This window comes from Phascolarctos cinereus, unplaced genomic scaffold (genome assembly GCF_003287225.1).
Source record: "Phascolarctos cinereus isolate Bilbo 61053 unplaced genomic scaffold, phaCin_HiC Scaffold_5;HRSCAF=322, whole genome shotgun sequence".
Lineage (NCBI taxonomy): Eukaryota > Metazoa > Chordata > Mammalia > Diprotodontia > Phascolarctidae > Phascolarctos > Phascolarctos cinereus.
This window is the reverse complement of record NW_027555958.1, coordinates 217,358,054-217,409,393: the sequence shown is the minus strand read 5'-3', so window position 1 is coordinate 217,409,393 and position 51,340 is coordinate 217,358,054. Positions and strand designations below refer to the sequence as shown.

Below are 51,340 nucleotides of genomic sequence, written 5' to 3'. Positions count from 1 at the left end.
TCATACAACTAGTGTCTGAGGCCTGATTTGAACTCAGGAAGATGAATCTTCCTGACTTCAGGTCCGGTACTTGATATCAACCATGCCACCTACCTGCCCCATGGAACATAGGCACTCTAGAGATGTTAGCTTTTTATCATTATCTTATATACATGAACATCTCTCAGTGCACAGGGCTAATAATACATATCAAAGTTGTAAGATCTGAGATGTTTTCCTTTAGTGTCCTCAGCCCCCCTTTTCTGTTCTCTTGGTATACCTCTTCCTCAAGTGGAGGCAACAGAGGTTACGTAGGATGGTGGTGATCAGTGAAATTAGTTGAATTTTTTTTGGACGCCTATTGGGTGCTCCTTAATTTACACTTTGGGGGCCTTAGAAGAAATAGCGATCATGGTCCCTAGTTCCATAGAGTTGGGGACAGCAAGCACCTTCAGGCTGGTGTTTGAGCTAACACACACAACCATGAGTATTCCAGCCAATGTGGTGCCTGACATAAGTGGCAGTGCTGGATTTTGGAGACTTTTTGTTGGAATTTTTTAATGGCTGGAGTGATTAGGGAGAGCTTTGTGGCAGCCTTGAGGAAGACCATTAAGGACAGGTTGGATCCACTCAGGTATAGGCTGGACTGGGTGACTTACGAGAGAATCTGCTTGACCAGCCCTCTCCTTCTAGGCCCTTCCCAGACTCATCTTCTAGCTGGGTTTGTTGTTCAGTTGTTTTTCAATCATGTCTGACTCTTCATGATCACTTTTGGGGTTTACTTGGCAAAGATCCTACAGTAGTTTGCCATTTTCTTCTGCAGCTCATTTTACAGATGAGGAAACTGAGGCAAATAAGGTTAAGTGACTTGCCCAGGGTCACACACCTAGTAAGTGTCTGAGGTGGAATTTGAACTGAGGTCTTCCTGACTGTAGCCCTATCCACTGTGCCACCTAACTGCACCACAGTAGGCAGCTTAGTAAATAGTAAGCACTTAATAAATGCTTGTTAGTTATAAGCTCATTGTGGGTAAGGACTGTCTTTTGCCTCCTTTTGTATCCCCACAATTTAACATAGTAGTGCCTGGCATACAGTAGACACTTAATAAATGCTCATTCCCTTCCTCCTCTCCTTCCTACCTGTATCTCACCTAGGCTAGATGTGCAGCAGCTCCTCATGAGGCAAATTCTGCTGATCAGTCCTAAAGCTTTGACCTACAGTGCTGCTGAGCCCCCTCACTCTTTTACACACTCTTTCACCCTGCCCAATCCCAAGGCACTAATATTTCTTCCTTTAAAAATGCTTGATTTATGGTCATTATTTTTCTTTTTACATCACCCCACTTTCTTTGTCCTCTCCACTACAATCCCCTCTTAGAGCAAAGAAGTGTACTCAAGTGAAACTAATCAAACTGGTTATATGTTAAACTTTAGAGGCAGGATGAACATCCCATAGATCCCTGGGCCCAGAGTCAGGGATACCTATGTTTAAATTCCATCTCTGGCACTGACTGGCTGTGTGACCCTGGGCAAGTCACCTAAGCTCTTTAGCAATTGTACTGGGCTTTTTATTTTTCTATTGTCATGGATTGAGATCTGCACTGATTGAGTGAATCACCACACTGAGGAAATCACAGCACCTTTGTATTTTCAAGCATTTAAAACTTAAAGAGAAAAATGAATTTTTTTTTTGAAACTGGCCTCTGACTTCCGCTTCCGGGAGCCAAGATGGCAGAGTGAAAAGGTAGTCATTCTCACTCTCCCCTATCAAACTCTGAAAACCCAGAAAATATCACCCCAGAAAAAAAAAACCCTGGAACACCTGAACTAGAAGAAAGACTGGGAGCAGCAGTGCAGCAGCCCAGCAAACAGGTCTCCCAGCGCCTCAGCAAAAATAAGGGAGGCAGAACTACAAGGGGCCCCAGGCAGATAAGTACCCTGTGGCATTCTGAAAGGAGGTGAAGAAAACCTACAGGCTTCCCAAAGCCCCAGCCTTGCTGGTTCCAACCCAACACCAGGTGAGCTACAGGAGCCCTGCAGCCTCCAATTGTGAAGAAATCCTGAAGCCCAGGTGGTAAAATGGGCAAACACCAACACTTGGACCTCTGACTGCCTCAGTGAGAGGTGGAGAACCAGTGGAAACCAGCTCAGAAAACCACTAGGTGCCTGGCACTCTACCACAAAGGAATCTCCTGGTGCATTAGCAGAAACAAGGGAAACAATACTGCAGGGGGGCCCCAGGCAGATAAACACCCTGCAGCACCCATCTAAAAGGAGCTGAAGAAAGCTAAAGGAAAGGAAAAGTAGGCAACCTAAAATTGCCTAAAAGTTCCAGCCTTGCTGATTCCAGCCCAACACGAGGTAAGCTGCCAGAAACCTACAGCCTCCAATTGCCAGCATAAGAGGCCCCAGCACACAAAGCCAGTGACCAAGACCTAGGCTCCCAACACAAGAAGGTTGGGTCAGTGCCCTCTGTTCCCCAGCAGGAGATTTCAATCTCTTTAAAGGCCAGGGAATAAAGAAACACCATGAGTAAAAAGAAATGTACCATAGATTCATATTATGAGAAGAGTGAAGATCAAGACAGAAATTCTGAAGAGGACGACATTGTCAACAAACTCACATCTGCAACAACAAAAGGGAATATGAACTGGTCTGAAGCCCAAAAAGCCTTCTTAGAAGAGCTCAAGAAGGATTTTAATACTCAAATGAGAGAGGTAGAAGAGTCCTTCAAAAATGCAATTGGCCAATTGGAAAAAAAAATACACTGAAGAAAACAAGTTCCTAAAAAACACAATTGGCCAATTGAAGAAGGAAGTACAAAAACTAACAGAAGAAAATCTGTTGAAAACTAGAATTGGACAAATGGAAACTAATGTCTCTATGAGAGAGCAAGAATCAGTCAAACAGAAACAAAAAACTGAAAAAATAGATGAAAACGTAAAATACCTCATCAGTAAAACAACTAACCTGGAAAATCGACTCAGGAGAGACAATTTAAAAATTATTGGACTACCTGAAAATCATGATGAAAAAAAGACCCTGGACAGTATCTTTCAGGAAATCATAAAGGAAAACTTCCCTGAAGTCCTAGAGCCAGAAGGGAAAATAACCATAGAAAGAATCCACTGATCACCACCTGAAAGAGACCCCCAAATTGACAATGCCAAGAAATATAATAGCAAAATTCCAAAATTACCAGATGAAAGAGAAGGTGCTGCAAGCAGCCAGAAAGAAACAATTTAAATATCGTGGAACCACAGTCAGGATTACACAGGACCTTGCAGCTTTTACATTAAAAGACCGCAGGGCATGGAACATGATATTCTGTAAGGCAAAGGAACTTGGAATGCAGCCAAGGATCAACTACCCAGCAAAAATGAGCATCATTTTTCAAGGGAGGAGGTGGATATTCAACGAAATAGGAGACTTCCAAACTTTCCTGATAAAAAGACCAGAGCTCAACAAAAAATTTGATCTTCAAGTACAAGGACTCAAGAAGGACTTAAAAAGGTAAATGGGACAGAAAGATACAATATGTTATTAATAAGGAGGGGGGCTGTTTAAACCCCTACAAGGGAATATGACACTTGCAATCCTTGAGAACTGTATTGTGATTACACCATGTTAAAGGAGTATACATAAAGAGGGTGGATATTAGTTGACTTTGTTGTAATGATAAAAAAAAATCTAATCAAGTAGGTTAAATGGATTCAAATAAGTGGATCAGTCTGATCTTAGAAAATGTACTGAGAAAGGAGGAGGCAGACAAGGGTAAATTACATTACAGGAAAAGACATAAAATCCTATTACAGCAGAGGGAAAGAAGGGAGGAAAGAAGCAGTAAGAGTAAAGGGGAAGAAAAGTGAAAGGGATAATAAAAGGGGGGAAGGGACTGAAGGAGGCAGTGGTCAAAAGCAAAACACTAGTGAATTGGGGAAAGGAAAAAGGAGAAACAAAAGCATAAATGGGCAGGGAAAGGATGGAGAAAAAGACACAGATAGTAATCATAACTGTGAATGTGAATGGGATGAAATCTCCCATAAAATGGAAATGGATTGCAGAATGGATTAAAAACCATAATCCTACAATATGTTGTTTACAGGAAACACATTTGAAAAAGAGTGACACATACAGGGTAAAGGTAAAAGGCTGGAGCAGAATATATTATGCTCAGCTGAAGTAAAAAAGCAGGGGTAGCAATCCTGATCTCTGACAAAGCAAAAGCAAAAATAGATCTAGTCAAAAGAGATAAGGAAGGAAACTACATCCTGCTAAAAGGCACCGTAGACAATGAAGTAATATCATTACTAAACATATATGCACCAAATGGTATAGCATCCAAATTCTTACAGGAGAAGTTCAGGGAGTTACAGGAAGAAATAGACAGCAAAACTATACTAGTGGGGGACCTGAACCTCCCCCTCTCTGCACTAGATAAGTCTAACCACAAAATAAACAAGAAAGAAGTTAAGGAGGTGAATAGAACATTAGAAAAGTTAGGTATGATAGACCTCTGGAGAAAACTGAATGGGGATAGAAAGGAATATACTTTTTTCTCGCAGTACATGGCACATACACAAAAATTGACCATGTACTAGGGCATAAAAACCTCACAATCCAATGCAGAAAGGCAGAAATATTAAATGCATCCTTTTCAGATCATGATGCAATAAAAATTATATGTAATAAAGGGCCATGGAAAGATAGACTAAAAAATAATTGGAAACTAAATAATCTAATCCTAAAAAATGATTGGGTCAAACAACAAATCATAGAAACAATCAATAATTTCATTCAAGAGAATGACAATAATGAGACAACATACCAAAACCTATGGGATGCAGCGAAAGCAGTTCTTAGGGGAAGTTTTATATCTCTAAATGCTTACATAAATAAAATAGAAAAAGAGGAGATTAATGAATTGGGCATACAACTAAAAAAACTAGAAAAAGAACAAATTAAAAATCCTCAACTAAACACCAAATTAGAAATATTGAAAACCAAAGGAAAAATTAATAAAATTGAAATTAAGAAAACTATTGAACTAATAAATAAAACTAAGAGCTGGTTTTATGAAAAAAACCAATAAAATAGATAAGCCTTTGGTTAATTTAATTAAAAAAAAGAAAGAAGAAAACCAAATTACTAGTATCAAGAATGAAAAGGGTGAAGCTACCACCAAGGAAGAGGAAATTAAAACAATAATTAGGAATTATTTTGCCCAACTATATGCCAACAAATTTGACAATCTTAGTGAAATGGATACATATTTACAAAAATATAAATTGCCCAGATTAACCGAAGAGGAAGTAAAATACTTAAATAACCCCATCTCAGAAAAAGAAATTGAACAAGCCATTGATGAACTCCCTAGGAAAAAATCTCCAGGGCCAGATGGATTTACATGCGAATTCTATCAAACATTTAAAGAACAATTAATTCCAATACTATATAGACTATTTGGGAAAATAGGTGAAGAAGGAGTCTTACCAAATTCTTTTTATGATACAAATATGGTGTTGATACCTAAACCAGGAAGAGTCAAAATAGAGAAAGAAAATTATAGACCAATTTCTCTAATGAATATAGATGCAAAAATTTTAAACAAAATACTAGCAAATAGATTGCAGCAACTTATCACAAGAATAATACACTATGACCAGGTAGGATTTATACCAGGAATGCAGGGTTGGTTCAATATTAGGAAAACTATCAGCATCATTGAGCATATCAACACAAAACCAACAGAAACCACATGATCATCTCAATAGATGCAGAAAAAGCTTTTGATAAAATACAACACCCATTCCTATTAAAAACACTAGAAAGCATAGGTATAAATGGAGTCTTCCTTAAAATAATAAATAACCTATATCTAAAACCTTCAGCAAGCATTATATGTAATGGGGACAGGCTAGAAGCATTTCCAATAAGATCGGGGGTGAAACAAGGATGTCCATTATCACCACTGTTATTCAATTATTGTACTGGAAACCTTAGCTTTAGCAATAAGAGAAGAAAAAGAAATTGAAGGCATTAGAATAGGCAAAGAAGAAACAAAGCTATCACTCTTTGCAGATGACATGATGATATACTTAGAGAATCCTAGAGAATCAAGTAAAAAACTACTTGAAATAATAAACAACTTTAGCAAAGTTGCAGGCTATAAAATAAACCCACATAAATCATCAGCATTTCTATATATTACCAACAAAGCCCAACAGCAAGAGATAGAAAGAGAAATCCCATTTAAACTTACTGTAGACATTATAAAATATTTAGGAGTCTACCTCCCGAAACAAACCCAGGAACTCTATGAACACAATTACAAAACACTTTTCACACAAATAAAATCAGATCTAAATAATTGGAAAAACATCAGTTGCTCATGGGTAGGCCGAGCTAATATAATAAAAATGACAATCCTACCTAAGCTAATTTACTTATTCAGAGCCACACCAATCAAACTACCAAAAATTATTTTATAGAGTTAGAAAAAATAATAACAAGATTCATTTGGAAAAACAAAAGGTCCAGAATATCAAAGGAACTAATGAAAAGAAATGCAGGGGAAGGTGGCCTAGCAATTCCAGATCTTAAATTGTATTATAAAGCAGCAATCATCAAAACTGCTTGGTACTGGCTAAGAAATAGGGAGGTGGATCAGTGGAATAGGTTAAATATGCAAGACACAGTAGTCAATGACTATAGTAATCTATTATTTGATAAACCCAAAGACCCCAGCTTCTGGGATAAGAACCCACTCTTTGAAAAAAACTGCTGGGAAAACTGGAAAAGAGTATGGCAGAAACTAGGCATAGACCCAAATCTCACACCATATACCAAAATAAAGTCAAAATGGGTTCAGGACTTAGATATAAAGGCTGATACCATAAGTAAACTGGGAGAACAAGGAATAGTTTACCTATCAGATCTATGGAGAACAGAAGAATTCATGACCAAACAGGAGATAGAGAACATTATGAAAAGCAAAATGGATAATTTTGATTACATTAAATTGAAAAGTTTTTGCACAAACAAAGCCAATGCAACTAAGATTAGAAGGAAGGTAGAAAATTGGGAAAGAATTTTTACAACCAGTCTCTCTGATAAAGGCCTCATTTCTAAAATATATAGAGAATTAAGACAAATTTATAAGAACACAAGCCATTCCCCAATTGATAAATGGTCAAAGGATATGAACAGACAGTTCTCAGATGAAGAAATTAAAGCCATCTATAGTCATATGAAAAAATGCTCTAAATGTTATTGATTAGAGAAATGCAAATCAAAACAACTCTGAGGTACCACATCACACCTATCAGATTGGCCAACATGACAAAACAGGAAAATGATAAATGTTGGAGAGATGTAGAAGATGGGAAAATTGGAACACTAATACATTGTTGGTGGAGTTGTGAAATGATCCAACCATTTTGGAGAACAATTTGGAACTATGCCCAAAGGGCTAAAAATGTGCATACCCTTTGATCCAGCAATACCACTTCTAGGGCTATATCCCAAAGAGATCAAACAAATGGGAAAAGGACCCACATGTACAAAAATATTCATAGCAGCTCTTTTTGTGGTGGCAAAGAATTGGAAATTGAGGAGATGCCCATCAATTGGGGAATGGCTGAGCAAGTTGTGGTATATGAATGTAATGGAATACTATTGTGCTATAAGAAATGATGAACAGGCTGACTTCAGAAAAACCTGGAAAGATTTATATGATCTGATGCTGAGTGAAGTGAGCAGAGCCAAGAGGACTTTGTACACAATAACAGCCACGTTATGCAATGACTAAGAATGTTAAGCTGAACCCTTCTCAGCATTACAAGGATCTAAGACATCTCCAGAGGCCTTGGGATGGAAAATGCTGTCCACGTCCAAAGTCGAATCACTATCACTTATTTTTACCTTCTGTTGAGTTTTGTTTCATCTTTTTGGTGGTTCTTCCTATTGGTTTTAATTTTTACATACAACTTCACTAATGTGAAAATATGTTTAATGGGAATGTAAATGTAAAGCCTATGTCAGATTGTGCGCCGTCTTGGGGAGGGTTGGGGTGAGGAAGGGGGAGAAAAATTTTCAACTCAAAAGCATATGGAAGTGATAGTTGATAAATCAAAATAAATTAATAAAATTTTTGAAAAAATTAAAAAAAATAAAAGAAGCTGGCCTCTACTGAATTGACTAGCTCAAATCTGCCCCTGAGGTTTGAGTGAAGAGACCAAATACTTAAGAATCTATGATTCGATTATCTTTCTCTTTCTGTGGGTCAGTGGGATAAGGTTTCATTAACTTGTAGTTTGCCAAATTCTGGTTATTGGATTTTTATTTTTACAGAAGCACAAAAGGTTTTTTTTTGTTCCAATCTTTGCCTATATTTGTGGCCAGAAAAACTGAAGGACAATGTTACATAGCAATAAAAATTATTTTGAGATCCTCCAATTTTTAAGGTACTGTTTATGTAGCAAGGGAAATCCAGGTTCAATATGCATTTTTTCCATAATAAGTCTTTTTAAAATTCAAAATAATTTTTCATTTTATTTCCTTTTCATTTTTTCAATTTTCATTCAGAATAATTTTTTTATTTTCAAAAATGAATTTCACTCTTTTTTTTTCATTTCTTTTGTGTGTGTGTGAGACAGTCCTGGTTAAATGACTTGCCCAGGGTCACAGAGCTAGTAAGTGTCAAGTGACTGAGGACAGATTTGAACTCAGTTCCTCGTGTATCCAGGGGAAGTGTTCTATCCACTGTGCCACCTAGCTGCCCCATTTCTTTTTTCATTTCAACCTATGATGTCATAAGCCTTTGGCCTCCCATCATGGTAGCCTGATGTCTTTTTCTTTGGGCATGAGAAAAATCTGTTTACCTTTCTTTGTTTTAAACATTTATTTGTTAGTTTGAATGTATCTTTTAGGATTACATTTGAGAGGAGACAATTGAAGAGGGGGTGGTATCCCAGGAGAGGAGAGAGAGAGAGAGAGAGAGAGATTTAAAACTGAGGCATTTATTTGCAGAATGCCGTCTCTGGCTAGGGGCTCAGGGCTTAAAGGGGGCAGGCAGGAAAGAGAATGATAGATTCCTTTTGTTTTATCTTCCAGGAGCAGAGAAAAAATGTTGTTGTTCATCCTCTGTTTTTGAAGAGGAACATAGGTGGTTTGAATCCTGACTCTACCACCTCTTATTGTCTGTGTGACCTCTGGTAATTCACTTAACCTCTCTTGTTCTCAATGTCCACACTGGTAAAATAAAGAGTCTAGATAAACTCAATGCCCTCTAAGCTCTTTTTTTGGCTCTAAATATGTAATTTTAAAAAATCTATGATTCTATGACCCTGAGTAAGAAGAAGTTCTAATTGAATGAAGTTTTATAATAAGCAATGTAAAGATTAGGTTTTCCAATTTATAACAAACTCTATAAGGAGGCATCATATTTATTAACTACTGAAACTAGAAATGCTGCAGGAGCACATCCTAGTATTTTTTGTGAGCATGACTATAATTCAACCAATATGGTGCTCGAGTATTTAAGAAACAGGCCTTTTTCAAGCTTGAATATCTTCTTTGCAGCTTTAAGACATGCTTCATCCATGGGCGGCCTTCTTGCACTACCAGGCTGGAAGAATTTCTGAATCCTGGGGAGTTTGCTGACTCTAGTTTTGAACTCCTAAAATGAAAAAAAAATGACAACCACCTATAAATGTGGCAATCAGCCTTTCACAATGGAACAGGGCCACAGGAATGCTTTGCCAAGACCCTTTGGAAGCTGTTTCATCCTGGGAGAAAGCTGTAGCAAGCATCTTCATCCTGTGGGCAGTGACATTTGAAAGGCCCCAGGAACTTCTTGCTGTGCAGCTCTGTAGGGCCTCCACTTTTCAGATATGATATAATATGAATATATTAAACATATGAAGAAACAGCCTTCTCCTTTAAAATGTATAAATTTTTACTTCCTTAATTGCTGGAAAGGATTTGAGCTCTGGGCTCACCAATGCTCTTCATGCCTACCATCTGAAAAGACATCCAGCCATCATCTGAAGGGTGGACAACAGATGGCTGGTTTGGTCCACAGTGATTCGTGAAGACTAAGGATCTCTGTTCTTGGAGGAAGTGTACACAGAGGAAATTCCAGATCTTTTAAACAAACATGTATTGATCACTTACTATGTGCTCAGCACTGTGCTAAGCTCTGGAGATACAAAGAAAAAAGCAAAAACTATCCCTGCCTGCAGGAAGCTTACATTCTAATGGGGAAGAGGACATGTACATCAATAGATATCTGCAATATTTATAGTGAGTGCTTTTGATGGAATTACCTGAAGTTTAGGGAATGCCGACAGAGCATCAGACTTGCATTCTTCAACCATTAAGATGAGTTCAAGGAGATGGATATCTGCCCAGCTCAGCTGGTTGCCCACAAGGTAGTTTTTGCCATGGTCTTTTAATGCCTATAGGATCAATGACAAGGAGAGAAGGGAGAGAATTTGTGGGAATATAGAGCACATTTCTTGAAGACAGTGTATTTATTATTTGAAGATAGGGCATTTTCTCTGGCTGTCCCCCATGCCTGGAACACTCTCCCTCCTCTACTCTGACAGCTGACTTCCCTGACCTCCTTCAAGTCCCAACTAAAATGCCATCTTCTACAGAAAGCCTTCCCCAACCCCTCTTAATTCCAGTGCTCTCTCTTTTTAATTATTTCTTATTTATTCTGTGGGCAGCTAGGTGGAGCAATGGATAGAGTGGATAGAGAGCCATGCCTGGAGGCAGGAAAACCTGAGTTCAAATGTGGCCTCAGACACTTAGCTGTGTGATCCTGGGCAAGTCACTTCACCCTGTTTGCCTCAGTTTCCCCATCTGTCAAATGAGCTGGAGAAGGAAATGACAAACCACTCCAGTATCTTTGTCAAGAAAACCCTGAGTGGAATACAACTGAACAACAAAATCTATCCTGTACATAGGTTGCTTTGTATATATTTGCTTGCATGTTGTTTCCTTTAGATTGGAAACTCCTTTAGGGCAGGGACTCTCTTTTGCCTCTTTTTGTATCCCCAGTGCTCAGCACAGTGCCTGGCACATAGCAGTTGCTTAATAATTGTTTACTGAATTGAAGTTTACATATATTGAAAAGTTCTAGTTCATTGAGTATTGTTCAGTTTATAATAAAAAAGTGCAACCCGATATATCCTTACAAGTGAAATAATTCCATCCCCCCATTATGGGGAGAGAGACAGAGAGAAAGAGAAAGAGAAAGAAAGAGAGAGAGAGAGAGAGAGAGAGAGAGAGAGAGAGAGAGAGAGAGGGACAGAGAGACAGAGAGAGTTATGCAACCTAGGGTTTCATAAGACGATTTTTAAAAACAAGAGTACCGGGCCAGGAGTTAGGGAACCTGGATTGTTTTTGTTACTGGACTAGTCATTAGCTCTGTGATCTTGCATAATTCTCAAGGCCTCAGTTGCCTCATCTGTAAACAAAGTTGGTTGAACTACCTTTTTTCCCATGTCAGTTGATTCGTAGTGCTGTAAGCGCTTACCCTATGCTTTAAGTGATTCTTCCCCAATGGGCCTTGGATCCTTTCCTAAGAAGACCTTAACTTAGGACTGTGATATCCCTGTGGGGGAAGATCTAGCCCCCTTGACCACAGTATCTTTTTCAAGCTTGATGAGGAACTTCAGTTCATCTACTCTAAAACCTCTCAGACTATCTAAGCACCAAATCTAAGCTACCCAAAGCTGTAAGGTGGCAAAGTGGATAGAAGACTGGATCTGAAGGAATTCAGTCTCTGACACTAGTTATTGTGACCTTTGGCAAGTCATTTAACCTTTGTCTGCCTCAGTTTCTTCAGATGAAAAATGGAGATAATAATAGTATCTACCTCCAAAGGTTATTGTACCAAATGATAAAATATTTGTAAAGCATTTAACATAGTACCTGGCACATAGGTGATGCTTAATAAATGCTTATTTCCTTCCTTTCTTCCTCAGTGCACGTTAGTCCGTGTGAGGGAGAGAAATACTAGGTTACAAAAGAAAAATTTTTTTAAAAACAAAGTTTTTTTCTTCCTCTCTCCCTTAGTGCCTTCTATCCTTCTTTCCTTCCTCCCTTCCTTCCCTTCTTCTTTCCTTCCCTCTTTCCTTCCTTCTTTCTTCAGAGGGAGGCTTAGGAATTGGTAGCCAAGTAATCTCTTAATTTCTGATCACATCAGGAATTACTGAATGAGTAATTATTTCTTACAAATTCTAGAAAATAGATAGGGTGTTAATTTCTCTACTCATACCTGTCAGTGATCACCTCATATTTACCCTAAATCCTTTATAATATTCTTCAATGCTTTTACAATGGCCTTATTTTTATGGTCAAATTCTGTAACATTCATTTCATGGACACTCAGGATCATAGGATTTTTTTGGGGAAGGAACCTGGAGGTCACCTGGTTCAACTCCTTTATTTTACAGATGAGAAAATGGAGGCCTATTGGGGTTCCCGTGATTTGTCCAAGGTATACAACTAGAAAATAGCAGTGTTTTTTTCCTATTACATCATGCTGCCTCCTCTAATTCAATAAAACTATGATCTACAACCTCACAGTCCAGTAATTTAATAAAGAAATATTATGGATGAAGTGCAGAAGGGGAAAATGGCATAGAGAAAAGAGCCCTCAACCCGAAGTATGAAAGACTTTGATTTTTCTTCTCGCACTGCCACTTACTGTGTGACTTTGGGCAGGTCACTGCACTCCCTGAGCCTCCATTTGCTCATCCATAAAATGGGGGTGAAACGTTCACTGTTCACCTAAGGGGCTGTTAGGAGGATGAAGTAAAATAATGCTTGTAAGGTACCTCATAATCATAAAACACCTAATAAGTATAAGACACTATTATCACTGCATTTAAAGCTTTTTATAGCCTAACTCAAACCTCCCTTTCCAGCCTTAACTTTTCATCACTACCATTCACGCAGTCTAAAGTACAGCTACACTGGCCTTCTTCGTATTTCTCACACAAGGCATCTTATCCTACTTCCTGACCCCATGCATTGGCACAGACTGGCCCCCATGCCTGGTATGTATTCTCTCTGTAGACAGAGGATCTGAGTTCAGATCCTGCCTCTGACACTTATTAATTACTTGTGGAAATGTGGGCACCTGACTTAGTAACCCTGGACCTCATATTATTGCTAGTTTCTTTCAAAGCTTAGCTCAAAGGTCTTCCCAAATTACCTTGTACTTATTTTTGTGTGTATGTATATCTATATTTATATAGCTATATCTACTCAATATATATACACATATGCATGCATGCATTTATATGTATACACACGTGTGTGTGTGTATATATGTGTATAGGAAATGGCACACCATTCTAGTATCTTTGCCGTGAAAAATAGATTCATGAATGGCTGGACATGACTGAAATGACTTAACAACAGCTCTCTCTGTCTGTATCTCTGTGCCTGGCATACACACCCTTTCAGCTATAAATGTTGTATCTCCCTATAGAATGTAAGCTCCTTGAGGGCAGGCTCTATTTCATTTCACCTTTGTGTCCTCAGTGCTGAGCACAGTCTCTGGTGTATAGCTAGGCAATGGTTAAGTGACTTGCCCAGGGTCACACAGCTAGTAAATGTTATGTGTCTGAGGCCGTATTTGAACTCAGGTCCTCCTGAATCCAGGGCTAGTGCTCTATCCATTGCACCACCTAGCTCCCCCAAGACTTTTTTTGAGGCAATCATTAAAAAATGGTTTTAAAATTATAGTTATTCTATTTTGACATCCAAACGCAGTATTTCTTCTTTTTTGAACAAGTCATCTATGTATCTGTGAGTGGGCCAGTCCATTACAACATATTAGTAGGAAAGTATTCCCAACATGCCCATTAAGTTAAGATTGAGTTCCATAAACATTCCATTAGATTGTAAGCTCTTTGGGACTGTCTTTTGCTCTTTCTGGTATCTTCAGCATTAGCACAGTTTCTGGCACATAGTAGGCACTTAATAGATATTGACTGATTGATAAGCAGCCTACAAAAGCCAGTGTCGTTACTTTACAGTAACACTCTACTAAGCAGTTAGTGATTTAATTTCCTCCTTTGACTGCTCTCCACTTTGATAATACCATTTATTGAGGATATCTACATCAGGACTTGGACTTAGATCATTTGGGAAAGGGAGTTAAGAATTTTACATATTTACTTTCATAACATGCTGTTAAGAACATTCTTGCTTTGTCCATTAAACAAAAGGAGATACTTTCTTAACATAATTTCGTTGAGAAGCAGGGGAAAGAACAGATAGAGAGCTGACACTGAACTCAGGAAGACCTATGGTCAAGTTTTACCTTTGACCTGTACTTGGTGGTATGATCCTGGGCAAATCATTTGTCAGAATCCACTGTCAAGTAGAACTTTCTTAAATAAAAAAGGGTGGCTTCTACTTTACATTGTAAACATGCAAAAAATGATTACTGTACAGGACTTGCTCCTTCAGGTCCTTCCCATACAAGCTGTATTTTGCAGCTATATATCTCAGGATGGCTCTGGTTTGTGCCATCTTCATTCCATCAATTTCAACCATTGGCACTTGTTTGTACATTAGTTTTCCACCTAAAAAAAGGAAACAGAAGTCAAGTCAGTGGCTTACTCCCCCTCATAAGAGTATGACCCTGGGATCATAGTTTTCCAACCAGAAAGGACCTCAGCGGTTGTCCAGTTTAACCCTTCCATTCTATAGTAGGGGAAATTGAGGCCCAAGAAGGGTGAGGGACTTCCTCAAGGTCACATGGCTAAGTATCAGAAGCAGGATTTGAATCCATGAGCTCTGATTTTAGAACCAATGCTCTTTCCACTGTATCAGCCACACTGTGTTCCATGGGGGGTTATTTTCATTCTAGAGACACTGCCTCCCACCCTGCAAATGGGATTGTGCTTGCTGCCAGATAAGGTTGTTCAAGATGTTATGAGTGACTGACTTACTCCCTACCATGTATTGAGAGACACGGACCTTTTCGTTGTTCCTTGAACAAAACACTTCAGTCTCTGGACTCCAGGCATTTTGACTGTGTGTCGCCCATGCCTAGAATGCTCTGCCTCCTCATCTCTACCTCCTGTTTCCCCCAGCTTCCTTCAAGTCCCAGTCAAAATCCCGCCTTCTCCAGGAAGCGTTTCCTGACCTCTAGCTTACTGCTGGTGCCTTCCCTGTGTGCGTTACCTGCAGTTCACCCTGATGCATCTTGTTTACTCATAATTGTTGGTTTGCTGTCTCTGCCCCATCAGACTGTGAGCTCCTCAGGAGCGGGGGCTGTGGGCTTTTTTTTTTTTCATTGCATCTATTCTTATTTTTTTCCCTCGTTTTGTTTTTTTTTTTTTGCTAGGCAATGGGGTTAAGTGACTTGCCCAGGGTCACACAGCTAGTGAATGTTATGTGTCTGAGGCCAGATTTGAACTCAGGTCCTCCTGACTCCAGGGCCAGTGCTGTATCCACTGTACCACCTAGCTGTACCTATTCTTATTTCTTTTTTTAAATTTAATTTATTTCATTCTGAACTTAAGAAATAAGACAAGCATTTCCATAACATAGTATATTAGAAAAAAATGATGATTGTAAAAAAAAAAAGATTTTTTTTCCTTTCTTTCTATCCCCTATGCTTAGTGTAGTGCCTGACCCATAGTAGGTCCTTAATAAATGCTTCCTGACTGACTGAAAGCTGCAGCTGGAATGCCATTAATTAACAACAGTCGTTTTGAGAACCTACTATGTGTACTTCAGTATGCTAGGTGCTTTCAGTGATAAGGATCTCTTAGGATTTATCTGTGACTTTGTGGGACTAGGGAACTCCCTATATGGGAATTTCCTCCATCTCCTCAAATGAGGGCTCTACCTATGACTTGGTCTATACACTGTCTGCTTGGGTAATCCATGATTCTTGACTTAAAGGATTTTGCCTTTAAATCTTCTCTCCCACAAATTGATACCTGCTTCCTCCTGCTTCTAGCCTCGAGTACAAACTCTTCTTTTTGCATCCAAAGCCCTTCATGGTCTGCTCTAGCCTGCCCTTCTAGACTCATTACACATGACTCTTCACACACCCTGCCTCCCAGACAAACTAGCTTACTTGCTTTTCTGCCCACACAACATTACACCTCCTGCCTCCTTACCTTTGTATAGGTTGACTTCCATCCCTAGAATTCCCTCTCTCTTCCTCTTTCCTGATTCCTCTAGCCGCTAGCACCCTCCTTCCCCTGAAGGTTACTTTTCCCTTGAAATTCTTTGGTATTTGAATAAGCTCAATATTTATTTGTTTAGGCAAGTAGTTGTTTTGGTGAATGAAAGCGCTGCATTTAGAATTCCAACCTTGTCTCAGACATATGCTAGCTGTATAACCCTGGGCAAGTCACTAAGGCTCTCAGCCTCAGTTTGCTCATCTATAAAATGGTGATGATGACAGCACCTACCTCCCAAAGTTGCTATGAGGATCGAAGGAGATAATATTTGTAAAATACTTTGGAAAGGTATAAATGGTATGATGAGGATGATGATGATGGTATTTATGCATAATGTTTCCCCTAAAAGAATATAAGCTCATTGAGGGAAGGGACTATTTCATTTTTTCATCCTTTTATCTCCAGTAACTTAGATAGTAAGTGCTTAATAAATGCTTGTAGATCAATTGATTAGTCTACCACTCCCCTTTCTTTAGCTATCACTGCAGTACCCTAGGCCAGGGTCTCATCACCTCCCACTTAGATTCTTTTTTTTCTCTTTTTAAAAATTAATTTATCTTAAACTTAAATAGAAAAAAACTTACACAATAAGAAAAAGAAACATATTTTAAACTTAAATACAAAATAAGAAAAGAAAAAAGCATTGCCATGTGCACAGCAGAGGGAGGATTCAAAATATACAGCAATACATCCTTTTAAAGAATACCAGTATAATAAATACTATTCATTATTTCAGAACTGCCAACCTTTCCTTTGCTTCCTAAGTTTTCCTTTGTTCTCTGCTGTGCACTATTTATTTTGTTCTTTTTTCCCCCCTTCTTCTCCTCTCCTAAGAAGATACAAATAAAGACAGATATGTTTATATGTATATATACACATACATACACACAGACATACATGTACACACATGTATATGTACAAATACACACAAACATACATATCTACACATATACATACAAAGATATATACATGCACATACACATACATGTGTACACTTAAATTGAAATACATATACTTACACATCTATAATCATATCCATATAAATAAGTACACATTCATATGCATCTATGTAAGACCACGCTATACTTATTTGTTCTCTGTTTCTCTGAGGGTGCATACCTTCTTCCTTCATGGGGCTGAGTCTTTCCATATTTTTCTAAGTCCACCAACTAGTCATTTCCTACACCATAGCAATATTCCATCCTTTTACTGTCTAGTTACTTGAAATGGCCTAAAACAATAGTGCTTGATATGACTGACATGTAGTGCACTTTCCCTATTTTTCTCTAATGATTAAATCTATTTTAGCTTTAACTTTGTCTGCCACCTAGATTCTTTCAGTGTTTCTCATTGGGGTCTATACCTCTAGTCTCTGTCTATTCCAGATCAGACCTTCATAATTCGTCTTCCTGAAACACAGCAATTGTCCAGATACTTCTTTGCCCACACACAAAAAACCCTCCAGTAACTCCCACCTGCCTGCTCTTTCCTCACGTTCAAGCTCCTCCATTGCCTGACTCCAACATAATCTTTCCAGACTTAAATCCCATCACTTTTCCCTTCCACCACTATTCCTCTAGAGAAGGCAAGGGCCCTTTGTTTCAGGAGGAAAAAAGCTTTACTTTCTTCCCTGATGTGATTGTTTGAAATTCAAACCCTACCTCTGAGGTACAGAAGAACACACTTGTGTACTGTCCTAGGTAATTCCCCATCCATGCTATGATTTATAACATGCTTTTTCACAACTATAGAATCAGAGAATTGTAGGGCTCCAAGGGGATCGTAAGAGACTTTCTGTATGTCTTTTCAGGCAAGGCAAGGGTAATTAATTTGATCTTTATGGACTAGCAGAGCATAACAGCAAGGCTTTGAACTCACCTTTACTTAAATTCTGAAGGTCTTCAGCTGTTTCAAAAAGCACTTCTTCAAACTAGAAAGGAGAAGGACACATGAGGGTATCAGAGCAATGGAATCATAGAATGTTAGCATTGGCAGAGACCCTAGGGATCACCTAAGACAACTAGGTGGTATCATGGGTAGAACATAGGACTAGGAGTCACGACCTGAGTTCAAATCCTGCCTTAGGTATTTACTAGCTGGGAGACCCTGGGCAAGTCATTTAATTTCTCTAGGCCTCAGTTTTCTCATCTGCAAAAATGAGGACCTTGGACTAAATGATCTCTATGGTTTCTTCCAGCTCTACATAAAGGATTCTAATGCTCTGGTCCAATATTTCTCAAGTTTTTTTTGGTCTCTGAACTTCCACTACATTTTTAAATCTAATGTTATTGAGGACCTATCCAAATAGCTTCTGTTTCTGTGGGTTCTATCAACATTTGCCATGTTAGAAAATAAAACTGATGAATTTTAAATATATTTATCAAGTCATTAGAAACAAACCCATTACATAATATAAATATTTTCATGAAAAATGACTGTTTTCCAAAACAAAAAAAATTTAGTGAGAAGAGTGGCATTATTTTACGTATTTTTGCAAATCTCTTTAATGTCTAATCTTAGCTGGATTTCTATATCTGCTTCTGCATTCAGTCTGTTGTAATATGTTGTTGTGGATGAAATATGTGTATGTATACATATATACATACATATATAGATAAAGATATGGATAGATAGATAAAATTCAGCTCCACATAGATGTGGGAAAGGGAAGAATATTTTAGTAGGTTAATAACATCTTAGTATTATTATGGAAAGAGTCTTGATCTCAAATACTCTCTGAAAGGATCTTTGGCAACTTCAGACTACACTTTGAGAACCACTGTCTACCCTCCCTCTCCCCATTTTTTTTAAATTAAAAGATGAGTCATAGAAAATGATTAATAGATTCTCAATTCCTAGAGGGTAACAATTTGTATTTTTTCATTTTTGTATCTATCTGTGCCTGGCAGAGTACACCTTATAAGTCCATACAAAGGATCTGTGATTCTGGCAATCATATTATGACTTCATATGTAGGTGCTGTTGCCTGAGGCACATAAAGGTTGAGACTTGCCCAGCGTTATACAGCTAAGTGTCAGGGGCAAGATTTGACTTCAAGTGTTCCTAACTCTAAGCCCAGCATTCTGTCACTCCAATCACTACAGGCTACCTTGCTATGCCTTTTGGGGATAGAGAGGGGGGGAGGTGTCTGGACATAGGATATAGGCCATAGATATAGGAAAGAGGTGTCAAACCAGCTGCCTGCAAAACTCCTGATTGCATGCCCAACCAGATTAAAATGTAACTGGGGTGTTTATAAATAAAATTAGATACGTACCATTTAGTGATCCCCACTTCTATTTGAGTTAGACACTGCTGACAGAGGGAACTCTTGCTGAGGAAACTGTATCTGCCAGGGTAAATCAGTCACTGTTCTGCAACATATAGTCTTACAGTCAAAAGACCTGGTTCAAAACTTGCCTCTGTAGCTTACTGCTCGAGTGACCTGGGTCAAGTCACTTAACTTTTCTGTGCCTCAGTTTCCTTATCAACAAAAGGGGGGTGTAGAGGGGCGAGGCAAGAACTAGATGACCTCAAAATGTCTTCTAGCTCTCTATTTCTGATCCCATGATCCTATGACTTACCCAAGGTCACACAGCTAACTAATGACAGAGCCATGACTATAGTCTGAACCTCTTGACTCCTAGACCAGTGTTTTTCACTATGCCACACTAATTAATATTGTGACTATTATTAATCATTGTAATTACTGCTCATAGCCTCATAGATTGAGACTTTTAATCTCTTTAAATGACACTAAGTGGTGTGGTGGACAGAGTACACAGAGTAGTCTTATTTTCAATCCTGTGACAGAATGGGGTCCTATGATTAACAGAACTGAAGGCCCTCATATTCTAGGAAGCAGGCAGAGCTGGGGGTTGTCTCGTCCAATCCCCTCATGTGGGGAAGAGAGGAAACTGAACCCCAGAGAGGGGAAGTGATTTACTAACATCAGTTAGAAGTGGGGGAAATCATTCATCACCACCTGAAAGATTAATACAAATTTCTCTAGCATATCAACCTAAATGATCAATGTTTAAAAATTTAGAAACTTCATCAAGACTTTATGAAAGACTTGTACATAATGAATCTGAATCTTCCACAGTCTCTACCCAAGAAAAGGAAGCCAACAAAAATGAAGAAAGCTAAAAATCTCTTTAGAAACTAACCCAACCTCTGTTTCTTGGTATTTTTCAATTTTCCAAAATGATGGGCTTTTAAATGAATAACAACACTATGCAATAACGGCCAGGCAGTTAAGGAAATAAATGGGAACTAATAGCATTCTTTGGGTTACGATATAGGAAAAAAAAAAAACTTTTTAAGAAGTCATTGTAGGCAAAGATCACAGAATATCAAACCTAGAAGGGGATCTCAGAAATCATGTAATGCCAGCCCCATATTCTACAAGTGATGAAGCTGAGACCCAGAGATGCAAGCTAGCTTGCCTGAGGACATCCAGCGAGGAGGTAGTGGTGCCACGACTTGGACCCTGTTCTGCTGAATGTCCAGTGAACTTTTCACTAGGCCTTGATTCTACTTTCAGAAGGAGAACTCAATCAACACAATTATCTAGATAAACAGTACTTTGAACTTGCTCCTGAGACTGAGTTCACTGTTAAAAAAAAAAAGATGGTGATCACAATGATTAGACCTCTTTTTTAGAGGGAGTCATTCAGTAAGCTCCATGTGACTTCTCCTCTACTAAATATTCACTGAGTCTGAAGAAAAAGAAAAAATCTGAAAGAAGAAACATCCACTTCCACACCAGCAGCTGCCAGGAGCCAGCGCACCGCTTCCATTCTGCCTCTGCCATCAAAGTAATAAAGTCTGGGCTTCCCAGCCATGATTCTCAGTTCCTGTTTTTCTGAAAAACAAGAGAGAACCAACTGACCCTGACCTACAAACAGTCCTTTTTCTAGTCTTGGCTCCAGGGGGAGACATACTAAAAGTCCAAACACTGAGGGCCAATGATTCAGGGGGTAGATGGGGAGGGGAGAAGAGGGAGGAGAATCATGTGAAGGGCGGGATTCAGACCTCCCATTTTCTCCCAAAGACAGGCTACTGGCAGCTAGGCCCGGATCTATTTAACTGAGTGAAATGCATTTGGGACTTTGGTCCCATAGAATAATTTCAATGTAAAAATGGAGTTTATTTCATTGTGTAAAGAATGTCTACTAGGATAATTTTTATCATTATACAAAGTTGGTCATCTAGATCTGGGTATCATGGATCTCAAGTAACTCCCTTGTCTTTCAAGGTGCTGTTGGGGGTGATCCTAGTTATATAGATGTGGAATTCACTATGAAAACCCAGGAACAATAAATCAAATAGGAAAGTTTTCATTTAGGGCAAATACCAAAATAAATCATATACATTCCAGTGCTGATTTATGTAGTGAGCTCCCTGGAGAGGAAATTCTCGCTACCAATAGCACATCTACCATTGTCATGGGGTTTTTAGTCTGAGAGTTGCCTGGGACACAGAGAGGTTAAGCAACTTGCCCAGCCTCACACAGCCAGTAGGAGTCAGAGGCAGGATTAGAAGCCAGGTCTTCCTGAGGCTGAAGTGGCTTTTCTATGTACATGTAACATCCCTTCTCCTCTCCACTGTAGAAAACCATTCCAATAAAATATACTGTGTTACCTTGCTATAAAAGCTCACTTCAAATTGACGAGGGAAATAACCCAACACACAAAGAAATACAATTTCCCATGGATTCCCATGCTGCCCATGAGAATGGGAATTTCACCTATAGGACTCAGGAGGTCCCAGGGTTATGGCTCAGCTGGAATAGCTTTAATGGTTCACTTCCCAGACAAGTGTGTATGCCCCACTGATGTTCTATCCTGTTTCTAAAGTTGCTGGAGTCTTCATCTGGGGCTGGAGTTGGAGTTTCTTCTTCAGAGAAAGAGTTAGCACTCTTTTGTGAGACTCTCTAACCAACATGCTTAGAGTTAATGCTGTTTTTAAGCTCTTTTAGCTTAACAATGTTCGACATCCTCCTTCAAAGGAATTCACCAAGCCTCCCTGATATTTTGGGTAGGGAGGGCAAATTCCTTTTAGTTACTATCAAGAATTTTGCAGATAAATGTTGTGTTCCCATAGTAGAATTTAGTGTAAAGCTGTTTTCATTTTTCCCTTATATCCCCAACATGGAGCATAGTACCTTGCACACAAGAGAAATAATAACTATTTGTTGAAATGAAAAAAAAAAAGAATTGCAGATAGTATCAGGGGCACTTTAAGTTATATCAAAACTTTAATAACCTTCAAAGAGTCACTTAGGAGCACTGTGTGGTGCCAGGACAGAGCTAGAAACCTCATCACTGCATTCACGTCATTGGTGGTGGTGGTTGTTGTTGAGTCATTTGAGCTGTCTCTGATGACCCCTAAGGGGTTTTGCTGGCAAAGATACTGTAGTGGTTTACCATTTTCTTCCGCTTATTTCACAGAAGAGGAACTGAGGCAAACAGGGTTAAGTGACTTGCTCAGGGTCACACAGCTAGTAAGTATCTGTGGCCAGATTTGAACCCAGGTTCTCCTGACTCCAGACCCTGCACTCTACCCACTTCATTACCCACCTGCCCCCCCCGCCCTCCTTTACTTAACTTAATTATCTATTAGTCAATAGATTTATGTAAGCAGAGGAGTAGAATCCTAGAGCATTGTCTTGTCCAAAGTCCCTCATATGCATCTTGAACGTTAGCCTTAACTCTGAAATTCTCTTATCTAGTCTCATTCTAGTGTCACTAGTTTCTGTTTTTCATATAAAAATTTGAAGACTTGTACAGAAAGTTAATAAAGGAACCAAATATCTTTTCAAAGGAGAAAGGCATCACGGAAGAGAGGAGAAGCTGTGAAAAGGGAGGCTAGAGGATATGGAGGCTCCATCTTGTCAATGCATTAGCTCCAAATAAATTATACCTCCCAAATGGAGGGAAAGATGAGAAATGCCAATGGCTGAAGTTGGAGCTAATAATAATCATAGCTAGGATTTATATGGTGCTTTAAGGTTTGCAAAGTGCTTTACAACTATTATTTATTTATTTACAATTATCATTCCCATTTGATGGATGAAAAAACTGAAGCACATGATGTTAAGTGATTTGCCCAGGGTCGTATAGCTAGTAAGGGTCTGAGGTTAGATTTTTACTCAAGTCTTCCTGCCTTCTCCAGTGCTTAGCACACTTCCTGGATCTTAGTGTTGCTCAGTCATTTCAGTAGTGTCCAACTCTTTGTGACCCCATTTAGGATTTTCTTTGCAAAGATACTGGAGTGATTTACCATGTCCTTCTCCAGCTCATTTTACAGATGAGGAAACTGAGGCAAATAGGGTAAAGTGACTTGCCCAGGGTCACACAGCTAGTAAGTGTCTGAGGCCGGATTTGAATTCAGAAAGATGAGTCTTACTGTCTCCAAGCTTGGCACTGTATCCGCCGTGCCACCTAGCTGCCCTCACTGGCTCATAGTATCCACTCAGTAAGTGTTTATTGATTGATTGACTCAAAATCCAGTGGAGAAGCTGGAGAACTGGAGAAGCTGCTGAACCTCTCCATGGACCAGGAATTCTCTGAAACCGAAGTCACAGAGCAGTTTAAAACCACAGACTGAAGTCCCTCTGCATTGGTGGAGGGAGTTTATTCACTGGAAGTTTCCTATACCAGTTAAATCACAGGTAGAACCCTAACATCTGTCCCCTTTTACCACCCTCCCCAGTCCTCCCCACATTTCCATGACTCAGCCCAATGCCTGCCATATAGTAAGACTTCAATACATGCTTCTTGAATTGTGCTGAAATTTATGAATGCCATCATTGGAAGCACAAATAAAGTGATAACTGTGGGGACAAGGTGATATGTTTCAGTCAATAAGCATTTCTTATGTGCTTCTTCTTGGGTTATGCTACGTGGAAGCCCTGGCAAGTTAATGACTAATCCTTCCATTAGTCATTAAAAATACCTAGTTTTGAGCCTTGGGAGGTATGGATGGCATACTAGAATTTTTCATTTTCATTTTTTTTTTAATTGTATTAGAGGTTTTTATGAGCTATAACAAGGGCAGGTCTCTGACATCACAAATAGATAACATTTGTGGCTTCAGCACAATTTTCAGCAGCAGAGTTGAACATTTGGGGGGAACTCCTGATTTCTGATTAGTAAGCAAAAATGACAGGTGTCAGACAAAAGAGGTCAGAAAATCAAAGCCAAGGGCAGCTGAAGCAGCCAGTTTAAGCAAATCTTGAGATAGAAACAAGCCTGCATAAGGGACCTTGGAGAACCACAGAACTCAAATAACTTTCATTTGTGCAAAAGAGCTTTTTTCTTTTTTTTTCCTTTTTTTTTTTTGCTTTTTTGGTGAGGCAATTGGGGTTAAGTGACTTGCCCAGGGTCACACAGCTAGTACAAAAGAGCTTTTTCCAACCAATATTCTTTAAATGGAATTGCCCGTTTACTGACATCCAAATTTTCTGAAGAAAGAAGGCTGAGTTTATGGTACATATACATTAGACTGACCAATCAAACAATAGCTCTAAGGAAACAGAAGAAAAGGAATTCTGGAATTGTATTATACACTGAATGTGTTGTACATTGAATTTCAACGTTCCACCCAGTATGGGAATCCCCTTGTAGCCTCACTGACAAAAGGTCATTCAACCTTTGTTTGAAAACTTCCAGTGGTGGGTAAGTTCCTGTCTTAGAAAACAGTCTAATCCAGTTTGGGACATCTAAAATTGCTAGAATGTTCTTTCTTACATTGACTCAAAATCACCCCCAAATAACTTTCAGATATGGTACTGGGCTTGCCCCATAGAGCTACACAGAAATTTTGTTCTTCTCCCCTGTGATGGATCTTCAAAAACGTGGAGATAGCTCTCATGTTCACATGGGTTTCTCTTCTCCAAACAGACATAGTATAGTGACATGATTCAGCAAGTTGCCCAAGGTGAACAATGCATGGCCATCACAATCGGTATCAGGGGCTTTGCCTCACTGACATGGTAGCATGGTTCAGGGGGGAAAGAAGGCTGAATCTGGAGCCAGAGGACCTGGTTCAAACCTTGCCTTTGCCACCTGTGTGGCATGGGGCAAGTCATTTAACCTTGTGGGTTCTCAATTCCTTCATCTGAAAAATGAGGCTACAGGAATAGATAACCCCATTAACTAATGTCTATTGGACCCAAGAACTTCCCACAAGAACAACAAGTCTTGGAGGACTGGATGGTTCACTTGCAGCAAGTAATGTTATTTCAGTCATATCCACCTGAATGTATAATAGCTTGATGACCCCATTTGGGGTTTGCTTGGCAAAGATACTGGAGTGGTTTGCCATTTCCTTCTCCTTCTCATTTGACAGATGAGGAACTGAGGCAAACAGGGTTAAATGACTTTCCCAGGGTCACACAGCTAGTAAGTCTCTGATGCAGGATTTGAAGGCAGATCTTCCTGACTCTAGGCCCAGCACTCTATCTATTGTGCTACCTTGCTGCCTGCCTTTCTTTGTAGTTCTTAGTATGATATCTGGCAAGTGGCACTTAATAAATGCTTATTGGCGGACTGACTGAATAGCCTTCTAACTCATCTCCTGGCCTCCAGTCTCTCCTCCTTCCAATCCACACCCAGCTATCATAATGAATTTTCTAAAGTATAAGTCTAACCAGTAAGTATCAAAGGCAGGATTTGAATCCAGGCCTTCCTATCTATCTTCAAGGCCCACTCCTTCAACTATTAAGCTACACTGCCTCTTGCTTGATTTATACTAGTCTATTATAATCTATTACAGTACTATCTGTTTTATGAATTAGACAAGCATGATTAACTTTTGAGATCTAGAAAAAATAATTTAATCTAGCTATGGAAATCTACAAGCTATTTCTAATTCTTAATATAAGGATAATTTTAATAATATTATTACTGAGTTCAAGGGTGTGCTGGCAAATATTTAACAACATCTGGTGGAAGGGAGATGTACCCATGACATACTTTTTACATTGAATCTTAATTGTTAATTATTATTTAATGTTATTATTTGTTATAATAATGTTATGATGTTTATTTATATTTATAATTTGTTATAAATAATGTTATTATTTAATGTTAATTACTAACATTTAACATTATTAATATTTTTCTTAATTGCATGCAATCAACAAAACAATGAATCAAGCCCTGATTTGTAACATTTGCCAATTTCCAAGATGCAAACATTGACATGGAAAATTGAACAGTTGACTCTCAGGAAGGCTCTGAGCTGGCTCCAGCACATCCCTGACTTAGGTTAGTGGGTTTGTTTGGCAGTGAGGTGGCACAGTGGATAGTGTGATAGGTCTGGAACAGGAAAGACCTGAGTTCAAATCCAGGCTCAGATACTTACTAGCTGTGTGAGCCTGGACAATTCATTTAACCTCTATCTGCCTCAGTTCTCTCATCTGTAAATTGGACATAATAATAGCATTTACCTCCCAAGGCTGTTAGGAGGCTCAAATAAGATCATAATTGTAAAGTGCTTAGCAGAGTGCTGGGGAGATAGCAGGTGCTATGTAAACGTTAGCTAACATTATTAATCCCAGGTTTTCTTATTTAGCTCAAATTATCCTTCCAGATGGTCAGAATGTGAAACCATACCTCCTTCGAAATCTCCGAGGTAAGCCATAGAAGGAGAAGAGACATGTTTTACGGAAGAGATAAAATAGAAAGAATGCTAGATTAAAGTCAAGACACTTGGCTTTTATTCTCATTTGTTCCACGAATTGTTTATGTGACTCGATATAAGTCACAACTTCTTTCGGATACTCAGTTTTCTCATCTGTCAAATGGTGAGAGAGGTTGGAATATAAGATTCCTCCCAGCTCTGTCAGTTCTCAATACCTGGTATATAGTGACATAATTTTAGAACTGGAAGGGACCTTAGAAGACCATTCAGTCCAAATACTTTCCTTTTACAGATGAGGAAACTGAGGCTCAGATAGGGGAAGTAACTGGCCCAGGGTCACACAGGTCTGACTCCAAGTCCAGTGTCCTTACCCCTTGGCCTTGAATAAATATTGATTGATTGGCAACAGGTCTCTATAGCGATACGAAATTCTCTTTGCACGAACTTTGCTTTGGAGCTGAAGATACACCATCAAAAAGACTTGTAAAACAGTATTAGAATTCAAATTTCCATTTCATCACTGACATTCTTAGCTCTATCAGTCAGTGCCCAGTACCTGGCTACACCGACTAGCCTAAAATAGTTTTCTCCCCCCACTTTTATTTATTTTTTGGTTAGGCAGTGGGTTTAAGTGACTTGCCTAGGGTCACACAGCTAGTAAATGTTATGTGTCTGAGGCCGGATGTGAACTCAAGTACTCCTGAATCCAGGGCCGGTGCTCTATCCACTGCACTACCTAGCTGCCCCTCCCCCCACTTTTAAAAGAAGCACTTCTCAGAGAGAATTTGTTCCAGTGTATAGTAACCAGATGTAAACAATAAATTCACATTTTTGTGAACCTCACCCACTGTGGAGGCTCCTTGCCTTTGGATTCCACATCTCGTCCTCATCTTTTTTTCTCCACACAATCAGTTTACATAAAAGGCAAGACCTGAACCCAGGGTCAGTCTAGTCTCAAGGCTGAGCTTTCTGTATTCTTTCTTAGGGGTTTGATCTCACTCTGGGTCACTACCACCAAATATCGGTTATGCTGGAGTCAGCTCTAAATCCACGTGAGCTTTCAACCTCGGGAATCAGCAGGTGCTAATAATCTGGGCCTGATTTATTGTTGTGGTGATTTTTAGACTTAAGAAAGTATTAATAATGCAGATTAATCTTAAAAGTGTGTGTTTCCTGAGGTTGTTAAACATCTACCAGCACACCCATGGTACCAGATAGTTATAGTGCTGCATTAGACCTTTGATCACTCCCTATCTCTGATTCCTTGTCATGGCATAGAAGTGACACAGGTCTCTTGAACACCATGCCACTGGAGCACAAATTCTGGAAGATTCTACAGAACTTGAACAGTGTGGAGTACTAGTAGAGGGATGGACCTTGTGTCTACTTTCCTTAGACTAGACTAGCTTTATAGGACCTTTATGGTTTTGATGAGAACATTAAACTCATCGGTGAAATTCAATTTAAGATGACAAAAAGTTGGGGGAATTATGTAAAACACCATGAAAAGAAGGCTAGATTAGGAGTCAGAAGTCCTGGGTTCAAATCTCAGTTCTGCCATTTACTATTGGTGTGACTTTGGATAAGTCACTCAAGTCCCTCTGGACCTCAGTTTCCCCACCAGTAAATGAAGGGGTTCAAGTAGATGGCCCTAAAGATCCCCTGCAGCTCTAAATTTATGATCACTATCTTAACCCTATCTCTCAAGATTGGAAGGCTTTAGATAACGATTATCTAGGCTTCTTGTTGAGTCATTTCATTTTTGTTTAATAATTTTTGACCCCATTTGGGGTTTCCTTGGCAAAGATACCAGAGTGATTTGCCATTTCCAGCTCATTTTACAGGTGAAGAAACTGAGGCAAACAGGGTCAAGTGACTTGCCCAGGGTCACACACCTAGTAAGTGTCTGAGGTGGAATTTGAACTGAGGTCCTCCTGACTCTAGCCCCAGTGCTCTATCCACTGTGCCACCTAACTTCCCCAGAGTAGGCAGCTTAATATGTAATAAGCACTTAATAAATGCTTGCTGGTTATAAGTTCATCGAGGGTAAGGACTGTCTTTTGCTTCCCTTTGTATCCCCACAGTTTAGCACAGTGCCTGGCACACAGTAGGCACTTAATAAATGCTCATTCCCTTCCTCCTCTCCTCCCTACCTGTATCTCACCTAGGCTAGATGTGCAGCAGCTCCTCATGAGCCAAATCCTCCTGCTGATCAGCCCTAGAGCTTTGACCTACAATGTTTACTGAATCCACTCGCTCTTTGACACACTCCCTCACCCTGCCCAATCCCAAGGCAGTGATATTTCTTCCTTTAAAAATGCTTTAATTATGGTTGTTATTTTTCTTTTTTCTTTTTACATCATCATCACTTCCCACTTTCTTTGTCCACTCCCACTAGAATCCCCTCTCAGAGCAAGTAAATGTACTAAACTAAAGCTAATCGAACTCTTTGGTTGTATGTTAAACTTCAGAGGCAGGGTGGAACATCCCATACAGCCCTGGGCCCAGAGTCAGAAGTACCTATGTTTAAATTCCATCTCTGGCACTGACTGGCTGTGTGACCCTGGGCAAGTCGCCTAAGCTCTTTAGCAATTCCATTGAGCTTTTTTTTTTTCTATTGTCATAGATTGAGATCTGCACTGATAGAGTGAATCACCACACCGAAGAAGTCACAAAACCTTTGCATTTTCAAGGATTTAAAACTTAAAAAGAAAAATGAAAAATTTTTTTTGAAACTGGCCTTTACTGAATTGTCTAGCTCAAACCTGCCCCTGAGGTTTGAGTTAAGAGACCAAATACTTCTGAATCTATGATTCCATTATCTTTCTCTTTCTGTGAGTCAGTAGGATAAGGTTTCATTAACTTGCAGTTTGCCAATTCTGGTCATTAGGCTTTTATTTTTTCAGAAGCAAAAAAGGCTTTTTTTGGCTTCCATTCTTTGCCTAGACATGTGGCCAGAAAAACTGAGGGATGGTATTACATAGCAATAAAAATCATTTTGAGATCCTCTAATATGTAAGTCACTGTGTATGTGGCAGTGGAAATCCAGGTTGAATCTGCATTCCTCCCCCCCCATAATAAATCTTTTTTAAATTTGAATTTATTTTTCATTTTTCATTTTCATTTTTTCAATTTTCATTCAGAATAATTTTTTATTTTCAAAAAATAAATTTCATACCTTAAATTTTTTTTTTTTAATTTTTACTAGGCAATCGGGGTTAAAGGATTTGCCCAAGTGTTGGAGATAGGATTTGAACTCAAGGCCTCCTACTTCCAGGGGAAATGCTCTATCCACTGTGTCACCTAGCTGCCCCATTTTTTTTTTTCATTTCAACCTATGATCTCATAAAATCATAGATTTTAGAGCTCAAACGAACCTAGAAGTCAGCTAGTATAACTCTTTTATTTTAGGAACGGTGAGTAGGCAAGTGGCTTGACAAATCAATAATTCTGTATTTCTTTTGCCCTTTGGGCTCCCATCACTGTAGCCTGACACCTTTTTCTTTGGGTATGGGAAAAATCTGTTTGCCTTTCTTTATTTTAAACATTAATTTGCTGGTTTGTGTGTATCTTTTGGGATTGCATGTGAGAGGAGACAAGTGTGCGGATGGGGAGGGAAGAGGAGAGAGAGATTTAAAACTGAGGCAGTCACATAGTGCTGTCTAGGGAGGTAGAGAATTATAGGTTCCTCTTATCTTCCTGGGGCAGAGACAGAATGTTGCAATTGTTCATCCATTATTTTTGAAAAGGACCAATAATGTCTTGACTTGCTCTGAGGAAGATCTGAGGTCTCCTTCATTGGAAGGACCCATGGACCCTTTGGTAAAGTGCTGTTGGCTAGGAGCTCTGCCTCAGTGATTTTTCCTTACAGATTGGAAAATCTTCAACCCCACACAAGATAAAAGTCAGGATGACTGGTAATGGCCCAGGATTCAGTGGATGACCTTGGTGTCTTCCATGTCTAACCAAGGTCCAAGGGCTGTTGCCTTAATGACCATTGGAACAAACCACTCTCATCTGCCCATTCCACCTGAGGAAGTCATCACGTGCTTGGGGTAACTCAACCAGGCCTGTCAGAATTTATACGGGGAACCTACTCCTCCTCACTTTCTCCCCTTTCATTGAGTCAGTAGTAGAGCAGACTGGGAAGATGAAATAAGACTTAACAACTCAGCTTACCACTCCACCCTACCACTTTGACTCTGCCTCCAAGTGTTGATGGGTTTCTTCTTAGCTTACCTAGCAATGAGACAAAATGGTACACAATAAAATATCTGCTTGGAGAAATAAAAGCTCTGATTTTTCTCCTGAAAATGCATCTTTAAGTTTACAAGACAAGGGCTATTTTAAAAGGGGAAATTTTCAAAGTTATCCTTCAGTTTTTTCCCCTTGATTGTATTAAAATTTATCTTTTTTTTTAAAGTAGAATAAAACCATGATTAGCAGTGTCATGGGGAGAAAGGAATAGGGTATTAATTGAAGTTTCTCATTAACTGGGAACTAAACAAACCAGTTTTTTCCTGTTGTTTTTTTTTTTAATGAAAATCTTTCTAAAATATTGGCAGACTGCTTTCCTGCCTAAATTCTGTACAGTGAAGATAACTGAATGTCACTTCTTTTGTTGAGGAGCCTGAAGACTGTCAGGGCAGGTGTGAAAGGTTTGCATCTAAAAGGAATCTAATGCATCATCTACTAAGGTTGGGTTTTTTTCTTTAAGAAATCTTTAGTATCATCTTGTTTTCATATGATTTTCAGTTTTATTCCAAAAGTTTCCACTTTCCAGAAAAATTTGGATTAATTGAAGCAGAGATAGTGTAACAGTTGAAAAAGTGTTGAATTTGGAAACAGGAGACCTGAGTTTGAATCCTGACTACCACCTATTGCCTGGGTGACCTCTGGTAAGTCACTTAACCTCTCTTGTCAATTTCCACATCGGTAAAATGAAGAGGATAGATTCAGTGCCCCTTAAGTTCTATTTTGCTCTAAATTTGGCCCTAAATATGTGAGAAAAAGAAAAATAAAATTTATAAATCTATGACCCTGAGTAAGGTCAAATTCTAATCAAACTAAGTTTTATAATAAGCAATGTAAAGATTAGGTTTTCCAATATATAGCAATATCTATATGGAGGCATATCATATTTACTAGTTACTGAAACTAGAAATGCTATAGGAGCACATTCTAGTATTTTTTGTGGGCATGACTAAAAGTTAGCTAATAGAGTACTTGAGTATTTAAAAAGTAAGCCTTTTTCCAAATTAAATATCTTCTTTACAGCTTCAAAACTTGCATCATCCACCAGTGGCTTTCTTGGACTACCAGGCTGAAGGAATTTCTGAATCCTGGGGAGTTTGCTGATTCTAGCTTTGAACTCCTAAAATGAAAAAAAAAATCACATCACCTGTAAATGAAGCAATTAGCCTTGCCCATTTGAGTAGGGCCCTAGGGATGCTCTTGCCAAGACCCTTTGGAAGCTGTTTCATCCTGGGGGAAAACTGTGTCAACCATTTTTACCCTATGGGCAGTGACATTTAAAAGTCCTCAGGAACTTCCGGCTCTGCAAATGTGTAAGGCCCTTCCCCCCCCCCCCAGATATCATATATCATGTCATACAATATAATATAAAGCAATATAACATAATATAATATAATATGATATCATACAATGTGATATAATAAATATATGAAGGAACAGCCTTCTCTTTTAAAAATGTATGAAGTTTTACTTCCTTAATTGCTAGAAAGGATTTGAGCTCTGGGCTCACCAATGCTCTTCATGCCTACCATCTGAAAAGACATCCAGCCATCATCTGAAGGGTGGACAACAGATGGCTGGTTTGGTCCACAATGATTTGTGAAGACTAAGGATCTCTGTTCTTGGAGGAAGTGTACACAGAGGAAATTCCAGATCTTTTAAACAAACATGTATTTATCCCTTACTATGTGCTCAGCACTGTACTAAGCTCTGGAGATACAAAGAAAAAAGCAAAAACTATCCCTGCCTGCAGGAAGCTTACATTCTAATGGGGAAGAGGACATGTACATTAATAGATATCTGCAATATTTGTAGTGAATGCTTTTGATGGAATTACCTGCAGTTTAGGGAATACCAAGAGAACATCAGACTTATATTCTTCAACCATTAAGATGAGTTCAAGGAGATGGATATCTGCCCAGCTCAGCTGGTTGCCCACAAGGTAGTTTTTGCCATGGTCTTTTAATGCCTATAGGATCAATGACAAGGAGAGAAGGGAGAGAACTTGTGGGAACATACAGCACATTTCTTGAAGATAGTGTATTTATTATTTGAAGATAGGGCATTTTCTCTGGCTGTCCCCCATGCCTGGAACACTCTCCCTCCTCTACTCTGACAGCTGACTTCCCTGACCTCCTTCAAGTCCCAACTAAAATTCCATCTTCTACAGAAAGCCTTCCCCAACCCCTCTTAATTCCAGTGCTCTCTCTTTTAATTATTTCCTTTTTATCTTGTGGGCTGCTAGGTAGAGCAGTGGATAGAGAGCCATGCCTGGAGTCAGGAAAACCTGAGTTCAAATGTGGCCTCAGACACTTAGCTGTGTGATCCTGGGCAAGTCACTTCACCTTGTTTGCCTCAGTTTCCTTATCTGTCAAATGAGCTGGAGAAGGAAATGACAAACCACTCCAGTATCTTTGTCAAGAAAACCCTGAGTGGAATACAACTGAACAACAAAATCTATCCTGTACATAGGTTGCTTTGTATATATTTGCTTGCATGTTGTTTCCTTTAGATTGGAAACTGCTTTAGGGCAGGGACTCTCTTTTGCCTCTTTTTGTATCCCACAGTGCCTAACATATGGTAGGCATTTAATAAATGTTTCTTGACTAACAAGGTAGTAATAATTTCTCCCTTTGTTTGTGTCCTCTTCTAAATTGTTCTCTTTGAGTATTTTTGCTCTTTCCATTATACTATTAATTCATTCAATAAACATTTATTAAGCTCCTACCATATATACACCAGGCACTGTGCTAAGTGCTGGGGATACAAACAGGGGCAAAACACAGTCTCTGCTCTCAAGGTGCTCCCAGTCTAATGGGGAAGCAATGCGTAGACTACTGTGCAGAAATGATATACACAGGATGAATTGGAGATACTCTCAGGAGGAAGGAGGACCAGGAAAGGCCTCTTGCAGAAGGCAGGACTTTACCTGAGACTTGGTGGGAAACCAGAGAAGTCAGGAGGCACACATGAGGAGGGAGAAGGTTATAGGCAAGGGAGACAGCTAGGAAAAATGCCTACAGGGCCTAATTGTTCCAGGATCTCTAAGGAGGCCAGTGTGAGGGGGTAAGCTTTAAGAAGGCTGGAAAGGTAGGAAGGGGCTAGGTCATGAAGGGATGTCTTTATATGTGATACTGGAGGCAACAGAGGGCCACTGGAGTTCACTGAATTGGGTTGGGGTCGGGGAGGGGGGGGATGACATGGTCAGACCAGAGCTTAAGGAAGTTCATTCAATTTGACAGCTAAGGGGAAGACGCCTGTGCTGGGGAGTGACTTAAGGCAGAAAGACCACCTGGCAAGCTACTGCAATGGTCCAGGCATAGAGTACGTTACAGACCCTGCTAATTATTTCCTATTTATGCTGCATATAGCTTGCCTTGGAGATATTTGTTTGCATTTTGTCTCCCCCATTACATTGTCAGCTCTTTGAGGGCACGGACTGCCTTTTGCTTCCTTTTGTATCCCCAGCACTCAGCACAGTGCTTGGCATATAGCAGTTGCTTAATAAATGTTTATTGACTAATGTTTACATATATTGAAAAGTTCTAGTTCTCTGAGTATTAAGTTTATAATAAAAAAGTAAAACCTGATATATTCTTACAAGTGAAATAATTCCATCCCCCCATTATGGGAGAGAGACAGAGACAAAGAGAGAGAGAGAGAGAGAGAGAGAGAGAGAGAGAGAGAGAGAGAGAGAGAGAGAGAGAGAGAGAGAGAGAGAAGGAGGGGGAGAGAGAGAGAGAGGGAGAGAGAGAGAGAGAGAATTATGTGAATTATGTAACCTAAGATTTCATAAGACAATTTTTAAAAACAAGAGTACTGGCCGGGAAATCCAGGGAATCTGGATTCTTTTTGTGACTGTAATAGTCACTAGCTCTGTAATCTTGAAAAATTCTCAAGGCCTCAGTTCTGTAAATGGAATTGGTTGAATTACCCCTTTTTTCTTACATTACCTGCTTCACAGTGCTGTAGTGCTTAGCATGCATGTCTAATCCATGCTTCAAGTGGTTCTTCCCCAATGGGCCTTGGATCCTTTCCTGAGAAGACTTTAACTTAGGCCTGATGATATCCCTGCTGTGGGGGAAGGTCTAGCCGCCTTGACTACAGTATCTTTTTCAAGTTTGATGGGGAACTTCAGCTCATCCACTCTAAAACCTCTCAGACTATCTAAGCATCAAGGTCTAAGCTACCCAAAACTGTTAGGTGGCGAAATGGATAGAAGACTGGATCTGAAGCAAAGAAGACCAGAATTCAAATTTAATCTCTGCCACTAGCTATTGTGAACTTTGGCAAGTCATTTAACCTCTGTCTGCCTCAGTTTCTTCCACTGAAAAATGAGGATAGCAATAATACCTACCTCCCAAAGTTATTGTATCAAATGATAAAATATTTGTAAAGCATTTAGCACGGTGCCTGGTACATAGGTGATACTTAATAAATGCTTATTTCTTTCTTCCTTTATTTCTCAGGGTGCATAACTCCATGTAAGAGAGAGAAACATGGAGTTACAAAAAATTTTTTTAAAAAACAAAAGAATTTTTTTCTTCCTTCCATCCTTTTTTCTTTCTTTCCTTCCTTTCTTCCTCCTTCCCTTCTTTCCTCTCTTCCTCTCTCCTTTCCTTTCTTCTTTCCTCTCTCCATCTTTCTCTCCTTCCCTCCTCCCTTCCTTCCTTTTCTCCTTCCTTCCTTCTTCAGATGGAGGCTTAGGAATTGGTAGCCAAGTAATCTCTTAATTTTTTATCACATCAGGAATTATTGAATGAGTAACTATTTCTTACAAATTACAGAAAACTGCATGTTATCTCTCTACTCACATCTGTTAATGATTGCCTCATATTTACCCAAATCCCTTATAATATTCTTCAATACTTTTACAATGGCCTTATTTTTATGGTCAAATTCTATTACTATAATTTAAAATCTTCTTGGAGTTTTTCTTGGTATAACTGCACACTAAATGCCTAAAGTCCTGGCATTGATTTTGTTCAAATTCAATTTAAAAGTCTATTCTGCAAAACATTAGTGCCAATGCAAACAAAAAGCACATAATAGTGTGTAGCAATGAAAACTAAAAAGCACACATGCACACAAAAACAATAACTAATTATACAGCAGGCATTAGCAATAAGTTCAGGGCCACGTGCCACTCAACAGCTGTGTAATCAATAACACAGAACTCCAAGCAGCATTTACTAATAGTCAATACCGCCGTAGGCAATAACCCACTGGCAGTCATGTTGCATGATACATTTGGAATCCTACAGGAACCACTGAGTTAGGCACAAAAGTGAATCTTAAAAGAGAGCAAAATCCAGTAAATCCTGGACTGGGGGAAAGCACTTCCATCCACTGAAGAAAAGAGGGGGGAAAAAGAATTTAAAAAAAAAAAGAGAAAGAAAAATAATTACTTTTTGATGAAATGAAAAATATTTCAGCCAAAATGAAACATCTTTAAGCTCAAGGAAACTCACAAAATTTCAAAAATAAAATTTACAAATCCCATGGACAAGCTAAGGTCTCTTCTAGCTATGGCAATCAGTAAAACACATGACATATCCCAGACCCAGGTTACAGTATAACCTGATTCCCTTTTTTTCCCCATTGTCCTTTGCCCATATTAGGATACCAATGGGATCATCTGTTGACCACATTTTCAGGTTGTGTTGACAATCTGTCCTCAGGAGTTGTAAATTATAGAGACAGTACTGTTTCTAAAATCCTTTGTTAACACAATACCTTTTTTTAAACCAAGGAATAAACCCTCAAATATTTTTTGCTGTTGTTTTTTGGCTAGGCAATGGGGTTAAGTGACTTGCCCAGGGTCACACAGCTAGAAAATGTTATGTATCATCTGAGGCTGGATTTGAACTCAGGTCCTCCTGAATCTAGGGCCAGTGCTCTATCCACTGCGCTACCTACCTGCTCCCAACCTTTAAATATTTCTAAAGATATTCTCCTACGATGGATTCCATGAATTAGCTTTCACCATCCTTCAAAACTGCCTGACCGATGGATAGATATCTTTTCCCTCTATGACAGAGGAAATTTGGGTATCGGCACAACAAACTTCTGTTTTGGTCATTGTTTAACAGACCAATAAACATTCCTTAAATGCCTCCTCCATGCAAGACAGTGTATAAGGTGATGGCTAAAACCAACCTAGTCTCTGCCATCCACAAACTTGTAACCTAGCAGGAGGAGGATGCTAAAATGTTGTATCCCCCTATAGAATGTAAGCTCCTTGAGGGCAAGCTCTATTTCATTTTGTCTTTGTGTCCTCAGTGCCAAGCCCAGTCTGTGTTGTATAGCTGGCTCTTTAATAAATGCCTGTGGTTAGGCTGAGGCTCTTGGTCTCCCTATGTATTTAATGGGTGCATATTAAATGATTTAGTCAGGACCAAGTCTGTCCCAGAAGGGCTGCATTGTACCAACTTTATAAATAGGTGCAAAAAATGTCATTGAACCCCTTCCATTTTTATCCTCACAGAGGATTGCCACCAGCCCTTCCCCCGTTTACCAGTCTAGAATGGTGCATAGGAACTTCAGGAGGACAGTCCCAGGACCAGCCATATAATTTTTAAATGTAAAAAAGAAATATTAACAAACATCTCTCTTGCAACACCCTGCATGTTGTGTCTTAAGTGGCTACCTATCCTACCTAGCTCCAGCTCTTTATGAATTCATAGGATCATAGATTATAGAGCTGAAGTGACCTTAGGAGTCATTAAGTCCAACTCCCTTATTTTTCAGATGAAGAAACTAAGGCCAGATAGGACAAGTGACTTGCCCAAAGTCACACAGCTGGTAAGTGTCAGAGGCAGGATCTGAACTCAGATCCTCTGTTTATAGAGCCAGTGGTCTTTCTTCTGTACCACAGAGCCTCCAATGTTTCTGAATTGTCATGCATTTGCTCAGATTGCAGTGGAGAAAGTGTTTGTAATTTCAGTGAATATGCAGGTAGATCACACACTCATTGGTCCATACCTTCTCATACACTGGGAAGAATCTTTGCGTGGCTCTCTCATTGACGAAGCTAAGATTCTTCTCCTGCTCTTCAGGCAAAGCTAATGGGAGCAATATAATTATGTCGTACAGATCTCTCATTCCTTCCACATACATGTCAATCCTGGAAAAGGAAAGAGGCACCAATAACAATATGATTACTAGCTCATCCTATTACTGAGAGACTCCAATCAAAAAATGTATGTAAAATGCTTTGCCAGGTTTAAAGCTCTTTTTACATATGTCATTATTATCAAATGCCGGAGCAAATAAAATACTATATGTGAAAATGCTTTTTTAAAAAAAGTATAAAGTTATTGTTCATCATTTCAGTCGGTTTTGACTATCACCCCAATTGTGGTTTTCTTGACAGAGATACTGGCATGGTTTGCCATTTCCTTCTCCAGCTCATTTTACATTTGAGGAAACTGAGGCAAACAGGGCTAAGTAACTTGCCCAGAGTCACACAGTTAGTAAGTGTCTGAGGCCCAATTTGAACTCAGGAAGGGTCCTGACTCCAGACCCAGCACTCTATCCGCAGCGCCACCCATCTGTCCCTCCCCCCCACTCCGAAAGTGTAAAGTACTGTTGTGCAAATGTAAGGTATTATGACGTAGCAAGAAGGATTTCATAAGCAATTATTAATTTATTAATAATGTATTATTTTATTATTAATAGCTAGTAACTTATTAACTTATTAATTAATTTATTTTGTGGTATTATTTATTAATTTAGTATCATTAATTTATCTTTGTAGTTTAAACACTGAGATGCACCATAGAGTAGTAGATACAGAGCAGGGCTTCTTAGATGTTCTCTATCATGGATAATGAATCCTTCTCAGAATAATGTCTTTAAATGCATAAAATGAAATACATAGGATTACAAAGTGAACCAATTATATTGAAATACAGTTATTGGCAAAATATTTAGATAAGTTCACAGGCCCCAGGGTAAGAATTCTGCCTACTCATATGTATATTAAGGCCCAGATACCAAAAATGTTCCATCTACCGACTGGCATGCAGGAGCTTCCTTAGAATAGAAAAAGAGCTTGATTCTGGGCTTTAAAAACATCAAGCCCCATTTAAGACACTTTCAACTTGGTTTGGACAAACGTACAAAACCACTGAGTAAAGGAGAATTTACTGTGAGTTGTTGTGGTTTTGTGTTTTCAGTCCAGGCCCGTAATTTCATCAGTGAGGGCAATTCCCTGAGCCTTGAAGATCGACAAGTCCCCTCTCATTTATAGTTCATTTATAGTGTTAGGGAAGCACTGAGAAATTGAATAACCTTCTTGGGGCTACATGGCTAGGGTCCACTTAAGCCTGGACTAAAATTCTGAAGTCAGATTGTTTTACTCTTTGTATTCGTACTGTCAGGGCTAGCATGGTGTCCGGCACATTTGTTGTTGTTCGGTCAATTCGGTCACGTCCAATTCTTCCTGACCCCATTTGGGGGTTTTCTTGGCAGAGATAGTGGAGTGGTTTGCCTTTTCCATCTCCAGCTCATTTCACAGATAAGGAAACTGAGGTAAACGGAGTTAAGTGACTTGCCCTGGGTCACGCAGCTGGTAAATATGTGAGACCCAATTTGAACTCAGATAGACGATTCTTCCTGACTCTAGGGACAGCACTCTATCCACTGTACTACCGAACTGCGCACATCAGCACATAGTAGGCACTCCATAATTACTTGTTGATGTATTGATTCATCCAGTATGGGTTGCATGGCCTCTCCATGATGAGTTAATAAACATAGAAGCTGTTTTTTTTAAAAAAAGTCTTCATTTTCATTGAGTTAATAGTGAATTTGCATATTGTTTTTGAACTCATGCTTTTACTAACCATTACAAATTATTTTTTTGGGTGGTGATTGGGGTTAAGTGATTTGCCCAGAATCACACAGCCAGTAAGTGTCAAGTGTTTGGTCTGAGACTGGATTTGAATTCAGGTCCTCCTGACTCCAGGGCCGGTGCTCTATCCACTGCGCCACCTAGCTGCCCCCCAAAATGATTTTTAAATTGTAGTTATACTATTTTGAGATCTAAAGCCAGTATTTCTTCTTTTTTGAACAAGTCATCTATGTATCTGTGAGTGGGCCAGTCCATTGCAATATATTAAAAGGAAAGTATTCCCAACATGCCCATTACGTTAAGATTGAGTTCTACAAACATTCCATTAGATTGTAAGCTCTTTGGGACTGTCTTTTGCTCTTTCTGTATCTTCAGCATTAGCACAGTTTCTGGCACATAGTAGGTACTTAATAGATATTGACTGATTGATAAGCAGCCTACAAAACCCAGTATTGTTACTTTATAGTAACACTCTACTAAGCAGCTAGTGATTTAATTTCCTTCTTTAACTGCTCCCCACTTTGATAATACCATTTATTGAGGATATCTACATCAGGACTTGGACTTAGATCATTTGGGAAAGGGAGTTAAGAATTTTACATATTTACTTCCATAACATGCTGATAAGAACATTCTTGCTTTGTCCATTAAATAAAAGGAGATACTTTCTTAACGTAATTTCATTGAGAAGCAGGGGAAAGAACAGATAGAGAGCTGACACTGAACTCAGGAAGACCTATGGTCAAGTTTTACCTTTGACCTGCACTTGGCACTGTGACCCTGGGCAAATCATTTGTCAGAATCCACTGTCAAGTAGAGCTTTCCTAAATAAAAAAGGGTCACTTCTACTTTACATTGTAAACATGCAAAAAACGATTACTGTACAGGACTTGCTCCTTCAGGTCCTTCCCATACAAGCTGTATTTTGCAGCTATATATCTCAGGATGGCTCTGGATTGTACCATCTTCATTCCATCAATTTCAACCATTGGCACCACTTGTTCGTACATTAGTTTTCCATCTAAAAAAAGGAAACAGAAGTCAAGTCAGTGGCTTACTCCCCCTCATAAGAGTATGATCCTGGGATCATAGTTTTCCAACCAGAAAGGACCTCAGCGGTTGTCCAGTTTAACCCTTCCATTCTATAGTAGGGGAAATTGAGGCCCAAGAAGGGTGAGGGACTTCCTCAAGGTCACATGGCTAAGTATCAGAAGCAGGATTTGAATCCATGAGCTCTGATTTTAGAACCAATGCTCTTTCCACTGTATCAGCCACACTGTGTTCCATGGGGGGTTATTTTCATTCTAGAGACACTGCCTCCCACCCTGCAAATGGGATTGTGCTTGCTGCTAAATAAGGTTGTTCAAGATGTTATGAGTGACTGACTTACTCCCTACCATGTATTGAGAAACATGGACCTTTTCGTTGTTCCTTGAACAAAACACTTCAGTCTCTGGACTGTGTGTCGCCCATGCCTAGAATGCTCTGCCTCCTCATCTCTACCTCCTGTCTCCCCCGGCTTCCTTCAAGTCCCAGTCAAAATCCCACCTTCTCCAGGAAGCGTTTCCTGACCTCTAGCTTACTGCTGGTGCCTTCCCTGTGTGCGTTACCTGCAGTTCACCCTGATGCATCTTGTTTGCTCATAATTGTTGGTTTGCTGTCTCTGCCCCATCAGACTGTGAGCTCCTCAGGAGCGGGGGCTGTGGGCTCTCCCCCGCCTCCATTACATCTACTCTTATTTTTATTTTTCAATTTAATTTATTTTGTTCTGAACTTATGAAATAAAACAAACATTTCAATAACATAAGTAGTATAGAAAAAAAGATGATTGTTAAAAAAAGATTTTTCTTTCTTTCTCTCTATCCCCTGTGCTTATTGCAGTGCCTGAGCCATAGTAGGTCCTTAATAAATGCTTCTTGACTGACTGAAAGCTACAGCTAGAATGCCATTAATTAACAACAGTAGTTTTGAGAACCTACTATGTGCACTTCAGTATGCTAGGTACTTTGGGTGGTGTACATGAATAAAGGAAGGACCTCTTAGGATTTATCTGTGACCTTGTGGGACTAGGGAACTCCCTATATGGGAATTTCCTCCATCTCCCCAAATGAGGGCTCTATCTATGACTTGGTCTACACACTGTCTGCTTGGGTAATCCATGATTCTTGACTTAAAGGATTTTGCCTTTAAATCTTCTCTCACAAATTGATATCTGCTCCCTCCTGCCTCTAGCCTCAAGTACAAACTCTACTTTTTGCATCCAAAACCCTTCATGGTCTGTTCTAGCCTGTCCTTCTGCACACACCCTGCTTCCCAGACAAACTAGCTTACTTGCTTTTCTGCCCACACAACACTATATCTCCTATCTCCTTGCCTTTGTATGAGCTGACTTCCATCCCTGGAATTCCATCCCTCTTCATCTTTCCTGATCCCCCTAGTTGCTAGCACCCACCTTCCCCTGAAGGTTACTTTTCTCTTGCAATTCTTTTGTATTTGAATAAGTTCTATATTTACTTGTACAGGCAGGTAGGTGGCTTGGTGGATAGTGCTGGATCTAGAGTTCCAGCCTTGTCTCAGACATATGCTAGCTGTATAACCCTGGGCAAGTCACTAAAGCTCTCAGCCTCAGTCTGCTCATCCATAAAACAAGGATGATGACAGCACCTACCTCCCAAAGTTGCTGTGAGGATCGAAGGAGATAATCTTTGTAAGATACCTTGGAAACATATAAATGGTATGATGATGATGGTATTTATGCATAATGTTTCCCCCGAAAGAATATAAGCTCATTGAGGTAAAGGACAATCATTTTTTCATCTTTTTATCTCCAGTAACTTAGACAGAACCTGGTACATAGTAAGTGCTTAATAAATGCTTGTAGATCAATTGATTGATCCACACCCTCCCCCCCCCCACCTTTCTTTAGCTCCCACTAACATATCAGAGGCCAGGGTCTCATCAGCTCCCACTTAGATTCTTTTTTTCCTCTCTTTTTAAAAATTGATTTATTTTGGACTTAAATAGCAAAAATTATATACACAATAAGAAAAGAAACATATTATAAACTTGAATACAAAATCAGAAAAAAAGAAAAACATTATCATGTGCACAGGAGAGCGTAAGGGAGGGATCAAAATATACAGCAATGTATTTCCCTTTCAAGAAAGCCTGTATAAGAAATACTACTCATTGTGTTCAGAGATATACATCTTTCCTTTATTTTCTTGTAAGTTTTCTTTTGTTCTCTGCTGTGCACTATTTACTTTGTTCTTTTCCCTCCCTTCCTTCCCCACTCCTCCAAGATGATACAAATAAGCGCTGATATATTTACAGATACATACACATTTACATGCAGACATACATGTACACATATATACTTATATGTATACACATATATACACAAAGATATATACATGCACATACATGTGTACACTTAAGTACACATACATATACTTAGATATCTATAATCATACTTATATATAGGAATATACATTCACATGCATCTGTGTAAGACCACACTATACTTATTTGTTCTCTGTTTCTCTGAGGGTGCATACCCTCTTCCTTCACAGGTCTGAGTCTTTCCATATTTTTCTAAGTCCACCAACTAGTCATTTCCTACACCATAGCAATATTCCATCCTTTTACTGTCTAGTTATTTGAAATGGCCTAAAACAATAATGCTTGATATGACTGACATGTAGTGCACTTTCCCTATTTTTCTCTAATGATTAAATCTATTTTAGCTTTAATTTTGTCTGCCACCTAGATTCTTTCAGTGTTTCTCGTTGGGGTCTATACCTCCAGTCTCTGTCTATTCCAGATCAAACCTTCATAATTCGTCTTCCTGAGACACAGCAATTGTCCAGATACTTCTTTGCCCACACACAAAAAACCCTCCAGTAACTCCCACCTGCCTGCTCTTTTCTCACATTCAAGCTCCTCCATGACCTGACTCCAACCTAACCTTTCCAGTCTTAAATCCCATCATCACTCTTTACTTCCACCACTATTCCTTCATAGAAGCCGAGGGCCCTTTGTTTCAGGAGGAAAAAAGCTTTACTTTCTTTCCTGATGTGGCTGTTTGAAATTCAAACCCTACCTCTGAGGTACAGAAGAACACACTTGTGTACTGTCCTAGGTAATTTCCCATCCATGCTGTGATTTATAACATACTTTTTCACAACTGTAGAATCAGAGAATTGTAGGGCTCCAAGGAGATCTTAGAGACTTTCTGTATGTCTTTTCAGGCAAGGCAAGGGTAGTTAATCTGATCTTCATGGACTAGCAGAGCACAACAGCAAGGCTTTGAACTCACCCTTAATTAAATTTTGAAGGTCTTCAGCTGTTTCCAAAAACACTTCTTCAAACTAGAAAGGAGAAGAACATATGAGGGTATCAGAGCAATGGAATCATAGAATGTTAGCATTGGCAGAGACCCTAGGGATCACCTAAGACAACTAGGTGGTATAAGGGGTAGAGCACAAGACTAGGAGTCACAAAAACCTGAGTTCAAATCCTGCCTTAGGTATTTACTAGCTGGGAGACCCTGGGCAAGTCACTTAACTTCTCTGGGCCTCAGTTTCCTCATCTGCAAAAATGAAGGCTGTGTGTGGCCCTCCACACATGCAAGAACTAAATGATCTCTAAGGTTCCTTCCAACTCTACACCAATGACTCTGATGCTTTTGTCCAAAACTTCTTGAATATTTTGGTTTCAAAACCCCCCATTACCTTCTTAAATGTAATATTATTGAGGACCTATCCAAAGAGCTTCTGTTTATGTGGGTTCTATCTATTAATATGTGCCATATTAGAAAATAAAACATGAATTTTAAATATACTTATCAATTCATTAAAAACAAACCCATTATGTATTAACATAAATAACACATTTTCATGAAAAATGACTATTTTCCAAGACAAAAAATTAGTGAGAAGAGTGGCATTGTTTTACATAATTTTGCAAATCTCTTTAATGTCTAATCTTAGCTGGATTCTTGTATCTGCTTCTGCATTCAGTCTGTTGTAATATGTTGTTCTGGATGAAATATGTGTGTATATATACATATGTACATACATTTATAGATATAGATAGATAAAATCCAGCTCCACAGAGATATATAATTGGAAAAGGGAAGAGTATTTTTGTAGGTTATTAACATCTTAGTATTATTATGAAAGGAGTCTTGATCTCAAATGCTCCCTGAATGGATCTTTGGCAACTTCAGACTACACTTTGAGAACCACTGTTCTAGTCTACCTTCCCCCCCCTTTTTTTTAAATTAAAATACGAATCTTAGAGAAATGATTACTAGATTATCAATGCCAATTTGTATTTTTTCATTTTTGTATCTATCCAATGCCTGGGAGAGTGATTCTGTCAATCATATTATGACTTCATATGTAAGTGCTGTTGTCTGAGGCACATAGAGGTTAAGACTTGCCCAGGGTCATACAGAGAATAAGTGTCAGGGGCAAGATTTGACTTCAGGCGTTCCTAATTCTAAGCCCAGAGTTCTGTCAATACAATCACTACAGGCTACTTTATTTATTTTTTTGGTGAGGCAATTGGGGTTAAGTGACTTGCCCAGGGTCATACAGCTAGTGAGTGTTATGTGTCTGAGGCCGGATTTGAACTCAGGTCCTCCTGACTCCAGGGCTGGTGCTCTATCCACTGCGCTGCCTAGCTGCCCTGGACTACTTTTCTATGCCTTTTGGGGTTAGAGAGGAGAGAGGTGTCTGGACCTGTGATTTCATAGATATAGGACTGAGGTATCAAACCAGCTGCCTGCAAAATTCCTGAGTGCATGCCCAACCAGATTAAAATGTAATTGGAAAGTGTTTATAAATAAAATTAGATGCATATGATTTAGTGGTCCCCACTCCTATTTGACTTTGACACCACTGATAGAGGGAATACTTTTTTTTTTTGCATAAATAATAACTTTATTGTCACTTGATGTGCTGAAATGCAAAAATATTTTTAGCAACAAGATACAAAAAGTATCTGCACGTAAACATCAGCTGATTAAAAAAGAAGCTGGTTCGATGCAAGTGTTTATACAGATATTATATATTTTCTAAATCATAATCACCTCAATACTGGTTTTTCATTAAAACAATGTGTTTATTTTCAAAACAGGACACACGGAATACAGCATTAACTGGACTGCCATGCATAATGATGAAGTCAAACATCTAAAGAATTCCCACAAATTCTCCTTCAAATATAAAGTCCATTTACTACAAACAGAAAATAAACTGTGACTCTAATTCAATTCAGCAAACATTTATTAAGCTCCTACTATGTGCAGAGCACTGGTTAAACTACTTTAATCTTAATAGTTTATAAGGAATCTCTGTGTGTGTACAGGTATGTGTGTGTATCTTTCAAATACATTAAAACCAGTGATCAATGTTACTGAGTCACTTTCAAATAAATGAAATTAATACTCAAAATTTGGACATACATTTCAATCTGGACTGAAATATTGGTTTAAAAAATAAGAAACCCCTTTAAAAGGAAATAGTGAACTCATAAAATTTCATTCTTAAAATACATATTTTAGACCATGAGAATGCAAATATAAATATCTGACATGTTTGAATTAGGGAAAAAAAACCTCTTTCCATTCAAGAATACTGTATAGAACTGCTCGCATTAGATTTTTAAAAATAAAATCATCTGAATAAAGGACTTGTTAGATTTTAGGAATGTTCTCAATTATACATTAGCAAAGAACATTTGCTTTCATATTCAATTGTAAGCTTACTACAATGTCAAAGAGGGAAAGAAATTAATCCAATATTTTCGTAATTTATTTTCAATCAAGTTTACATATGCAGCAGTAATACTCGAGAAAACTTAACATATTTTGATGTTTTATAACTTAATTTTATAATAGAAGTCCTAAAAAGGCACTCTATTTTCTTATTTCAATATGCAGTAAATTGACCACATAAAAAAGTATTTTATAGCTTCCTCGCTTCCTGAACTGCCTCTTAAATAAAACAAGTTGAAATATCTGAAACTAACCTATCATTTTAAGATTTAACTGAGTCCTCTTTTCAGAAAAAATCTCTCTGTAAAAATACTACACACACATACATACAAGCATGTACACACACACACAGGATGACCACACAACACATGCAAAATTCGATGTAGGGAACTCTTGCTGAGGAAACCCTATCTACCAGGGTAAATCAGTGACTGCTCTGTGATATATAGTCTTAGAGTCAAAACACCCGGGTTTAAAACTTACTTCTGTAGCTTACTGGTTGACCTAGGGCAAGTCACTTAACTTTTCTGTGCCTCATTTTTTTTTTTATCAACAAAAAGGGAGTGTGGAGGAGGAAAGACATGAACTAGATGGCCTCAAGATCTCTTCTAGCTCTCTATTTACGATCCCATAATCCTATGATTTACCCAAGGTCACATGGCTAATTAGTGACAGAGCCATGACTACCATCTGAACCTTCTGACTCCCAGACCAGTGTTTTTCACTATGCCACACTGTCTAATTAATATTGTGACTATTATTAATCATTGTAATTACTGCTCATAGGCTCATAGATTGAGACTCTTAACCTCTTTAAATGGCAACTAAGTGGTGTGGTGGACAGAGTAGTCTTATTTTCAATCCTGTGACAGAATGGGGTCCTATGATTAGCAGAACTTAAGACCCTCAGATCCTAGGACACAGGCAGAGCTGGAAAGGACACTGGGGGTTGTCTCATCCAATCCCCTCATATGGAAAAGAAGAAACTGAACCCCAGAGAGGGGAAGTGATTTACTAATATCACTTAGGAGTGGGGGAAATCATTCATCACCACCTGAAAGGTTATTACAAATTTTTCTAGTATATCAGTCTAAATTATCAATGTTTAAAAGTTTAGAAATTTCACATACGTAATGAATCTGAATCTTCCACAGTCTCTACCCAAAAAAAGGAAGCCAACAAAAATGAAGAAAGCTAAAAATCTCTTTAGAAACTAGCCCAACCTCTGTTCCTTGGTATTTTTCAATATTCCAAAGTGATGGGCTTTTAAATTAATAACAACACTAAGCAATAATGGCCAGACAGTTAAGGAAATAAATTGGAACCAGCATCATTCTTTGGGTTATGGCATAGAAAAAAAGTATTTTTTTTAAGGAGTCATTGTAGGCAAAGATCACAGAATATCGAACCTAGAAGGGGATCTCAGAAATCATGCAATGCCAGCCCCCTATTCTACAAGTGATGAAGCTGGGACCCAGAGATGCAAGCTAGCTTGCCTAAGGACATCCAGCTAGGAGGTAGTGGTGCCGTGACTCAGACCCTGGTCTGCTGAATCCAAGTCCAGTGAACTTTTCACTGGGCCTTGATTCTACTTACAGATGGAGAACTCAATCAACACTTAATTATCAAGATAAATTTGCCCTTCAAATTGCTCCTGTGGCTTAGTTCACTATCAAAAAAAAAAAAAAGAGGGTGATCACCATGATTAGACCCCTTTTTTGGAGGTAGTCATTAAGTAAGCTCCACGTGACTTCTCCTCTGCTAAATATTCACTGAGTCAGAAGAAAGAGCACAAAGATAAGAAATGAAGCATCTACCTCCACCCCAGCAGCTGCCAGGAGCCAGCGCACCGATTCCATTCTGCCTCTGCCATTGAAGTAATACAGTATGGGCTTTGCAGCCATGATTCTCAGTTCCTGGTTTTCTGAAAAACAAGAGAGAACCAACAGCCTGACCAGGACCTAGGTAGACAAGCCGTCCTTTTTGTAGTCCTTGCTGTACCGGGGATATATGAGAAAAACCCAAACTCTCAGGGCCAATGATTCAGAGGCTAGATGGGGGAGGGGAGAAGAGGGTGGAGAATCATGTGAAGAGAAAGATTCAGACCTCCCATTTTCCCCCAAATACAGGCTGAAGGCAGTTAGGCCAGGATCTATTTAACTGACTGAAATACATTTGGGACTTTGGTGAGGAGGGCCTGATCAACTTAACCTGGTCCACATGCTATAATTGAAATGTGAAGATGAAGGATAATTTTTATCATTATATCAAAGTTGGTCATCCGACTCTGGGTGTCACGGATACTGTATAACTCCCTTTTTGACTCCAGGTGTTGATTGGGCCCGATCCTAGTTATGCAGATGTGGCTCAAACCACATACAGGGAATTCACTATTAAAACCCAGAAACCACAAATCAAGTAAAATAATTTTCATTTAGGACAGACAGCAAAATAAATGATAAGAGACCTGTGCTTTGATTTATGTAGCGAGCTCCCTGGAGAGGAAATTCCCTCTACCAATAGCACATCTGCCATCGTCTTGGGGCTTTTAGTGGGAAAGCTGCATGGGACACAGAGAGGTTAACCTACTTGCCTGGAATCACACAATCAATAGGAGTCAGAGACAGGATTAGAAGCCAGGTCTTGCTGAGGCTGAAGTGGCTTCTGTATCTACATAACACCTCTTTCCTTCTACACTGTAGAAATCCATTCCAATAAAATATACTTTCTTATGTTGCCATAAAGGCTCATTTCAAATTGTCCCTTTTGGACAAGGGAAATAACGCAAGACATAAATATAATTTCCCATGGATTCCCACCTTGCCCATGAGAATGGGAATATCACCTATAGGACTCAGGAGGTCCCAGAGTTGTGGCTCAGCTGGAACAGCTTTAATGGTTCACTTCCCAGACAAGTGTGTATGCCCCACTGATGTTCTATTCTGTTTCTAAAGTTGCTGGAGTCTTCATCTGGGGCTAGGGTTGGGGCTTCTTCTTCAGGGGAAAGGTTAGCACTCTTTTGTGAGACTGTCCAGCCAACATGCCTGGAGTTAAGGGTGTTTTTAGCTCTTTTAGTTTAACAATGTTCAATAACCTCCTTCAAAGGAATTCTCCAAGCCTCCCTGATATTTTGGGTGAGGAGAGTAAATTCCTACTGCTTCCTATCAAGAATTCTGCAGATAAATGTCATGTTCCCATAGTAGAATTTGTTGTGAAACACTTTGTTTTCATTTTTCTCTTATTTCCCCAACCTCATGCATAGTACTTTGCATTCAACAGAAATGATAAATATTAGTTGAAATTAAAAAAAAAGAAAGAAATTTGGAGACAGTGTCAAGGGCACTTTAAATTATATTAAAACTTTAATAACCTTCAAAGAGTCACTCAGGAATATTATGGGATGCAAGGACAGACCAGCAAACTCATCCCTGCATTCCTGTCATCGCAGCCAAGAACATCCTGACCTTCTTGCTGGTTGTTATTGAGTCATTTCAGCTGTGTCTTATTCTCCATGACCCAGTTGGGGGTTTTCTTTGCAAAGATACTGGAGTGATTTACCATGTCCTTCTCCAGCTCATTTTACAGATGAGGAAACTGAGGCAAATAGGGTAAAGTGACTTGCCCAGGGTCACATAGCTAGTAAGTGTCTGAGGCCGGATTTGAATTCAGAAAGATGAGTCTTACTGTCTCCAGGCTTGGCACTGTATCCGCCGTGCCACCTAGCTGCCCTCACTGGCTCATAGTAGCCACTCAATAAGTGTTTATTGATTGGTTGACTCAAAATCCAGTGGAGAAGCTGGAGAACTGGAGAAGCTGTTGAACCTCTCCATGGACCAGGAATTCTCTGAAACCGAAGTCACAGAGCAGTTTAAAACCACAGACTGAAGTCCCTCTGCATTGGTGGAGGGAGTTTATTCACTGGAAGTTTCCTATACCAGTAAAATCACGGGTAAAAATCTAACCCCCTCGTTGCCTTTTACCACACCCTCCCCTGTGTCCCTCACATTTCCATGACTCATTGGCAGCACAAGTGGAAGTGGTAACTAGGGTGACAAGTTGATAGTTCTCAATCAATAAGCATTTCTTATGTGCTTCCTCTTGGTTTATGTTACATGGAAGCCCTGGCAAGATAATGACTAATCCTTCCATTAGTCATTAAAAATACCTGGTTTTGAGCCTTGGGAGGTATGGATGGCATACTAGAATTTTTCATGTTCATTTTTTTTATTGTACTAGAGGTTTTTATGAGCTATAACAAGGGCAGGTCTCTGACATCACAAACAGATAACATTTGTGGCTTCAGCACAATTTTCAGCAGCAGAGTCAAACATTTGGGGAAAACTCCTGATTTCTGATTAGTAAGCAAAAATGACAGGTGTCAGACAAAAGAGGTCAGAAAATCAAAGCCAAGGGCAGCTGAAGCAGCCAGTTTAAGCAAATCTTGAGATAGAAACAAGCCTGCATAAGGGACCTTGGAGAACCACAGAACTCAAATAACTTTCATTTGTGCAAAAGAGCTTTTTTCTTTTTTTTTCCTTTTTTTTTTGCTTTTTTGGTGAGGCAATTGGGGTTAAGTGACTTGCCC

At 39.1% G+C, this 51,340-nt stretch overlaps 1 protein-coding gene across 2 annotated transcripts; it reads right to left on the bottom strand.

Moving 5' to 3' along the window:
• Nucleotides 1–31,594: 31,594 nt before the first annotated feature.
• On the bottom strand, nucleotides 31,595–48,782 carry LOC110213530 (glutathione S-transferase-like). 2 transcript variants are annotated; one of them, XM_020993911.2, is made up of 6 exons: nucleotides 48,573–48,779; nucleotides 44,290–44,341; nucleotides 40,857–40,992; nucleotides 38,099–38,240; nucleotides 32,952–33,083; nucleotides 31,595–32,234 (listed from the first exon to the last, which is right to left on the bottom strand). In XM_020993911.2, exons 1-6 carry the CDS (start codon nucleotides 48,657–48,659, stop codon nucleotides 32,064–32,066), a joined length of 720 nt encoding a protein of 239 aa, XP_020849570.1. In that variant the 5' UTR covers nucleotides 48,660–48,779; the 3' UTR covers nucleotides 31,595–32,063. The 2 variants fall into 2 exon arrangements, with proteins under 2 accessions (XP_020849570.1, XP_020849571.1); XM_020993912.2 differs by lacking the exon at nucleotides 32,952–33,083 and having other exon boundaries at nucleotides 48,573–48,782.
• Nucleotides 48,783–51,340: the final 2,558 nt, after the last annotated feature.

Bases quoted from the DNA above. Each gene is read 5' to 3' on its own strand.
- LOC110213530 (XM_020993911.2), bottom strand. From the start codon at position 48,659: ATGGCTGCAAAGCCCATACTGTATTACTTCAATGGCAGAGGCAGAATG. The intron at 40,993-44,289 runs GTGAGTTCAAAG...TCCTTTTTTTAG, and splicing joins CCTTCAAAATTTAATTAAGG to ATGGAAAACTAATGTACGAA. The intron at 38,241-40,856 runs GTACAGTAATCG...TTCCTTTTCCAG, and splicing joins GACCTGAAGGAGCAAGTCCT to GATTGACATGTATGTGGAAG.